We start from the raw sequence: 72,089 nt of genomic DNA on the forward strand, positions 1-72,089 counted from the left end.
AAACGCTGGATGTAGCTACGAAGGAGCTCGGATGGCTTCTGGTTGATGCGGCTAAGATCATGCTTCATGCCGGGACGAGTACACGTGGCCATATAGTTGTCGGTGAAGACTTTCTTCAACTCTTCCCACGAGCCGATGGAGTCCGGCGCGAGGCTGGTGAACCAGCTCATTGTGGGTGGCATGAGCATGATGGGGAGGTAATTTGCCATAACACTGGTGTCTCCTCCCATGACACGGACGGCAGTGGCATAAGCCTGCAGCCACTGAGTTGGGTTCGTTCTTCCTTCGTAGGGCTCGACCCCGGTGATCTTAAAGCCATGGGGCCATCGGAGCGTTCAGAGATCCGTTGTGAAAGCCAGAGGCCCCTCAGGATTGTCATCACTGTAATCTGCGGCGTTGTGGTCGGGGATAGGCTCAAGGGCTGAGTCCGGGTTGTCATACTCCCTTTCGTAATTGTGGCGGCGGCGTACTTCGTCTTTGTGGCGACCAAACTGACGGTGCTCAATATGCTGCCGCACATCCCGGAGGTTGCTGAGATGTACTCTAGCATCCTGTTTGACCTCCTGGTCATGTTGGCGATGGTGTTCGGTGTGATGCCCCCCGGGTACCCCTTGGAGAGGTAATGACTAGTCAGCGAAATGGCTTTGACTTGGGTAGCGGTTGAACCTTGGCGCAGCTGATTGGTGAATCGTGCTCATAGAGCACGAAGGTCTCTGGTCCTCGTGGATCTCATTGACCTGACAGAGCCGCTTTAAGCATGGCGGCAATCTTGGTGAGCTCGGGTGTTTGAGGGAAACGAGCGAGCTCGTTGGCGGCTACTGCCAAATTGGCGCTTGGAGTCTTGAAGACGTCGTGGCCGTCGATGCAGAGAAATTCTTCATTGAGGTCACAGTAGAGCGGGAGTGGCCTTCCTTGAGAGTCAAGCCGATTATTCTAAGTAGCTTTGGCCCTTGCGATGGCTGCCTTGTTCTCTCGCCGCTGCGCATGATTGACGTTTCGGTTCTCCCGAGCGGCGCGCTCTTCCTCGGTTTCACTGTTCCGAGGAGGGCTATCGATGCTGACGTTGAAGATCGCGCCACCCCGGAAGGGTGGGAGGAGAAATTGATCGAAGAAGGTTTCGGCGAGGGTCTCCATAGAGCCCTGAGACTTGAAGCCCGGAGTTTCTTCCGGGATAGTCTGGAGGTGCGCCCTAGGGCTCTGGCCTAGGTGTAGTGTGTTGACAACCAGCGGGAGCTGGACGGTGATCTGGTCGGCGAGTCTACCCCTTAGGGCGTGCTAGTAAGCGGCGGCGGTGTTGGAGAATCTAAAAGGTAGGGCCATAGCCCTTGTAGTTTCCCGAGCATCCTTCGATAGATCCAGATCGGAGGGTGATCGACACTGAAACAGAGTGTCCAATGCCGATTCAGCGATGGAGAGACAATCAATGAGCTTTAGTCTAACCCGATCGATGGACTCGATCAGATCGTTGTTGTTGATCGACCTCCTCTGGTAGCGAGGAAGCGGTCGACGAGTTGTTGCCGAAAGAGACCTCGAAATAACCTCTGAGATCAGATCTGCAGTTGCAGGTGCAGGGGTGGTCGGCGCAGAACCGATCCACTCTGGCTCGAGGAGCTCTCTGACTCTGTCAGCGTTAATGATCCATGAGATGGATCCAACCATGAAGATCTGGCCAGGCTGTGGAAGGAATGAAGAGCCTACGGAAAAAACCATCTTGTTCGATAAGGAAATAGCATGCACAGCCCCTACCTGGCGCGCTAACTGTCGACAGATTATCGTCGGCAGTCCTCCAAGGGGTATCCCATGAAGGTAGATTGATCGGTAGAGGAGCACGAGATCAAGAACAAGAAGGCAACAGAGACACACGAGTTATACAGGTTCAGGCCATCAGTATGATGTAATACCTTACTCCTGTGGTTTGTTGGTTTGTATTAGCTATCGTATGATATGCCATGATTTTAGAGGGGGGTCCCTGCCCGCCTTATATAGTCCGGGAGGCAGGGTTACAAGTCGGTTAGATCTAAGAGATAACCGGAAAGTAATAACTGAATACAGGAATCTTGGGATCATACATATCCTAACAGATCTCGTAGTATCTTCAGGATATCTTCCTGATGTCTTGCGGAAGGTGCCGAGCAGAGTCGTGCCTCGCAAGGCTTCTTCTTGTGAGTTGGGCCACCCCTAGGGGCACAGCCCACATAGTCTGCCATGGGTATCCGGGGTCGTACCCCCCACATTGAGCTTCTTGTTTTCTTCCTTGAGAGCATCATTATTTTTCTCTTCCTTGAGCTTCTTATTCTCTTCTTTGAGCTTCTCATTCTCAAGAATCAAGTCACCATCATGATCACAAGTTTCAAGCACTGTGGTGTTGGTGGTCTTGAGCTCTTCAAGATCTTCCTTGAGCTTTTCATTGTCATTCTTGAGCTTGACAAACTCATCATAATCATCGGCCTCAACCACTTGCTTGCCCTTGCTACTAGAACTTTGCTCAATGCTCTCAATGATCAAATCATCACATGATGTAGCTATATCAATCTTAACAACATTGTTAGTAGCATCATGTGGCTCATTGGATAGAAATTCTTGAGCAATGACAAGATTATCATGATTAATCTTAAGAGTAGTATATTCTTCTTTTAGCTTATTGTGGCTAGTGATGAGCTCATTGTGTATCATCTCAAGTTTATCATGTTTATCTTTAAACACTTTCTTAGAAGATTTGAGCTCCTTGAGCTTAGATGATATAACATTATTTGCTTCTCTAAGCTCAACACTAGCCTTTTTTACTACATCACATTTAGCTAAAAGAGAATCATTCTTAGCTTCTAGCTTGTCATTCTTAGCTCTAGTCTTTCTAATGATTCTAGTATATTTGTTTAGCAATTTGACAAGTTCATCATATGAAGGTGATTCAAATTCATCATCATCACTATCACTATCACAATCATCATTGTTAGCATGATCATCACTACTACTATCGTCATCATTTCATACCTTTCGTTCACCCTTGGCCATAAGGCATAGGTGTGTAGAGGATGATAGCGGTGGTGTTGGTGAAGATGATGAGGAGTCAATCACAATGGTGGCCACCTTCTCATTATCACTATCATCATCAGATGAGCAACTTGATGAATCAATGTCCGTGAGCCAATCACCGACGATGTATGCCTTTCCACTCTTCTTCTTCTTGTGGAAGTCCTTGCCATCTCTCTTTTTGTATGGCTTGTTTTTCTTCTTCTCATCTTCTTCTTCATTGCTTGAGTCGTCTTTCTTGCCCTTGTACTTGTTCTTATACTTGTCTTTCTTGGGCTTTGTGCATTGATGTGCTAGATGACCAAGTTCTCCACAATTATAGCAATCCATCTTCGAGATTGGCTTCCTTCTAGAGCTTGTGAATAACTTCTTCTTCTTGCCATCGAACTTGATGTCACTCTTGTTGAGCTTCTTTAGCATCTTAGTAGTTCTTTTCACCATGAGAGCAAGGCTTGCATCATCAACTTCATCATCACTTGAGCTCTCATACTCAAGCCGTGCTTTGCCCTTCTCTTGGCTAGCTTTCAATGCTAAGTCCTTTTCTTTCTTCTTAGTGGAGGATGAGCTATCTTGTGGTGTGATGTGTATGTACATCTCATGAGCATTGATCTTTCCCAAGATTTGTGTCGGTGTAGCGGTGGAAAGATCACCTTGATGAAGCACGGTCACAATATGCCCATATTTGTCAATGGGGAGGACACTCAAGATCTTTCTTACAACATCGAATGGTTACATTTGAGTGAGTCCAAGCCCATTGACTTCCTCTGCAAGAACATTCAAGCATGAGTACATTTCATTAGCATATTCTTTAGGAAGCATCTCAAAAGAGTTAAGCTTTTTCATGACAAGATGATAGCGTTCCTCACGCACACTCTTTGTTCCCTCATGGAGCGCACAAACATCCGACAATAGTGCATGGGCGTCTTTGTGGTTCCTCATCCGGTTGAATACATCTTTATAAAGGCCTCTAAAGATGGTGTTTCGAGCCTTTGCATTCCATTTTTTGTAATTCACCTCATCGCCTTGTAGCTGTGTACCATCTTGAGGTTTTGGGAAGCTTTGTGAGGCGGATCTAAGTATTCCAACAACTAGAGCTTCTAGATATGCCTCTATGCGGATTTTCTAATATGGAAAATCATCCCCCTCAAAGATAGGAGGAGGTCCATCCCCGTGAGACATCTTTCTCTATGCAGTAAAGCCTAAAAACATGAGCACAAGGCTCCGATACCAATTGAAAGGTCAAGATGCCCAAGAGGGGGGGTGAATTGGGCTAATTCGAAATTTCTTTGCAATAATTAAATCCTACGGTTAGCCCAATTAACCCCTTGTGCCTAGAAAGTGTTTCTATTGATCTACCGCACAAAAGTTTAGCAACCTATGTTCCAATTCTACTCTAGCATGGCAATTCTATGAATGTAAATGACAAAAATTAAATTGCTCAAAGTAAATGCACAAAGTAAAGAGAGAAGGAGGAACGCGACGATGTTTTGCCGAGGTATCGGAGAGTCACCACTCTCCACTAGTCCTCGTTGGAGCACCCACTCAAGGGTGTAGCTCCCCCTTGAACCGCTCAAGGATCAAGTGCTCTCTACAGGTTGATTCTTTGACATTCCGTCATGGTGAATCACCCACAACCGCTCACAACTTGAGTTGGGTCATCCACAAGCTCCGCCAGATAATCACCAAACTCCTAATCACCACCAAGCCATCTAGGTGATGGCGATCACCAAGAGTAACAAGCACAAACTCTTACTTGACCACAACAAGCCTAATGAGAAGGGTGGATGCACACTTTGCGACTCTTACTTTCACTAATGAGGGCTCTCTTTGGGATTCTCAAATCTTAATCACCTCACTAGGACCTTGCTCTTCTTGGCACTCTTAAAGGTGTTTCTCAGCTGTTGGAATGAGCAAAAGTATCCCTACACATGAATGGAGGAAGTATTTATAACCATGGCTAAAAAATGAACCGTTATGTGCCTCTGCAGGGTGACCGGACGCTCCGGTCATGTTGATCGGATGCTCCAGTCAGTTCTCCCTGAACTCTAGTGTTTAAGTTGTGATCAGACGTTGGACAGCGTCCGGTCAACACTGACCGGACGTGTCCGGTCGTGATTTTTCCTCTCTAGAACCTTACTGGAGTTGACCGGACGCTGAGTCCAGTGTCCGGTCACTTCACCTCTCAGCGTCCGATCGCACCAGACGATTTCACCTTGATCAAATGAACTAACCGGACTCTGTGCCAGCGTCCAGTCAGTATTTGACCCTCCATTCACTTCCAACTCTCGATCATATGTGAATGAAGTTTGCTCCAATGGATCTAAGGGCTTCTTAGAAGCTACCTAGTGCTAGATTTAGTAAGTGTGCACCACACCTAACTCACTAGGCTCACCTAGGTCAAGCTACCCGTCCATACCCCCCTTAATAGTACGACCAAAGGAAAAACAAAGTCCTAAACTACTCTAAGTGTCTCTTCAACTCTAATCGATACTTAGAACTGGTCCATCCTTAACCTTGTCGTTCATCCTTTGAAAACCGAAACGATTTCCATCGTAAGGGCATGACCACCATGATAGCCCAATCGATCTCTATTACCATGACCTAACATAATTGCCTCTGCAAAAGACATGTTAGTTATAGTAATCACGTATTGTCATTAATCACCGAAACCCAACTAGGGGCCCAGATGCTTTCAGGATGATGCGAAAAATTATCAGCAATTCTAAAGATCATGAGTTAAATACTGCTAAATTCCCAAAATCTTTAGATTTTATGTGCACTTCATGCGCTACAGGGAAATTGATCGTACGGCCATCGCCTATTAAGATCCAAAATGAGCCACTAAAATTTCTTGAACGCATTCAAGAAGATATTTGTGGCCCCATACAACCAACATCTGGACCGTTCATGTACTTCATGGTTCTAATAGATGCATCTACTAGATGGTCTCATGTGTGTCTTTTGTCCACACGTAACCATGCATTTGCAAAAAAATATTGCTCAAGTTATTAGACTTAGAGCACATCATCCTGAACATGAAATTCAATTAATTCAAATGGACAATGCTGCTGAATTTTCCTCAAAGGCTTTCAATGATTATTGTATGGCTTTGGGAATTCAAGTTCAGCACTCTGTCCCATATGTCCATACACAAAATGGTTTAGCAGAATCTCTTATTAAGAGAATTAAACTCATTGCAAGACCGTTATTACAAAATTGCAACCTACCAACTTCATGTTGGGGTCATGCAGTCTTACACGCTACTGACTTAATTCAATTGCGACCAACTGCATATCATGTAGTCTCCCCATTGCAATTAGTACGTGGGAATATGCCAACTATTTCCCATCTATGAAAATTCGGTTGCGCTGTATACGTACCGATCTCACTGTCTAAGCGTACTTCTATGGACCCATATACGAAACTTGGTATCTATGTGGGATATCAATCTCCATCAATTATCAACTACCTCGAGCCTCTTACAGGGGACTTATTCATGGCCCGATACGCTGACTGCATAATTAATGAGGACCATTTCTCGGCATTAGGGGGAGATTTCAAGTACCAAAACGAATGCCAGAAAATCATCTAGAATACCCAAGGCATTTCCCCCTCAGATCCACGTACTCTAGAGACTGAACAACAAATTCAGAAAATCATAAACTTGCAATATATTGCAAATAACCTGCCAGAAGCATTTACTGATTATAAGGGTGTCACTAAATCCTCTTATCCTGCTCGCAATGCGCCCGAAAGATTGGAGGTACCAATAAAAACCATTCAACTCTCACTTCCAAAGAAGAGGGGGAGAAGTACGGCCGCTCCTAAGGATAATGCTACAAGTAAGCATTCGAGGATATCGAGGGCTAAATCCTCCAAATCAGTAAATCCAAGCCAACCTCAAGTTGGTAGACACCCAATAGTGGATAAAAATCCAACATCAGGACCAAATCCACAACCTGGATCAACGGTGCATCCAAATTTTGATCCTGGGATATCAGAACACCCTAACTCTATAGTTTTGGGAAATGTTGAGTCAAATAATGGGGTGAAAGAAATTTCCGTCAATTACATAAATTCTGGAGAATCATACGATCGTAAGACTACTGTTGTCGACATGTACTTCTCCATGGCAATTGCAGAAATCTTTCTCAATGATCCAGATCCCAAGACCATGGCAGAGTGCAAAAAGCGCTCAGACTAGGCTCAATGGAAAGAAGCAATTCAAGCTGAGATAGTTTCGCTTACTAGAAGAGGGGTATTCACATCTGCAATACCTACACCTTCCAAAGTCTTTCCTGTGGGCTTTAAATGGGTTTTCGTCTGAAAACGGAATGAGAAAAATGAGGTGGTGAGATATAAAGTGAGGCTAGTAGCACAAGGGTTCACGCAGAGATCCAGCATTAATTACAATAAAACCTATTCTCCAGTAATGAGTGGAATTACTTTCTGATACTTAATATCATTGGTAGTTCAAAATTATCTATCTATGCAGTTGATGGATGTGGTGACAGCATATCTATATGGGTCACTTGATTCGGACATATACATGAAGGTTCCCGATGGAATCCAAATTCTAAATCCAAACACAAATCGCAACATGTATTGTGTAAAACTACAAAAGTCATTATATGGCTTGAAGTAGTCAGGATGAATGTGGTACAACTGAGTGAGGGAATTCCTTCTAAAGAAAGGATACATTAACAATGATGATTGCCCATGTGTTTTCATTAAGAAATCTCGAACGGAATTTTGTATTATATCCGCGTATGATGATGATTTAAATATCATTGGCAGCCCAAAGGATATAGATGAAGCACGCAAATATCTAAAGAGGGAATTCGAGATGAAGGATTTGGGTATGACCAAGTATTGCCTAGGCTTATAACTTGAGCACCGTCCTTCAGGGATTTTAGTGCATCAATCAGCCTATATCCAGAAAATATTGGAGAAATTCAATATGGATAAATTATACCCTAATAAAACTTCGATGGTTGTTCGTTCCTTAGAAATAGGGAAAGATCCATTTAGACCACGGGATATTAGGGAAAGGATGTTGGGACCAGAGATCCCATATCTTAGTGTCATTGGCGCACTTATATATCTTGCAAATTGCACCAGGTCTGATATCGCATTTGCAGTGAACTTACTGGCTAGACATAGTGTGGACCCAACTCGCCGTCATTGGACAGGAGCGAAGTGTATCCTCAGATACCTTAATGGCACAAAGGATCTTGGTTTATTCTTCAAGAAAAATCATTATCCCAGTATGATTGGTTATACTGATGCAGGTTACTTATCTGATCCTCATAACGAAAAATCCCAAACAGGATTTGTATTCCTACATGGAGGTACAACTATTTCATGTAAGTCTTCTAAGCAGACTCTGACAGCGACTTCTACTAATCATTCTAAAATTATTGCTCTATACGAGGCATCACAAGAATATGTATGGCTTCGCAGAATGATTAACCACATACAAGAGTCTGTGGTATTGGTTCAATTGAATCACCTACAATTATCTATAAAGATAATTTCACTTGTGTTACACAGATGCAAATAGGTTACATAAAGAGCAATATCACTAAGCATATTATTTCTAAACCATTTTGTCCCCATGAATTACAAGAAAGCGGAGAAATAAACATCTTGCAAATCAAGTCATGTGATAATCTCGCTGACCTATTTACTAAGTCCTTACCAACTTCTGTGTTTCAAAAATTGGTACATGGAATTGGTATGCGGTGACTTCGAGATTTGCCAGAATCAGGGGAAGACATCTCCTAAATATTGACCTGTACCAGCATCATATTATACTCTTTTCTTTCACAAGTTTTACTTATAAGGTTTCTTGTTAAAGTTTTTAATGAGGTAATATTAACATAAGCATGTGTCATATTTCTAATTTTCCCCACCAGAGTTTTTGTGGGAAATATCAAAGACACATATTGCCCTCACAACTCATCCATGGTTTTTCCCCAAAAAAGATTTTTCATGTGAGTTATCCAAGAGGCAATACCAATAATATGTCGTCATATTTTTTTCTAATTTTCTCACTGGGTTTTTACAAGAGTTTTAGCGACAATTTTTAATGGGATACCAATGACATAATGATTTATTTAAATCACACTCATATATGCTATTTTCTCTTTATTTTCCTATAAGGTTTAAAGAAATTTTTATAGCATATCTATACATACATATTCCTCATATTTTTTCTACAGGGTTTTTCGAGGAATTCAAGCATACAGCTACATTGATCTCAAAGAAGATTCGATCAAGGGGGAGTGTTACGAAACGGTGCCTGTCAACATACACCTATTCATCAGTGATCTCATCCAATTAGATGTACAGTTAGAGATAGGATTAGAGATTAGATTTACATTAACTGTGTCACCGAAGGGACATGTCTCTTGGTGACGAGATGTAACTTCTTCCGTCAGTTGTGTCCTTTGGACACACCCCTTCGCTTATATATATATATATATATATATATATATATATATATATAGAGAGAGAGAGAGAACTACTATCCTGTAGCTGGCTACAGAATAACTTATTCTGTAGCCACTTTGAGTTACGATAATTACTATGTTATTTTACGAGATTATAGTAACTCCTTACTAAGTGGTTTAATATAACGTTATGGTAAATATCCCCATGTGTTATAGTAACCCAACTATCGTAAATATGTATTTATATTATGGTAAATTAGTATATAAAATTATAGTAAATGGAGGTGGCTACAGAATAACTTATTTTGTAGCCGGCTACTGAATAGCCTCTCCCTATATATATATATATATATATATATATATATATATATATATATATATATATATATATATATATATATATATAAGAGATCAATGAAAGCAACAGTTGTAGGAACGGTTTAGAAACTGTCCCTACAAATACATGATTTATAGAGACGGTATGGTAGGGGCGGCTGGCCGAGCCGTCTCTACAAAGGATCACCAGCCGCCCCTACAAAATGTGGATACCCTGAAATACTCAGGAAAAGTTACAGCGATATTTGTGCGCTTACGAATCAATCTCTCTCTCTCTGCTTTAATAAATACCACCGGGCTACAGGATGCCTCGCTCGGTACTCCATCCGCAATCCTTGACTGACTCCTCGACTCCTCATCTGTTTAGGTTCCACGCAGGAGCCAGCAGCCAGCACGAGCGGGAGCAGAGGCTGAGCCACCGAGATGGGCAGATGGCGAGACTCCGAGTCATCGCGAGTTCGCACGACGTCGACGCTGCCGACGCCGTGCCCAGACGGCCAGGCATGCTGCCTTTCGCCTCCACCTTTTTCCCCCCCTGTCTTTGTCAATTTGTGCCTTTTCTTCTTTACAGTACAATACAACCTCTTTTTAAGCCAGGAACTTGTTTATAGTTTATTTAATCTAATCACTTGATCTGTATCTCGAATAGTCAATTTTGATTAGGTGATATGAAGAGAAAAAGTATAATTCATAGTTTCTTTAAGCCTGTTGGTTCAAGTGCTAATTCTATTCAAGCTGAAAATCCCAATGTGGAGGTGGAAACTAATGATCATGTGGAAAATCCTAATAATCAGAGTAGACCCCGGTAAAAGAATTCAAATATTGGAACTTGCACCCGATGATCAAGATAAAGCTAGGAGATTTTATATGTGACTTGTCTATAAGATCCCTAAACCCATGGTAGCTTGGTTATCTTTTACTTGCTTTTTATGCTGCCCCTCCCCCCATCCCCAATTCCTGGCTCCGCCCTGCAAGAATGTAAAGCACGTACTCCACAACACAGATGCACGGTTAGTTTGTACGCCATAGACACGGCTTCTCGAGAATGTTTTGATCGATCGAGCACATTAATATTGAGTCCACCCCACGTACAGCAAAAGCATCGATCAATGCATGCATCAGAGATCGATACACAAAGATAGACAACCCGCCCGAATTCAGCAATATGCATGATCGATGCACGCGTTGCACGTCTCGTCTAGCTCTTCGCGGCCTCCTTCTAATCCATTAATTAGTTGGCGGGCGCTTCGCTCGCGACGGTGGCAGCGGTCTCTGTTCGTCGGTGGTGGTGGTCTTCTCCTCCGCCGACGGCGGCGCTGGGACGACGGCTGCCTCCTCCGCCTTGTGCTCGTCGACCGCCGGTTTGGCCTCCACGGGTTCCGTGGTGTTCTGCATCTGCCCAGCTGATTCCCCTGCAAAAATTAATCGCATACGTAACGAACATACACGGGGTCAGTTCCACTTTGTAATTAGAAATTGAAATGGTGCATGCATAAGGAAAATTCTTATCGATCTGGTCTTTAATAAATCGTACTAACCATCCTCATTTGTCGGAGCAGGCGACGTGGCCTTGTGCTCCTCCTGTTCGAGGTTTTTGCTCTCAACCGTCTTCTCCTCCCCGTCGTCTTTGAGTTTGAGTGGTGCTAACTCCTTGGCCTCCGCCTCAACCTCGGGGGCCTCCTCCACAGGTGCCTCGGCGGCCATGGTGGATTCAGGAAGCAGGTCCTCCACCACCACTACCACCTTGTTGTCCTGCTCAGGTTCTGGTTCTGGCTCGGCCGCCGCGGCTTCGATCGCCATGGCAGCGGCGACAGGGCTAGGAGCAGAAGCGACGTTGTCCTTATTGTCCACCACCCCCTCCTCTTTCTTGACCTCCACGACGACGGCGGCGGCGGCGGCAGGAGTAGGAGCAGAAGCGACGTCGTCAGCGACGACATCCTTCATAAGGACCACCACCACCTCCTCCTCTTTCTTGGCGGCCTCCACGACGACGGCAGCGGCGGCGGGCTTCTCGAGGGACATCACCACTATGGCGTCTGCCTTCGAGTCGACAGAGACAGGCTTCTCGGCGTCGGTGGACGCCACCTCGCCGGCGTCCGCCTTGGGCTCGCCGGCTACCGCCGCATCATCCTTCACGACGTCCTTGACGGCAACGCCGGTGTTGCCGGAGGACGAAGACGACGTGGAGGAGGTGTGGCTTGCGCCGGTGGAGACGACGGAGGACTTCCTCCGGAGGAGCTTGCTGTCGCCGCCGGCGCTGGTGCCGGTGGCCACGGCCTCCTTGGAGCTACCGCAACCCATGGCCGGCCGGCGCTGGCGACGCCGACGCTGACGCGACGGAGGAAGAGAACGAGAGAGAGATCGGTGGACAGGGAACGGACGGAGGAGAGGAATCGTCGCGTCGGGCGTGCTTGAAGGATCGGAGGCAAAGAGACGCCGCGGGGGCACGCCCGCTTTTATAGACCAGGACAAGGACACGACCCGCGCCCGCGACGTGCCCGCACGCATGCAACGCAACTGCACGCTCGCGTTCACATGTGTGGAAAAGTCAACGACCCTGACGAGTGGGCAAACGCGTAAAAGTTTGGAAAGCCATGGATACGCGAGGTTGGCACTTGGCAAATTGTTGGTTGCCAACGCATCGTTCGTTGCATGACGTGCCGCCCAGTTTTCTCCCTCAGATACTCCGTCCGCCGGCGAGCCGGCCGCCGGCCGCCGGAATGCAATTTGTTTTGCCAGCCACTAACTCGTCGTTTGGTGGGCTTCATTTAGTCACCCGTGAACTTCGTCCGCCGGCAACAGGCCAGACCATTTTGGAGGTACATATTTAGACAATGCCAATCTGTACCGCCATAGTAGCATCATAGGGAATATTTTTATACTAGTAAACAACAACCATTCGTCACCAAATCTTATCTTAAATGACCTAATTGACGAGGACCATAAAAACTCTTCATAGTTTCTGTTCGTAATGTGAAAAGAACAAGGGGAGGAGGTTCCTTCTCATGCAGATAGGTCACTGGGCTTTCTCCTTGATCAAAGCATATATCAGCTCGCGAGCCTCATCCAGGACTCGCTGGTAACTTCCCAGGAGCCTCGAATGATCTCCTCGTGTCGGCTCCTTGCTCAGACAAACCACTCTATAGCTCTATACCAAGTAAAAATTGCGCTGCTCTATTTCTATACACTCCAGTAATTATCACCCTAAGTCCTAAGATGTATGCAAGTCCATCTGACTAATGCAACAATCATGACGTGACAGTAGTTTCACTCTGACAAAGTAACCCAGGTTCAGGAACTCAGCGGCTCCAAGAAAGATCAGCAATGGCCCAGGTGCTTCATCTAAAATTCACCGTCCTCATAGGGGCAGAAGGTAACCAAGCGAAATGCCAACAACTGCCATGTAGATGACGAAAAGCAGGGGAAAACCGGTGCTAGACTGACTCCGCGCAGCGCCCGCCCTTTTCAAGAATACCTATTTAAGAGAACCATTTATAATCAGTTAGAGATGAAAGCTGGAAACAGTACACTTGCAAAGAAAACAGTTTACAAGTGATACTATTGTAGCATGCTACTAAGTACTCCCTCAATTCCAAATTATAAGCCAATCCAAGAATCATGGAGAGTCAAAGCATCTCAAGTTTGACCAAAATTATAGAGAGAATTATAAAGACTTATGACATCAAATAGGTATACTATGAAAATATAATTAATAAAGAATCTAATGATACTTAGTTGACACCGTAAATGTTATTATCTTATCATATAAATTTGGTCAAACTTGAGACGGTTTGACTCTCCAAGATTCTTGGAATGACTTATAATTTGGGACGGAGGGAGTACTAGTTAGTACTGTTTCAGTTGTCAAACAATATACAGGAAGCAACCAGGGGACAGGGGTGGACTCCCAGCAGCTGTAGGAAGATGAGGGGAAGGAGCCCCTACTAACATTTTTATGGATCCACCCCTATAAGTAACTGGAGACCATAAAGCACAACAAAAGAGATTTACATATGCATTTCAGACTCATGGTTGTGAACATTGATACGGCGATACTCCAAAAGCATACATAATTAAGGATGCTTTTTTAGTTCTTTATTAGACAGGACACAGTTTGGAATTCAATAATATGGATACTTGGGGGGCAAAGTGTTTAAAATTGTAAATTAGAAAATTAAAGAAATATTTAGCCTAATGCAAGAAAAAAACTATGTATGTGTATCAGTCAACCCTGCAGTTGAGAGCCTATTAGTCTGGTCAGATGCTACCCTTCACCATTCAATACATAGAACAAGATGTTAACATGCCAAGAGTAACCATTATTTGGGATTGTAAATTGGGACCACTGTTCCAAGTTATTAGATGAGAGAAATGAAACTACAGGTTTGGTTGTTAAGAAGTCATTAGAATAAGAGTTGCTTTTATCTGGTGCAAACAGAACAACGTCACGTCCCAGCACGTTAAGTTGGCTGTCAGATATGGCAAGCTGGAAGACTAGTGCAGACTTGCTACATATCTTGTGGATCTATTTGACAGAATTCTGCCCCCAGTTGACTGTCACATAACTTCAAATGAGCATAGGGATGAAAAGCATGGCAGCCCTTCGCCAAATTCAAACATGGAAAGCTTATATTTGTCTTTTCACAGCTTCAGTTATCATGAAAATGGGCACAGAAGAAAGTCAACATGGTTTATGATGGTCTTTATCAACACAATAAAATTTTACCATCTCTTTCCGTAATTTATCCCGCTCTTGGATGGTAGTTGTGTTTGCTTCCCTCAATTTTACAATCAAAGTATTAGCCTACAAAAGAGGATGATGCAACAATGTAGTATTTCAGAAAAAAGGAACCTCTTAAGATATTCAAAATTCAAACGATCAAACACAAATATTTGGCACTATATATTTCTTACCTCTTCAAGTTTTATTTCAAGATTGTTAAGTTTCATCTGTAAATTTTGAACATCTTTGGTTACCTGCTAAAGTAATAAATAGAATTAAACACATAGCAAAAGAAGAGCTAATAGGAGGACTGTCCTGGAAGCCCTTACTAACCATGGTTGGATTGCGGATATCCAAGGAGCTCATACTGTGGGAATCATCATTGAATTCTTAGCGCTATGGGATATTCTCTCGGAGGTGGTTCTGCAGCCTGGAGTGGAGGATGCTCATATTTGGCGTCTATCGACATCAGGACAATATTCGGCAAAATCTGCATATGAGGGTTTCTTCATTGGCTCCACTGTATTCAGGCCTCGGGAGCGTATTTGGAAAACTTGGGCCCCAGGAAAATGCCGCTTCTTTATGTGGTTGGTAGCACACAACAAATGTTGGACAGCAGACAGGCTGGCACGCCGAGGTCTCCCACATCCTGCTCGCTGCCCCCACTGTGAACAAGAAGAAGAAACTCTCAATCATCTACTAGTCTCATGTGTGTTTGCACGCGAATTTTGGTTTGTTTTGCTGCGAAGAATGGGTCTACAGGCCCTTTCGCCACAAGATGAACCCTCCTTCGATGATTGGTGGGCCAAAGCAGAGTCTAGAATGGATGGTTCACACAAAAAAGGACTCAACTCGCTTATCATCCTTGGTGCATGGACAATTTGGAACCATCGCAACCGGTGTGTTTTCGATGGGACTCCTCCTAGCCTGGCTGGAGCATTGCTGCTCGCAAGTGAGGAACAGCGTTTCTGGAAGCTTGCAAAGGCTCAGGGAAGCTCCTTCCCTTCTCTTGAGCCTGTAGATAGCCAATAGGATCCTTTTGTGGAGGTGAAGTCGTTTTCTATATTAGTAAAAGGCGCGTGTGTTTGTCTAAGAGCTTAGGAGTGTGAGTGTGTGTTGTAAGGGCTCTTGCCCCCCCTTTTTTTTCCTTCTTAATATAAAGATACGCAGTTCTCCTGCGTGTTCGAGAAAAAAAAAAAGAATTAAACACATCAGAAGTTAAGAACTGTATTTTTTTTAAAAAAAATCAGAAGTTAAGAACTGTTGATTGGTAACCAAGTGCCTGTATTTAATATTCATCACCAAGACAAACTGACAAAATATAGTAATGGATTGGTAATAAGCTAAACAGATGTAGCAGAACATGAACAATACTTGAACAATAAGCTTACCTGAGGTATATGAACATTATCAGCATTGGTAGATTCTTTATCACTTAACGATGGAACTTCACTTGGAGCAGGAGTATATTCCGGTGGTGGAGATTCTTTCAGATCTACACTTGCTTCTGTTGAAGAAAACTGAGTCTCTATAGAGGCAACAGAGGTTTCTTGCAAATTGGAAGCAGATTCCGACAAAGTAAATGAAGCTTGTTTGGGTGGGACTAGAAAATCTTGCAGGATAGTATGTCATTCGTTTACAAGTGAGGAATTTTCATTGAAAGTAGCAGTTCCACTTAAAGAGGGAAAGCTTGCTTTCAGAGAATTACAAACTTCATTCACCACATTAGGTGCTTCATTCACATTATCTAGTGTCTGCTCTGTCACAGGAACCCCAGCTGTTTCCTTGGCATGGGGAACTCCATTGATGAGCTGCTCTACTTGAGGCTCTGTTATGCTGACAGTGACAACTTTCAACTTCTTCTCCTCAATATATTGACCAGTTTCTTTGGAGAATTACAATGAAGATTGAGTCAAAGTAAAATAGAGACAGATGCAAAGAAAAATCACATAAGCTAAGCATAACTTGCTGCATATACTTACAAAAGCAGGAACAATGCCCTCATCAGCTGTACCAAACGGAACAACTGTGGTCTGCACAAGAAACTTGTCTTTTGTTTGCAAATCAAGTGGAGCATTATTTAGCGCTTGCATAGTAACTACATTTTATTTAAACAACAACATTAAATAAAATGACAAAAAAAAGGAAGTAAATTGCACTCTGAAGAAAAGCAAAATCCACCATGGCATCTAGGAAACGATGCCATCTAGCTTGCACTACTGCAATGAATTCTGAGTATGCCAAAGCACCAATTTCACCAGTAGCCAGACAACGTTTACCTGTAAAATCACGTGATGCCAATGGAAGAATAACTCCTATATTTGGTCGAACACAATATTTTTTTGGAGAAGTTGTTTTAACCTGTTACATATTCAAATATCCAAGTCACCAGAACAGAAATTGGTATAAATGCGAATGTATGAAAACGTTAGGCCTTAAATTGTTTCATCCAAAGAAAAAATAGATAGCATAGTGTGCATCAATGATCATTGATCAAACATTACCCTACAACAACAGTATGAGAAAAATCTTAACTCCATCGCACAAAATAACCATAATACACAACATAAGATTGGAGACCAACCTTGAATGCGACATATTGATCTGACTTATTAACAAGATGGATACAACATGAACTCTGCTTTTTCACCTCAACTGATAACAAGTGAAAGTCAGATAAATATTCATTTACAGGTGGTAGAATAAATAACAATATGAAATTACGATATTAGACTATAACAAAAACCCTAGTTAACATTCACTAACCTACAGATGATAGAATCAATAACAATAGAAAATTATGATGATAAACTATATAATATCCTAGTTAACATTAACAAACCTCTGAAGAATAGCATGGTATTCATAAAAAAGGAAAGAATAGCATGTTAACAGAAAATTAGTAAACAGTCATGAAAACTAGAGCTTATGACTTACTATGCTCAGTACAGCTTCATTTTGGTCATAAGAACCCCCACATTTCCTGTTCAGCTTCATGACACGTACGAAACTTTTTGTTTCTTTAGATAAGCTCATCCAAGTGTATTCCCATAGAAGACTACCACCAGCCTTTAGCTCCTTGTCCTAACTACCTGTCGACCTCAGCGAGTGGTGAGACAGGAAGTCCAAATAGGTTCCAGCTCTCACCCTTGAATCATAAGCATAAAGGATTGTTTGGGATGGTTTAATAGGAACCAAAGATCTAGAGTTTAGAATTCTCTACAGATATGAACACCAAAAACACCATTCCACTAAAAATAAAGTTAATCGATTTCTTAGCCATGAATGCATAAATCAATCCGCAAAATATCTCATTATCTTGCATGATCAATAACAATGAATAATACAAACCATCTGGCACGAAGGAGAAAATAAACAAGTTTGCTCTGTCCCAATTACCCTACGATTAACTACAGTGTGATTGAATACAGCAGTCTAGTAGAGTCCCTACTAGCCTCTTTCAACACACCTAACAGCATGTTCTGCTATCATTGTTCCCAATCAGAAGAAAGTGGTGGATTTACATCAGATTAACCTACTTATCAAATGAACACATGTGACAAGCAGCACATGCCCGCCCATTAAGATACAAAATTACTCGCAGCAAAAGAACGACCTATTCCAATATCACATCCAACCACCAGCACTAAACCACAAGAAAGGATCCATCCCAATGTTTTCAAGTCGTCCGATTAATCGCGATTACTCGTCCTAATCGGTCCCTGGTGTTCGATTAGGAGGTCCAACTCGATTAGCTCGACCAGAAAGCTGGTCGTCCGATTAGTCGACGACTAATCACGATTAGTCGTCCGACTAGGCCATGGACGACCAGTGTGGTTGCTCTGTTTTTTTGGGCCTGTTCAACCGGGCCTATATGTGGCCTATTAGGGTTAGAATAGGCACCCCAAAACACCGGAGGCACACAGGCACGGTGGCAAACGCAGGGCGGCCGCAATTTTTCCCCGCGCGCCTCCACTCTCCCACGCGCGCGTTTCCTGCCCCCCGCGCGTGATTCCTCCCCTTCCCGCGCGCGATTCCCTCTCTCCCGTGAGCTATTCCCCTCCCTCGCACGCTATTCTCCTCTCTGGTGAGCTGTGAAGCCAACGGCGCCCTCTGCCAGGTCAAGTGGCCGCGGTCTTCGTGATGAGCTGCTCCGACGACGGTATGTGCCTTTCCCCTCTCCATCTTCTTCCCTCCTCCCCCATCCCTCACTCCGCAGCCTCTCTGGCTCTCTGCTAGACTGCTAGGTTGCTTGCTGTGTTGTACTGCTGTCCCTCTGCTATTCTCTAGTTCCAAAGAAAAGAGAAGCAATCCACTCTGCTAGACTAATCGGCCTGGTCGACGAGTAATCGCGATTAGTCACCTGGTCGGTCCCATGGGGACTAGGTTCGACTAGACGACTTGAAAGCATTGATCCATCCTCTTAACTGGCAACTATACAGATTCTTGTGTATAGAAAAAAGAGAGACTAGTGAGTCCAACAAAGGTACCATGTTACAAAATGTTAATGCCCAGTAAGTCCCTAAATTTTGTATGTGTTCTCATGGGGATTGGGTTCGGACATGCTTAAATGGATCATGAACAAACAGTAACTCCCATGTTACACAAGTAAAAGTACAGACTGCAAAACAAAATTCAAGTTAAAAAATTGTCCCATTCGCATGGTACAAACAATGCAAACTATATTCTGGTTCAAACCTCCAAAACGGCAGATGAAACAAACTGACCGTGTTTCACCTAACACCTCTCTCTGCATCCTTATGCATATAACACGCACTCAGCACTTGTGACATACCATGTTTTATTCACTCTTTTTCCGCGTCATCACAAGTGGCAAGCAAACAATCAGAGAATCTAGAATGTCACTGCTGCAACCAATTCACCAAATGTGCATATACAGCTAGAAGATATGTCACATTCCCACACGCCAAACTTCAGAGCCATTGGCAGAAGGACAGCACAGGAACTAATACTTGTTGACACCCCAACCACTAAACCACCTATTAGCACTAGCGCACTTGTTGACTGGAGAACAGATGGATCCGACTGAAAGTACAAATCATGTTATGAAAGTGCTAATGCCACGGTTGGTCCTCAAATTTGTTGGCACAAACCTCACGCAATCGCAAGTAATAAGATTATCTTGACTGTCGTACATTCTGAGGGCTGAAGAGGAGGTGTCAGGGAACGAGAAGAAGGGCACGTACCGAGGAAGCGGAGCTCGCGGGGGTGGATCTCGACGAGCACGTCCTCGCTGCCCATCGCTGCCTCCCCGTCCCCGGCCGCGCTGGCTAGAGAGTAGAGAGGACGGATGCAGAGATCGAAGCAGCTGCTCTGCCTCTGCGTGCGGGGGCGTGTTGTGCCCCTCGGAGCGGAGCGGAGAAAAGGGTGGACCGGGTGGAGAAAGACAGAGTCTGGGCGCGGACGGGGATGCCACTCCGCCGCCTTCCACAACTCCCAAGTCCCCGTCAGCCTCCCCGAGACGCCCGACTGTTTCGGCCGCCGAAATGCAGGCGAGTTCCAGTGCGAGTGCGAGTGCGAGTGCGGTCCTCGTCCGTTTCGAGAAGTGAAAAGGGCTTCCCCTAACCGTTGTGAATCACTGGAAGCCAAACCAAATGATGCCATTCATATATGGGCCTCTCTCGGGCTACGTTTATGGGCCTTGGGCCATCATTTGGTAGTCCATTCCTTTGGCTGGCCCGGCCTACGCCGACGGTCGACGCCCCCTTATATAACGCCCCGAACCCTAGAGGCCAGCTCCATAATCCATAACCACCGCCACCGGGCAGCCGTCACCTTGCGGTTCTGCGCCTCCAGTCCAGCTCTTGCTAAGGTATCGTTTCTTCTCGTCAAATCCTCCCTCGCTCGACCTCTTTCCTTAGCTGCTTGATGCGATAGCGACTGGATCAAGGTTGTACTCTGTCGCCTCCCCGTGCCTGTAGTGATTCGGTCCCTCTGTTTGCGATTAATGATAGCTACTGCGCCTCCACTCCCTTAGGGCCCGTTCGTTTCGAGCGGAACGGAGTGCCGGAACCGATCCCGACCGGAAGGCAGCTGTATTTTATACCCGTCAGCTATCACCGGGAAGCGTTCCGACTAGAAATCGACGTAAACGAACGGGCCCTTAGGGTTTTCGGGTTTGGCTTGCTTTCGTGTTTCGATGACCTGATTCATACGGGATTCGATGAATTACTTACATACCGTCGTTGGACGACTTACTGATTGTGCTCGTGGTCGTGTTACCTGGTCTTAATAAGGCCTTGTTTGGATGCGCATGTATTTATCTCAATCCACATGTGTTGAAGTGGAATTAAACTAAATTCCATTCCATTCCACTCCAACACATGTCAGGTCGATTTTTTTGAGGCGCAGAGCTGCTGTAGTTTTGCAGATTTTTGTTCTGTATCCTCTTAGTAGTTCATCTGCATCAATAGTGCACCCTCATCGTATGGGCAAATTTCGGATCTGTAGTTCACCTTAGGGTTTGTGGTTTTTTGCCTTCATGTTTCTCTGATCTGATTGTTAAGGATAGTTTCTTATTAATCCGATGAACTACTTACATACTGCTGGGTGACTTATTGATTGTGCTCGTGGTCGTGTTACCTTGTCTTGATAAAGTGTCGGATCGTACTTTTTGAGGTCTAGAGCTCCTGTAGTTTCTTTGTTTTGCAGATACTTTTGTACTGTATCTGTCTTTGTAGTTCATGTGCCGTAATAGTTGCAACCTCATCGAATGAGCAAATTTCTGATCTGGTTTACGAAGTAGTTTGAGATTCCAATTTTGAACTCTTACTGAATCAAAATTCTGTGCGCACACTTACTAGTTTCCTCTTTTTTTTTCTCGGGCTGCTTTGTTCTTTTTATATTATATTATATTGTTTCCTCTGTGTAGTGTTTCTAGTGCTGCTTTATCCTCTCCCCCGCCCCTGCTGATGTGTATCAGGTTATTTTTAAGCTAATTGCTGCGGTTGCCATAGTTCTTAAGGCGTCGCCTAGGCGTCGCCTAGGCGTCCAGGCGACCCCCAAGCGCCTTGCAAAATGCTCGCCTAGGCGTCTAAGGCGGGCGCCTAGGCGTCTAAGGCGGGCGCCTAGGCGTCTGGGCGGTGGCACATTGTCATGCCTCGCCTTTACGCCTTAAGAACTATGGCGGTTGCAACTTTTGATCTAGTTTTTTATCCCATCTGATAAATTCTTTTGTTAGTGGCTTTGGTGTTTACGTTTCTAATAACTGATTCATCTGGTGTAACAGTTTAAGCTTCACCTCCAGCCATGGGTAAGGAGAAGTCCCACATCAACATTGTGGTTATTGGCCACGTCGACTCTGGCAAGTCAACCACCACCGGCCACCTGATCTACAAGCTTGGAGGCATTGACAAGCGTGTGATCGAGAGGTTCGAGAAGGAGGCCGCTGAAATGAACAAGCGGTCCTTCAAGTACGCGTGGGTGCTCGACAAGCTCAAGGCTGAGCGTGAGAGAGGTATCACCATTGATATCGCTCTGTGGAAGTTCGAGACCACCAAGTACTACTGCACGGTCATTGATGCCCCTGGACACCGTGACTTCATCAAGAACATGATCACTGGTACCTCCCAGGCTGACTGTGCCGTCCTTATCATTGACTCCACCACTGGTGGTTTTGAGGCTGGTATCTCCAAGGATGGCCAGACCCGTGAGCATGCTCTCCTTGCTTTCACCCTTGGTGTGAAGCAGATGATATGCTGCTGCAACAAGGTATCATGAATTTCTGTTTCACTCCTGTTCATTAGTTGATACACAGTATTAGACTATGTGAGCTGTATACAGAATTTGATGCTAGTATACTGTATTGGTTATTCATGTCTATTAGTTAATCTTCATTGGTTAATGGTGCAGAAAGATTCTCTCAATAACTCTGATATGAATTTCTCATTCAATCGCTTGTATTCATTTTGCTTTGCCTTTTATTTCATCTGTACCATTAAGCTAATGATAATGTTCTGTTTCCAAGCTTATACCATGCCCTTGCTCTGGAGAATCAAGCTAATGTTAATTATATTTTCTGTTGCTGTTGTATTTTCAGATGGATGCGACCACTCCCAAGTACTCCAAGGCCCGTTACGATGAGATTGTGAAGGAAGTCTCGTCCTACCTCAAGAAGGTTGGATACAACCCTGACAAGATTGCTTTCGTCCCAATCTCTGGTTTTGAGGGTGACAACATGATTGAGAGGTCCACCAACCTTGACTGGTACAAGGGCCCAACCCTGCTTGAGGCTCTTGACCAGATCACCGAGCCCAAGAGGCCTTCAGACAAGCCCCTGCGTCTGCCCCTCCAGGATGTGTACAAGATTGGTGGTATTGGAACTGTACCAGTTGGTCGTGTGGAGACTGGTGTCATCAAGCCTGGTATGGTTGTCACCTTCGGTCCAACTGGCCTGACTACTGAGGTGAAGTCTGTTGAGATGCACCATGAGGCTCTTCAGGAGGCCCTTCCTGGTGACAATGTTGGCTTCAACGTGAAGAACGTCGCTGTGAAGGATCTCAAGCGTGGGTATGTGGCCTCCAACTCCAAGGATGACCCTGCCAAGGAGGCTGCCAGCTTCACCTCCCAGGTCATCATCATGAACCACCCTGGGCAGATCGGCAACGGCTATGCCCCAGTGCTGGACTGCCACACCTCCCACATCGCTGTCAAGTTTGCTGAGCTCATTACCAAGATCGACAGGCGGTCTGGCAAGGAGCTTGAGAAGGAGCCCAAGTTCCTGAAGAACGGTGATGCTGGTATGGTGAAGATGATTCCCACCAAGCCCATGGTGGTTGAGACTTTCTCTGAGTATCCTCCTCTGGGTCGTTTTGCTGTCCGTGACATGAGGCAGACGGTTGCTGTTGGAGTTATCAAGAGCGTGGAGAAGAAGGATCCTACGGGTGCCAAGGTGACCAAGGCTGCTGCCAAGAAGAAATGATGCCCCTGCCACTTTGTGGTCAATCCTGTGTCTTCTTTTGGGATACCTAGATGCTTTATTACCATGGCTTAAATTTTGTCAATGGCCATTGCTGTGATCGTGTGAACTGTTAAGGTCTTACAGCAATGCCCATTTGGTTGTGGTTCTTGTCAAGTTTCATTATGTCTTAAGCAAAACTTGAATGCTCTTCGACTGATTTGAGCCCTTATTGATGATATGGAATGCTTTGACTTCAAAAGTTTAAATTGCTCAAAGTATTAGCCTTTTTTTCTTATTGTTCCTCTGTTGATGTTGTTTTATGTTTTTGTTTCATTTAGCAATTTAGCAATTTGGACTGGCCCGAGCATACTCCACTTGCTCTGGGGGGTATAGCTCAGTTGGTAGAGCTCTGCTCTTGCAATTGGGTCGTTGCGATTATGGGTTGGCTGTCTAATTGTTTGGGCGTCTAATTGTAATGATAGTATCTTGTACCTGAACTGGTGGCTCACTTTTTCTAAGTAATGGGGAAGAGGAAACATGAAGATGGGCTGTCAAAAAGGTAGAGGAGGTAGGATGGCCGTATTGATATTGGTAGGGCGATTGTGTGAATGGAAAGTAGGTATCCAAGATATTGGACACTTAGGAGAAATAATAATGTCCAGCATGGACAAAATGTACTGCTCTGAATTTAGAATAATATTAATGGACTAATTGAATTTGTAGCATGGACTATTGCTCTGAATTTAGAATAATATATATGTTGAGATTGTATTAATTAATATTAATATTAATATATGGTGGGTTAGTGGTACAAGAGTAAAATTTTGTAAGGAACATGAAGATGCTCATATATTCCTGAGCGTGGACTAAATCTATTAATGGGAGAGGCAAAATTGTAGAATCTCGCTTAATTGAATCTCGTGTTAGTGTATTAGTTTCTAAACGTTATGTATATGTACCCTTTCAACCTGATTTGATTTATTTGAGCAAATTTCAGCAACCAAAGGTCTGAGTCTCCAGTGGGCTGGTTTTTGCAATGGTTGAGGTGTCCACCAGGAGTTGGCAATCGGTAAGATAAGCACAGTGACCATGATGTATCACATTAGCAAGTTGCATAGCCATTGCTTCAGCTTGGAGAGGGTCGGTGGCTTCATGCGCCAGAGTTTTGATCATTAAGTTCTGAGTGGCATGGTACCTGTAGGTTGTGCACATGTATGCCAATGCCAGCTGGCATGGGCACCTGAATTTGCTGCTCTGAAGGAATTGAGGCATCAATGTACTAGCATTTTGTTGTTATGGTAGAAGATTGTTCCCCACCATTGGAACCTGATTGCACTCGTCCTCGCATGTGCTTGGTACTGGAATGTTGCGCCACCTGTTCATCGTCCGCAAAAGAAAATAATGGCCCCGTTCGGCTCGCTAAAGCTGGGCTGAAAGTGGCTGAAAAATATTATTCTGACTGAAATGTTATGAGAGAAAAATAATGTTCCGACTGAAAAAAGAAGCCGAACAAGCCGGATATAAAATAAGCCGAACAGAGCCAATAAGTATAAACCTTTCCATAAGAAGGGGCAGTCCAGAACGAGTTATTAGGAAAGTACTCGGCCTTTAGAATGTCTCTGAGGTGAGGGTCTTGGGCTGCAACAATTTTCCATGCTTGGTGAATGAGTAAGCTCCTTTTTTTATTTTTTTATTTTTTTGCGAGGAATGAGTAAGCTCTTGTTGACCGTGTGGACATCCCTGATACCAAGGCCACCTCTTTCTTTGGGTTGACAAATGTCATCCCAGGATCTAAAGGCTATTGGGTTGGATTGTTCACCCTCTTGGCTGCGTACCCACCAGAAACGACGGATAATAGAAGTAATCCTATCAATGAAAGTTTTGGAGAAAAAAAAAAGATGGTGGCCATATAATAGACAGGTATATAGAAGCTCGCACAGAATTTATATAAACTAGTCTCCCTGCATGGTTGAGTTTATTGGCCTTGCTAGAAGCGAGCATAGATCTGAATTTATGGTAAATGAAACTATATAGGCTTTTTGATCTGTCCTTTTGTGAGAATGCCCGTGCGTTGCTACGGGAGAGCCTCGATTTTTTCTACGCAAAAGAGTATAGAAAAGAAACTACATGTAAGTATATCTTTGAGATCTCATCGAAGTAAATGTCAAACAACAGACAGGACACCTAAAATGCTAACCAGTGGTTGATATTGTCCAACTCCAGTTTTGGCAACAATGCATACAGGTCTAGTGAATTCGCATCCCCAAGTGATTCCTTTCTGACAATTATTTTAACTTGTGCATAGTCACAAATTATTGAGGTTGCTTCACACCCACAGCTCTGTACAGATTCGTGGATATCATGGAATACCATTATATTTGATCATGGGATTTAATTAGCACCAGGGGAAAAGTGCTATGATACCTCCTTCCCAGCTTCCCTAGCTATGCAAGACGCATATTTGCCGAAACATGGAGTACCCACATATGACATATTCGAATAAGAAAAATTATATCATACCAAACAATTCATCGAGGTATCTTATCTACACATGCAAACGGACAGAATTCGTGAGTACTCAATGACCAAAAACAGTAAATAATGTAGTGATTTACATAGTCTATGAACACCTGACATAAATAAACTGAATCTCTTAGTCATTCAGGCACATTATCCATTGGAGCGTCAAAGAACAAAGCACCCTGGAGCAGTAACTATTTTTTGCTCAGCAACATGAAGATAACGTAGCTGGTATGTGACACGACAGATATGCATTTGTACATAACAGCGTTAGCAGATTAGCTGCAGCAGCCAGCAGCCACCACCTTGAGAAGATGAGCTACCAGCACCTCCAGATTGGCCAGAGACTACATATCTGACTTTGATTCCACAAGACTGCAAATTTGACAAAAGATGTATGAGATCATAATCATGTGGCAGTAACAAGATACATATTACAAGCAAACAAAATGTTTTGGGGAGCAGGACAAGTTTCCTGATGGGCAAATGCCATTTCACTATCAGAGAATTTCTAGTGTCTAGAAAAATGCTTTCTCTGCTAATCCTTGGACACTAAAAAGTAAAAATATATCTTCCTTATCTCTTTTAGCATCAAGAACACCTCCCCCTCAAAATTATATCAAAAAGTTTATCCAATTATGCGATTTCAGAAAAGTTACTTCTCTGACATTCATTATATCATAAACCAAAAGAGTACCAGCAGCGCCTCTGTGGCATGATCTAGTTACAGATCTAATTATTCTTTACCAGCCTGTACAATGTTAAAAGACAGCGCAATCAGGTCAGATGAATGAGGCATGTGGCTACGTAGGTATTCCATATTATTAACATTATGGCATGGCACAAAGGATGACTTAAATCGACAAAACGGTCCCATAGTTTAGCGCGTTAACAATCCGATAATTTCAGTGGGGTGAGGCACACTTATAAAGAACAAAAAGAATATCCGCCATATCGCAGCTTCAGAGCTCAGCAAGATACAATGTTTTCATCTTGAACTACAGATACCCAAAACAACTTTATGCCATACCAATTGGACATCATAAATTCCAACCAGACTTGAGTAGCTAAAGTCCCATGAACAAGCAAGCAAGCAACTGAGGAAGCAATTATGTTTCCTTAATTGGTAGTGGTAGATCCTATGGCAACCTGAAGTATCTAAACGGCAGTGTAAGAACCAAAGAAAGTAGCAGAAGTAAAGAGTAAGAGGGCACCGACCATGTCCCAAATCTTGAGCTTGATGTGCTTGTTGTCGATGGTGATCATCCGGGCCTGAACTTGATGCCGACTCGGTGAGAGTAAGAACCAAAAGCATACCAGATTGAATAAGGTAGCCTTCCTGCCACAAAGATTCCACTTTCACTGGCCACCAATGATAACGAATTCCGCAAATACATCCTCCAATTCCCCTTGTAGCACCCAGCTCCTGGCCATCTCAATCAATGGCAAGCACTCCCGGCACAACATTCATAAACTGCTGAAACATAGAATCTCCGTGCTGAGTGTGCCCATGGATTGGGCCAGCCAAAGTGCCACCCCTCAATCCCCAATATCCATCCACCAGAACAGCCATTAGGCCCATTCGCACTGCAGTTTCAGCAAGCCAGACTCCAAGATGGGGCAGTGAGAGGTAATTACCGAACACATTTGAATCACATCCAAGTGCAGAGATTGGATTCAATGAGTACAGTCCCAGAACAGCCAGCAGCTTGTAATAATCAGAGAGCTCCTGGTTTAGTGCTATACACTACTGTTTCCTCATGCTGCTCAGGTACCTCATTGCTTTCTCATTTCAAATCTGTAGATGAACATGCCAATATTTTCATGAATACTAATATCATACCTGCAAAAATAGTATCTGTCAACAGTGTGCCAAAGGGATCAGTCATTGGTGTTCCACATTTTTTCCAGGGAATAAAGGTCTCCCCAGTCAAAATCTTTGCAAAAATGCAACCAATGCTCCACTCAAACTGCATATCCAACTCAAACTGCATATATTACATTGTGTAAAACTGAAAACTGTTTATATTAGAGAATATATGAGTGCTGCAAAAATCAGACTTCATATATTACATTTTTTAAAACTGAAAACTTAAAACTCTGAACCCCATGTGCCTTCCTAATCCATCTTAGCACTTTATCACCAGAGCCACTGACCAAGGTAAGAATCATGGTACAAACGAAGGTTCTCTGTGACTACAAAGTAGGGAAAAATCTTAATTAGGTATCTGAAGGCAACAAATAATAATAACAGTTGTTGCAGACGATAGCCAAATTACAAGATCATGCTAAAAAAAGATAATCATTTCACTCCCGTCCATATAAAAACGCCGCAAGTTTGGCAACAGCATTCCAATCCCGAACTAAAAAAATCTAAAACATAATAATTATTTTAAAAAACAGTATGTGTGTTTCATCCCGCAGCAAGGCAAACAAAATGGTTATCCAAATGGGTCAGGCAACAAAAATCAACAGAAACCACCAAGCAACTAAACCAACAAAGCTAATGGCCTGATTGGAAACTTTGGATTACTCTGTGTTAGAATGATCTCAATCCCGAGTTGGGCCCAACGGCCCAACTCGGGCCCCTTGACCCACGCGCCCTGATCGGGGGCGCCCAGCCCACTATAGCTGGAGGGCCCCTGTCACCCTGCGCTATAAAAAGAAGGTGGGGGCCGGCGGCTCAAGGCACGAGGTTCACCGTGAGCCGCCACACCCACCTACAAACCCTAACCCGATCCTAGGGGCGCAGCCAGTGACGGGAAGCACCTCCGCCCGCCGCCACTGCACTGCACCATCGTCTACTACTTCACCGACCGACGCACCTCCCCTCTGCCCCGACGCGATGGCCGAGGGCAGCTCCTCCGCCGCCGGATCCTCTTCCTCCGCCCCTGTCAAACCCTCTGGTAAACTCCTCCCACTCTTCCTCTACTTCTCTCTGTCACTGTCTACCGATCCCAAAGTTGTACCCGCTAGATCACTGCTAGACGATCCTAAAGTTATAACAATGGTATCAGTGGCCTACCTAGTCAGTGGATCTCGAGTTTGGGTATACAAGAATCAAATCAAAGTTGTTGACCCGATTTCAATCGGATCAAGAAAGTTGAACCCTAACCCTAACGGATCTGGGAATGGGAAAGGAAAAGAAAGGAGACGGGAGGTCCTACCTGGGCCTACCTGTGCTCACCGCCACCGGCACCACTCCCTTGGTCCGGCGGCTGACCGCCGCCGTTCGCCGGCGCGCGGGTCAAAGGGCAGCGCCGCCGCCTGTGTGCGGTGTGCGCATGCGCCTGCTACTGGGCACCGTCGCGAGGCGGATCGACGGCAGCGCGCTCCGCCTAGGGCGAACGCGCGCGCCGGCGATGAGCCACGCGGTGGCGCCGGTCTTCATCTCTCGGGCCGCCATGGCCGGCTGCTGCTGCTGCTCCGCGCAGAGAGAGAAGAAGAGAGAGCGCGCGGCGCTTGAGAAAGAAGGAAGGAGAGCACAGGGAGCCGCCGGCACCTGCTCCGGCCGGGCCGCCGGTGAGCCGGCGGCGGCGACCCGCAGGCGGCTGCCATGGGTGCTCGCCTCGCTCTGCTGCTCGGCGGCTGCGGCTGAGAAAGAAGGGAGAGGATGGAAATGAGGAGTTAGGTTTCCGGGGCGCCGGCTCGCTGGTTTTGATCCGGCCGAAATTGGCGCTCGTCCGTCGGATGAGTTTTGGGCGGCCGAGAACGCTCGGGCCAACTTTTGGCCCAGGCGGGCAGAGGCGGCAGGCCGATTAGCCGGCCCAGGCCCACGTTAGGGCCTGGGACCGGATCGGCATGTGGCGCTGGCGGGAAAGGCCGGCTGGGCCGGGCCGAATTCGGTGTCTTGGGCCGCAAACAACGAACGAAAAAAAAAAAAAAAAAAAAGCGGGGCCGCTGCGCTGGCCGGGCCGCCGAGCTGGGCTGGGCCGCCAGCAGGCAGCAGCGCGCGCGCGCGTGCGGGAGGCCGTGGGCCGAGGCTCCGCGTTGTGGGCCGAAATGGTTTTTTGCCTTTTGGAAATTACAGTTATGGTTTTTCTATTTTCCAGAATCATTTTGATGCATATTTGAATGCATTTTGAATTGAAAGATGATACTTTTTCTGCACAAATTTGTCCAACGATAATTTGTTCAGACAACAGTAAAGTTATTTCTCAAATGTTTCTGGAAAATTGATTATACAAAAGTTAAAGTTTCCGCTGCGTATTTAAATTGTTATCGTTTTCATTATTAAATTCGAACCAACGGGAGAGTTTAATATTTGAAAATGGATAATTTTACTGTGATTATAATGTTGTTATTATTCTGACCAACGTTGATTAATAGCAATATTATGATGTGGATTAATAGTTGTTGTCTACATTAATTCTATTTCTGCCCAACGGTGATTTAGAATTATTGCAAAGTAAATTTTATATTATGTTCTCACCTCATATGAATTGTAATTTCAGGTAGTTCCTCCCTGATGTCTGCCCTGAGAGAGATTCCACCACTGAGGGGAGACAACTACCTTGAGTGGAAGAGGAAGATTGACTTCACTTTCACTATAGCTGAGGTTGACTGGGTGCTCACTGAACCGTGTCCCACAGTGCCTGTGGAACCGGTGCGGGAGGCCAGTGAAAGTGATGAAGCATGGGACAAAAGGGTGAAAGATTTTGGACCCATAAAGATGGCTTATGACATAAAGCATACTCGATGGGTCAGTGACAACAAGAAATGTTGTGCTGTCATTGAGAATACAATTGACCCAGCTCTTACAGGGTCAATTGAAAAGTGTGACACTGCTGTTGCTTACTTTGAGAGGATCAAGAACCAGTTCACTGGTTCCTCCAAAGTGTATGCTACCCATTTGTTCAGGCAATTGACAAATGAAAAGTTCAAAGGAGGTAGCATATGTGACCATATCCTGAAAATGAGTCACTTGGCAAATAAGCTGAAAGGAATGGAACTGGAGATACAACCACAGCTCCTTATCCATTTTGTTTTAGCTTCCTTGCCTAGAGAGTATGAGAATTTTGTCATAAGCTACAACATGCAGCCTGAGAAATGGGACTTAGACAAGCTCATTGCTCAGTGTGTTGATGAGGAGCTCAGGATCAATGGCCAACCTGGTGGCCAAGCGAACCTGGTCAAAGGGAAGGGCAAAAGGCCCTTCAATCCTGGCTCCCCAGCAAAGAAAGGTCCTATGCAACAGAAACCACACTTTCAGCAACAGGGCAAGCCACAGGCAGGTGAAAACTTGTGCTGGCACTGTGGAAAGGAGGGGCACAAGAAGACTGACTGCCCTGATTGGTTAAGAGAGCTCATGAAGAAAAAGGGTGAGAATATTATTTCATTTGTAAATGAATCTCTGTATGCAAAGTTTTCAAAGTCAACATGGTTTATTGACTCTGGTGCAACTATTCATGTTGCAAACTCTTTACAGGGATTCATTTCGACGAGAACTACGCTAAAAAGAGAAGAGGCCATTAGCGTTGCGAATGGCGTACAGGCTGCAGTAGAGGCAATTGGAGATGTAGCATTAGATTTACCTAATGGCTATAGTCTTACTTTGAGAGATGTTTTTTATGTTCCTACACTGCAGCGCAATTTGATAAGTGTAATAAAGTTGGATGATTCAGGTTTTACCTGTAATTTTGGACATGGCAAATGTGTCATTTGGTTTAATGATATTTGTGTTGGTCTTGCCTTCCGACAAGACGAATTATATATGTTATCGCTATGTGAAAGTGTGAATTCCATATGTAATGTGAATGATAGCGTTTCCTCGTCTACAAATGAGAAAAGAAAAAGAAAGCGAACTACAAACGCAACGGCGAAATTATGGCACTGTCGTTTAGGCCATATTTCGAGGGGGAGAATAGAAAGACTAGTAAAGAATGAAATTCTTCCTCCTTTGGAATTCGCTGAATTAGAGCAATGCATCGATTGCATAAAAGGAAAATATGTAAAGCAAATTAAAAAGAATGCCAAACGAAGCACAGGAATATTAGAGATCATTCACACTGACATTTGTGGTCCCTTTCCTGTAAAGAGTGTGGATGGCTATGACTCGTTCATTACATTCACAGATGACTACTCCCGGTTTGGCTATATTTATCCAATTAAAGGAAGAGATGAAGCATTGGATAAGTTTAAAATATTTAAGGCTGAAGTGAAAAATCAGCATAGTTTAAAGATTAAGCTAGTCCGGTCCGACCGTGGGGGGAGTACTATGGTCGGCATACCCCATATGGTCAAGTTCCTGGACCTTTCGCAAGGTTCTTACAGGAAAATGGTATAGTTGCCCAGTATTCCATGCCGGGTGAACCTCAGCAAAATGGAGTAGCTGAAAGGCGTAACCGTACCCTGATGGATATGGTGCGCAGTATGATGAGTTACTCTGATTTACCATTGAGTTTATGGATAGAGGCATTAAAAACCTCCATTCATATTCTCAATAGAGTGCCAAGTAAATCGGTGCCCAAAACACCGTATGAATTATGGACAGGAAGGGTACCTTCACTAGATCACTTGCGTGTGTGGGGGTGTCCTGCTGAGACTAAAGTGTTTAACCCAAATATTGGGAAACTTGATCCCAAAACAGTGAGTTGCCATTTTATTGGCTATCCTGAAAGGTCAAAAGGTTATCGTTTCTACTGTCTCGATAGACTCACAAAGTTTGTGGAAACGAGACACGCTATATTTTTAGAGGATGAAATGATGAGGGAGAGTATGGCTACTCGGAAAATTGATCTTGAAGAGAAGCGGGTGTGTGCACCCAATCCTGTGATTCAGGAGCCATTTTTCGAGCTACCTATTGTTCCTGCACCAATAGTGCAAGACACTGTGGAGCAAGAACCTGTTGTTGTTCCTCCTGTGGTAACAACAGAGGAAAATGAGGAACCTGTTCAGCAGGAACCCATTGAAAATGTTGCCACAAATGAGGGGGAGCAATCTCAGCCTCCAATAGTAGATGTGCCAAATGTAGAGGCCCCTAGAAGGTCTCAAAGAGAAAGAAGGCCAGCTATCTCCAGTGATATATATGAGTTAAATAATATCACTGAAGAGTATCAAATGGAGGGTGATCCCACCTCATTTGAACAAGCCATGAGAAGCGATCATTCATCCAAGTGGTTTGAAGCCATGGAAGATGAAATGAGATCGATGAGTGCCAACGATGTTTGGGACTTGGAAGAAATTCCCAAAGGAGCCAAAACAGTAGGCTGTAAATGGGTCTACAAAATAAAATATGACTCCCAAGGGAAGATAGAGAGATTTAAAGCGCGACTTGTGGCTAAAGGTTTCACACAAAGGGAGGGAATTGATTACACTGAGACCTTTTCTCCAGTCTCATGTAAAGATTCTCTCAGAATAATAATGGCATTGGTGGCACACTATGATTTAGAGTTGCATCAGATGGATGTGAAGACGGCATTCCTAAATGGGGATTTGGAGGAAAATGTATACATGGCACAACCGAAAGGTTTTGTCGTGGAAGGCAAAGAAAAGATGGGATGTCGCCTAAAGAAATCGATTTATGGGTTAAAGCAAGCTTTAAGGCAGTGGAACTTGAAGTTTGATAAAACTGTAAAGAATTTTGGGTTTAAAGCAAATGTCGAGGACAATTATGTTTATACAAAGTTTAAGAATGGGAAATACATTTTCCTAGTCCTGTACATAGACGATATTTTACTTGCAAGTAATGATATGAGTCTACTACAGGAGACAAAAAGATTTTTGTCCTCAAAGTTTGAGATGAAAGATCTTGGTGAAGCTTCCTATGTTTTGGGCATAGAAATTCACCGAGATAGAAGAAAGGGGGTATTAGGACTGTCTCAAAAGGCATACATTGAAAAGGTCTTGGAGAAATTCCAGATGCATAAATGTAGTCCTTCACCTGCACCTATAGTCAAGGGCGATAAGTATGGGGATTTTCAGTGTCCCAAGAATGAGTATGAGCTCAACCAAATGAAAAGTGTTCCATATGCTTCAGCTGTTGGACATTTACAGTATGCTCAAGTATGCACACGCCCTGACTTGGCTTATGTAACCGGGTTGCTTGGCAGATTCCAAAGTAATCCAGGTGTTGAACACTGGAAATTGGTAAAGAAAGTTTTGCGATATTTACAAGGTACAAAAGACCTGATGCTAACATACAGAAGATCTGAATCCCTAAAGATCTTGGGATACTCAGATTCTGATTATGCGGGAGATGACAGAAAGTCCACATCTGGATATGTGTTCACTCTCGCAAAAGGAGCTATATCATGGAAAAGCTCAAAACAAACAGTTACTACAAACTCTACTATGTATGCCGAGTTTGTGGCATGTTATGAGGCATCAGGGCAGGTGAATTGGCTAAAGAAATTCATACCCGGTTTAAAAGTGGTCGATGACATCAATGGACCAATGACTCTATACTGTGATAATAATCCAGCTATAGAGTATGCTCACAACAATAGGTCAAGTGGTGCTGCCAAACACATTGACATAAAGTACTATGTTGTGAAAGAGAAAATCCAGGATCGTGTTATAAATCTTGAGCACATAAGCACTGAAAAGATGCTCGCGGATCCGCTTACAAAAGGCTTACCATCCAAAGTGTTCGTTGAACACGTAGCCAGCATGGGTTTAAGGAGAAGCCTATGATTCCTGGATAATAATAAGGGCCCAAAGATAAAGTATTTATTTATTTCAAACCAGAGATGTGTATTGTAGCTGTGAAATCCAACGGCAATAGACTGTGACGATGAAACATGTTCTATGCACAAATCTGAGATGGAATAAGTAAAATGAAAAGGTTAAAGTGAAAGAGTAAAGTTAAAGATAAAATTAAAGATGAGATCAAGGGGGAGAATGTTAGAATGATCTCAATCCCGAGTTGGGCCCAACGGCCCAACTCGGGCCCCTTGACCCACGCGCCCTGATCGGGGGCGCCCAGCCCACTATGGCTGGAGGGGCCCTGTCACCCTGCGCTATAAAAAGAAGGTGGGGGCCGACGGCTCAAGGCACGAGGTTCACCGTGAGCCGCCACACCCACCTACAAACCCTAACCCGATCCTAGGGGCGCAGCCAGTGACGGAAAGCACCTCCGCCCGCCGCCACTGCACTGCACCATCGTCTACTACTTCACCGACCGACGCACCTCCCCTCTGCCCCGACGCGATGGCCGAGGGCAGCTCCTCCGCCGCCGGATCCTCTTCCTCCGCCCCTGTCAAACCCTCTGGTAAACTCCTCCCACTCTTCCTCTACTTCTCTCTGTCACTGTCTACCGATCCCAAAGTTGTACCCGCTAGATCACTGCTAGACGATCCTAAAGTTATAACACTCTGCACTTGTAAATATACACGTATAATTTCCTTATGAATTAAGAATAGAGACATAAACAGAATCACGCGTTGCAGCTACTATTTCAGTGTTTTACACAGGTTTGCTTTGACAGCAAAAGGCACAAGGCAACTTTCATCAGCTGAGATGGTGGCGTACATGGGTGCTTGAGGTAGGCGGTAGCATCAAGTAACGCCGACGTTCGACAACTAACCTTCTCGGCTGCTCTCTTGCAAGGCCGTGGAGCAGATCGAGCTAGGTGGTGTCACCCAGCGGGTTCCTACCAGCACTCGTTGCAGGGCCTCGCCGGCTCCTCGTCGGGGCAGGGCGGGACAGTCCGGCGGCAGCCTCGAGTGCCAAGCGGGCGAGGGCGGATCTGAGAGAGAGAGAGAGGTGCGCCCGGGTTGCTGCCGTCGAGTAGGGCTGGGCTCACGCCGATGTACCCGCCGCCGTCGCCGCCACAGGAGGATGAGGAGGCGGCGGAGAGGTGGGCTCGCCGCTGCAGGAGGAGGAGGAGGAGGAGGGCGCCGTTTCCCGCGTCCGCGTCCGCGTCCGCGTCTGATGCCCTCAGCGGCGGCGACGTTGGGGGCGCTCAACGGAGGCAGCGTTGGAGGCGCTCGGCGGCGGCGGCCTCTGGGGCGCTCGGCGGAGGGGCGAGTCGCCTGGAGTCGCGTTTTATTTTCTGAGGACGGTTGAGGAAGCCGGTGGGTTCGTGGGTTAGGGAGGCAGGTGAGCGAGGCAGACCGAAGGCAGGTGTGGAGTGTGGACGATCGCAGTTTCGTCTTTAATATGTACTCGTGCCCGTGCGCTGCGGACAGCTAAACTCATGTACTCAGAACGATAGGACGCTATGATACGATAATAATATTATGAAATTAAATAGTAAAGTAATATTTAATTTAAAAACAAAGTTCGTAAATATCTTTGTGTTGCAATTGGAAAAAACAATGTCGCGATAATTTGAGTATTAATGTGTGTTGTATTGTTACCATATCAGTGCTGAAGAGAAGACAGTTGGCAAAGCTTGATTACCAACGCTCTGTTTGGTTAATTGTTGTGAGAGAAAAACACTATTCTATAATTGAAAAATGGAGCTGATTCTGATTTATAAGCTCAGACGAACAGAACGCAAGTGTTTGTCGGCTACATCATCATGGGCTAACTGAGCTATGGTGCACAAACAAAAGTTGTATATTATATGGGTTTGATTGCTCGAGCCGGATGTTGTTCAATCAAATCAGGCATCGAGTGAAGGGGAACCAATCATTTTTTCAGATAAGTATCAGCTAAAATCACTTTCTTAAGGAGGGCTCATACCTTCAAATGAGGCATGGTTGATTATCCACGGAGAGCTCAGAACACATATTGATGTTTAATCTGTTAATGACTTCAGTCGTCTAGAAATCAAAACTCATTTTGTTGTCATCATAGTACATCCAAAACTTAGGCGACGTTTTCTGTTGGCCATCACCCTTTGTTGTTCCTCCCGTCTACAGCAATAGTGTCGCTTCATTTTAGCAGATCGACTGCCTATGCTTGCCCCCGCCTACCGCTAACCAACCTCCATCCACGACTCCCCGCCCTTATCTGACCCAACCACCATCCTCCTCCGCCCGCAGCTAGCGGCGTCACCGACATCTCACCGCTTCGCCCGGGCCCGCCTCCTCCCGCGCCCGCCTCCTCCGCCTGGCTGGCCTGCTACCCAGCGACTTTCCTATAAGGTTGCCGGCAACCAGAAAACGGCAATGACAACCCTCTCCCCAAACTTGATGCCCGAAATGCCTCCAAGATTTCAGGCGGCTGAAGTCTAGGAGATATGTATCTTAAAATTTGAAGCAATAAAAAAACATTGTAGGAATTCAAAAATCAGCAGTGAAGGTAGAATCGCTCCAACTGCTTCCTCCCTGACACCATGTCTGCACCACGATCTGTGTAGGAGAAATGAAAAGCTCTAAGCTAGAAATCAACTTTGCCCGTAATGTGACAACCATTGGGATTCTAGAAAGGAATGTTCTATGGCAGAACCGCCTGAAATAACGCACTTACGGAGGTGCTCGTCTTCCACCAGACACTAAGCACCCCGAAAGCAAGCTATATCGAGCGAGTTCCATCGGGCACACCCCAAGGGAGAGCCCGAAAGATCCACATTTTTCTCCAAGGATCCAATAATGAGAACGAGTTACAATACTTAATCCATTTCATACATCCAGAGGTCTTGAAAATCTATTCTTATAGTACCAAATTCAAAGTGCGAAATTATCGGGGACCAATATCAGGGTACCCAAAGAGGAGGAGCTAACAACCGTCGAACACTGACTTATCCGCACAATCAAGAGCACGACTACACAGCTTACTGGGTCACCCCCTCGTCCGTCCACCGGGACCATGGGCCCCACCCCAAGCTGACTTCGCCTCGCCCAACGTCCGAGGGCTGGCTTCACCTCGCCTGACGTCCGGGGACTGGCTTCGCCTTGCCTGACCTCTGAGGGCCGACTCCACCTCGCTCGACGTCCGGGGGCTGGCTCTGCCTCGCCCGATGTCCGGGGGTAGACTCGGCCTCGCCCGATGTCCGAGAGCTGGCTCCGTCTCGCCCGACGTCCGGGGGCTAGCTCCGCCTCGCCCGACGTCCAGGGGCTGGCTCCTCCTCACCTGATGTCTGGGGGCAAACTCCGCCTCGCTCGATGTCCAGGGGCTGGCTCCACCTCGCCCGATGTCCGGGGGTAGACTCCGCCTCGCCCGATGTCCGGGAGCTGGCTCCGCCTCACCCGACGTTCGAGGACAGACCCTGCCTCGCCCGACCCCTAGGGGCTAGCTTCGCCTCGCTCGACGTCCGTGGGTAGGCTCCGTCTCGCCCGACCCCCAAGGGCTAGCTTCGCCTCGCCCGACATCCGGGGGTAGACTCCGCCTCGCCCGACGTCCGAGGGCAAGCTCTGTCTCACCCAACGCCAGCGCGCTGCTCCTTCATAACTACGCACGCAGATAAGGCAGGACACTTAAGTCAACCACAATACCGAGGACCCTACCCTGCACGCCTATAGGAAAGTACCAATAAGATATGACAAGACGGGCGCTTTAAGGCCCTTCTGGGCATGTCAGAGCCCGAACAGTGTTGTAGGCGCCGACATTTGTTTTATAGTGTTGTGGGCGCCGCCATTAGGCCCTTGGGCACGGATCCTGACGGTACCATACGACAACCACTATGGTCCAAGAGGAGACTCGCGTCCTCTACAGTGACGGACGTGTGGTCACTGTGTTGTCCGTTCCTCGTAGGGTTGCGGATCGACACCCCGGTCCGTCACGCCGCCCATTGGGGTAGGATGGGATGTGACCACTTGCTGATCAAGCTAGAGCATGGCATCATCAACAGACAGACGCTCAGCATGGAGCTATGCCTAGCATCGTCTGCTATGTCAGCTGGGCTGGCTCAGAGGAAAAGGAAGACCCAGCACCTAAGAAGGACTTTCTTGGCCTCTGGTTTTTCTCCTTTCTCCCATCTGTAATCCTTGCTTCCTCTTGGTCTATAAAAGGGAAGGCGGGGCACCCCGCTAAGGGGATGGATTAATAGAACACACCATGCATCGCATCACACATAGTTGAGTAGCAACCAAGCTCTCAACGCCCTTTCAACCTTTCCATCAGAGACTTAGGACCCGTCCCTCTCTCGTCTGTTTGTAACCCCTACTACGAACTTTTTAGTGCTAATAACACGAGCAATAGCCGCAAACTGGACGTAGAGACATTCTGCCCAAACCAGTATAAACCTTATGTCTTTTAGCATACCATCTGAGTCAAACACGCAATAATACAAATTTACTCGTTGGTGTTTACTCGAAACACCTATAGTTGGCGTGCCAGGTAGGGGACCTTTGCGCGTTCCAACATTAACATCAGGCCATGGATGGCTAGCCACGGAATTGGCTAGGTCCTGGGTGCACACGTGTGCTTCGGTGACCTAGACTTCATCGTCGCAGTGAGAGGAGAGTTGGCATTGGCTCACGCCACCATCCAACCTCTCCCCTCCATCAGCCTCAATTATGGGAGGCTTGAGCGCCAGCTCGACATCTCCCTGGGACCCCAGCCATCTAGGGAGGACCCACACTGCCTCACCCTCTCTCCAGAACACCCCACACGGAGCGCCCCGACAGTGCTTCCGTTCGGTCTCCGCAACTCCATGGCGACCGTTAGCCACCTTGTGGTACAGCGCATGATCCCATCCCCCGCAAACAACGAATTCATGGGGGTGATCAAACACATCGCGGAATCTTTCCACGCCATCCTGGCAGAGGAGCTAGGGTCGCCCTCTGACTTTGACTCTAGTAGGGGAAGACATCACCCCTCTCATGAATGCTTCATGGTAGGTATCCCTGAGGGACACATCAAAAGCGTCCATGAGGGGGAGGTTACTCCAACAAACGACCTTGGCGACGAGGCCGAGAGGGAGACAGCGGCCCTGCCACACATGTTGGTGGAGCAGCTGAAAGCTCGACACCGAGAGATCGAGGAAGCATGACTCCATCTCGAGCAGGAATGCACGGAGCTTGACCAGGAGATAGAGCGCCGCAGAGATGGTGGGCGCGCATGCGCCATGGCCCATGACATGAACCAGAGGATCATTGTAGATGATGAAGCCCTCTCTTGCTTCGCCTGGGCAAGCCAAAACATCGCCGTCACAGTGGCCTTGCTCCATGGCCTTCCAGAGGCCATGACGCCCGAGGATCGTCAGGCCCACCACGAGATTTGCATGTTGCTCAAGCGTGCAGCGGCGCAGCAGGCCGAGAGCTCATTGTCTCAGCGATGCGAGCTCGACGCCAGCCAGTGCACGCTCTCAGAATGCCCTGATAGGGATGCGTCAGTCCACCTAGAACCATAAGGAAGTAGGTAGCGCACCATGGTCCTAGTGCGTTAGCATCTCGGCCACAACCGTGACGTGCGCAACAACCTCGTGCCTGCAGATGTGCCTACGATGACCCGAGATAGGGAGCCAGACATGGCTATCACCCTCAATGTGGTGGACGCTACGATAGTGGTGAGGACTGAAGCCCAAGCCCTAGCCTGCTGGGGCCTTAGGCCTTCGACCATCACATCCTTAACGCTGCTTTCCCGCTGAGGTACCGACCACCAACCAATATCCCAAAGTACTCTGGGGAAACAAACCTTGGACTATGGCTCAAAGACTATTGGCTTGCCTACCAAGCCGGTGGTGCGGATAATGATGACTTCATTATCTGCAACCTTCCACTGTTCTTGGCCGATTCGGCACGAGCGTGGTTGGAACACCTGCCGTCCAACAGAATCTAGAGTTGGGCGGACCTAAAGGAGATCTTTGTGGAGAACTTCTAGGGCACATACGAGCGCCCTGGGAACCCATGGGACCTCAAAAACTACCAACAGAAGGCTGGTGAAACCCTCTATGGGTACATCCGGCACTTCTCCTGGCAATGCAATGAGCTACCTAGCGTTGCTAACGCCAACATTATAGGAGCTTTTCTGTCTGGGACTACCTGCAAGTCTCTGGTTCATAAGCTGGGATGCAAGGGCCCGTGAACCACCAAGGAACTCCTAGACATCGCCACCGGCCATGCCTCGGGCGAGGAAGCGGTCGGAGCCATCTCTGATCGCCTCGATGGCAAGGCGAGGCAAGACGAGGACGCCAGCGAAGGCACCTTCAATTGTCCCACCAAAAAGAAGAACAAGAAGCAATGGTGTGAGGGTTCGCTCGTGGCCACCACTGACCGTAGGGGTGGTCGGAAGCCCACGGAGGGCACTCCGAACCATTTCAAAAAGGGACAATTGGCCACGGGACATGCCAAATGAGCACCGACGGCTGGTGGACACCCCAAATCCGCAAAGTTGCTGTTGGACACTATGTTTCCACTTTGAATTGCTAGAAGACACCGCGCCCGGTTTCAGCCAAGAAAGGTGATGATTTGCCCAAATTGCCCTTGGCCCAACTGGTCAGCCCATTCTTCTTCCTCCCCCTTTCTTTCTCTGTGCCAGCCGTCGGCCTCCCGCCGTTGAAGGAGAAACGGAGGAGAGGGCGCCGGCAGCAAGGTGAGCTCTGCACAGACGCGTCATGAATTTGGGGGCAAAGGAGGCGCCGGAGCCCGCTGTTCCTGGCCAGAGGAGGCTTCCCGGCCGCGGTGGCGCACACTTGCGCCCATGAGGCCATGGCGGAGCCGCAGCTCGCACGCGCGCCCATGAGGCCGCAGCGGAGCTGCTGCTCACACACGCCGGCGAGGCCATGGCAGAGCCGCAGCTCGCACGCGTGCCCATGAGGCCGTGCGGACCGGCTGCTCGCCCGTGCCGGCGAGGCCGCGGCGGAGCTGCTGCTCGTGTGCCTGCCCGCGAGGCCACGGCGAAGCTGCTACTCATGCGCCCACGAGGACGCGGCGGAGCTGCTACTCGCATGCGTGCCTGCGAGGCCGCGACGGACCGGCTGGTCACGCGCGCCGGCGAGGCCGTGGCAGAGCGGCTGCTCGCATGCGCCCACGAGGCCACAGCGGAGCTGCTGCTTGCGAGCGCCGCCATGCGTGGCCAGCTCAACGGCGGTGCACGGCGCGGCTAGTTCGGGAGCGGCCAGCGTGCTCCCGTAGAGCTACTCAACTCGGCTGGAGGTGGTCCGGTAGCCACAGGCACTAGCGGCTACGACCGCGTCCTCGCCGCGACGGGCTAGCACCGGCGGCGGCGACCGGGGAGGAGAGGCGTGGGAGCTGCGATGCGCCGATAGGGAGGCATGGTGCGGTTGTATAGAGGAAGGGCGCAGCAGCAGGGCGACGGTGTGAGCTCGACGGCCAGCGGCAGCGAGGGTGGGTTCGTCTGGGAGGCTGTCTGGCTCGCTGACGAGGACCGCGTCGCGGCGGATGGAATGGGCTGACCAGTTGGCCCAAGGGCAATTTGGGCAAATCATCACTTTTCTTGGCTAAAACTAGGGCGCGGTGTCTTCTGGCAATTCAAAGTGGAAACACAGTGTCCAGCAGCAACTTTGCTGATTTGGGGTGTCCACCAGCCGTCAGTGCTCATTTGGCATGTCCCGTGGTCAATTGTCCCTTTCAAAAAACTGCTTGAGGGGCCATGCCCAAACCATGCCTTCCCAGTCAAGCATATGTACAAGGATTGTAGCCTTATGCGGCGGTTCTTGTCTAGAGGCTCCAACAAAGGGGAGCACAGAAAGGACCCTGACCCCACCATAGACGATGCCAAGGAGAAAGACAATTGCTTTCTAATGCTGGATGGTTGCCTCATGATCTTTGAGGAGGATCGACGGCCTACGACTCCAAACACCATCAGAAGGTCGCATGTCGCGAGGTCTATATGACCGAACTGGCCACACCTGCCTTCCTCCGATGGTCTAAGTCTGACATAACCTTCGATCAGACCGACCACTCAGAGAGCATCCTGCATCTGGGGAGATATCCGCTCATGGTTGACCTAATCGTTGGTACGAAGTGACTCACCAAAATATTGATGGATGGAGGCAGCAGCCTCAACATCATGTATGCCAAGACGCTCGACGAAATGGGCATCGACCGGACGCACGTCTGCCCAACCAGAGCACCTTTCCACAGCATCGTGCCTAGAGAGTAGGCCATGCCACTTGGGGCAGATCGATCTACCCATTACCTATAGGGATCCATCCAATTATAGGACGGAAACCCTCACCTTCGAGGTCATCGGGTTCCTTGGAACCTACCACGCCATCCTAGGACGTCCATGCTACGTGAAGTTCATGGCTGTCCCCAACTGTACATACCTCAAGCTAAAAATACTGGGCCCTGATAGGATTATCACCGTCCGCACCTCCTTCCAGCGTGCCTATGAGTGCAAGGTCGAGTGCTGCGATCACGCCACAACAATCATCGCCTCCGGAGAGCTCGCCACCATCAAGAAGGAGGTCACCAAAGAAGCGCCCGACCCCATGAAGTCGACCGGGTCTTTCGAGCCTATGGAGGGCTCTAAAGAGGTCCTCATAGATCTCAGCAGCCCTAACGGCAAGGTGGTGCACATTGGCATCGCGCTTTCCTCTAAATAGAAAAACGCGCTTGTCGACTTCCTCCATGCCAACAAAGATATCTTTGCATAAAAACCCTTGGACATGCCTGGCATCCCGAGGGAAGTCACCGAGCACACCTTGAAGATCCATTCAGGCTCCAAGCCGGTGAAACAGCGCTTGTGTCGCTTCAATGAAGGGAAACGCATGACCATCGGGGAAGAGACCACAAAGCTTTTGGAGGCTGGATTCATCAAGGAGGTGCACCACCCAGAGTGGTTGGCCAATCTCATTCTTCTATGAAAAAAGAGTGGGAAATGGAGGATGTGTGTTGACTATACGGGTCTCAACAAAGCGTGCCCAAAGGATATATTTCCTTTGCCGCGCATAGACCAGATAGTTGATTCTACCTCGGGGTGCAAAACCCTCTACTTCCTTGATGCGTACTCTGGGTACCATCAAATTGTGATGAAAGAATCTGACCAGCTCGTGACATCTTTCATCACCCCCTTCAGATCATTCTGCTACATCACAATGTCGTTCGGTCTGAACAACACTGGGGCTACATACCAGCATTGTATGCTCAAGTGTTTTGGGGACCTCATTGGGTGAACCGTTGAGGTCTACGTGGACGACATCGTGGTCAAATCCAAACAGGCCGACCACCTTGTAGCCAATCTTGAGTAGACCTTTGCAAAACTCCAAGCAAATGGCATCAAACTCAATCCCGACAAGTGTGTTTTTGGGGTCCTAAGGGGCTTGTTGCTTGGTTTTATCATCTCTGAGCGTGGCATTGAGGCCAACCCAGAGAAGATCTTAGCTATCACAAGGATGGGTTTGATTCAGAATATAAAGGGGGCATAGCGAGTTATAGGGTGCCTCACCGCATTAGCCACTTCATCTCACGCCTCGGTGAATGAGGTCTCCCCCTTTATCGACTTCTGAAGAAGGCTGATCACTTCGAATGGACGTTTGAGGCCTAGAAAGCACTTGACATGGTTAAGCAGCTCCTAACAAAGGCCCCAGTCCTGGTTCCTCCCATCGAGGGAGAACACCTTCTGCTATACATCGTGGCCACCACACAAGTGATCAGCGCCGCCCTAGTAGTGGAGCGGGAAGAAGAGGGGGCACACCCCCAAAGTACAGTGCCCTATGTATTTCGTCAGCGAGGTCCTATCTGACTCGAAGACCCGCTACCCCCAAATCTAGAAGCTTTTGTATGCTATCCTCATCACTAGGAGGAAGCTATGCCACTACTTTGAGTCACATCTAGTGACGGTCTTGACGTCCTTCCCCCTCGGCAAGGTCACCCAAAACTAAGATGCCATGGGAAGAATTGTGAAATGGGCGATTGAACTAATGGGGCAGGGCATTACGTATGCCTCCCGGATAGCCATCAAGTCCCAAATGTTGGCTAATTTCATCGTGGAATGGAACGAGGTCCAAATGCCACCAGTAGTCGTCGATCAAGAGTACTGGATGATGTACTTCGACGGATCATTAATGAAGAAGGGCACCGATGTGGGTCTGGTCTTCATGTCACCCCTCAGGGTACGCATGAGGTACATGGTCCATCTCCATTTCCCCTCCTCCAATAATATGGCTGAATATGAGGAGCTTGTTAATGGCCTATGCATTGCCATCAAGCTGGGCGTTTGATGAATCGATGTTCGAGGAGATTCCTAGCTGGTCGTCGACCAGGTCATGAAGGAGTCAAACTACCATGATGCTAAGATGGCCACGTACTGCCAAGAAGTCTACCGGTTGGAGGGCAAGTTTGATGGCCTTGAACTCAATCACATCCAGAGGCGTCTCAACAAGGCAGCTGACGCACTTGCGAAATCTACATCCGGCCAAGAGCCGATGCCAACAGGCGTCTTCGCTAGTGACCAGTACAAGCCCTCAGTTCGCTACAAGGAGTCAAAAACAGGGCAGCAAAGGTCCGTCCAATCCCAACCTAGGGTCCGAACAACCATCAGCTACATCCGGCTCTGAAGTCATGGAGCTCGAAGAGGATCCAGCGATAGAGCCCGACCCTCTGGTCGACTGGAGAACACTCTACCTCGACTACCTCCTCTGTGACACACTATCAATAGATAGGACGGAGGTCTGACGTCTCTCACGTCATGCCAAGTCCTTTGTTCTTGTGGAGGGCGAACTCTACAAACGAGGCCACACCGAGATCCTGCAGTGCTACATCCCCTTCAAACAGGGGAAGCATTTGCTGAGCGATATCCATGGTGGGGTCTATGGTTACCATGCCATGCCCAGAACCCTAGTCGGAAACGCATTCCAACAGGGCTTCTACTGGCCTACCATGGAAGCCGATGCCGAGCAAATCGTACGCACCTACAAAGGGTGCTAGTACTATGCTTGGCAAACTCACCTTCTGGCCCAAGCACTCTAGATGATCCCCATCACCTGGCCATTCATGGTCTAGGGACTCGATCTAGTTGGACCACTCAAAAAGGCGCCTGGAGGCTATACTCACTTGCTTGTCACCATTGACAAGTTTACAAAATGGATAGAAGCTCGGCCGATCTCCGTGATCAAATCCGAGCAGGCTGTGCTGTTCTTCCTCGACATCGTCCATCGCTTCGGAGTCCCGAACTCCATCATCATGGACAATAGCACATAGTTCACTGGGAAGAAGTTCCCCCGATTTTGCGATGAACATCACATCCACATCGACTGGGCTTCTGTAGGACACCCCAAACGAATGGGTAGGTGGAACGCACGAACGACATGGAACTACAAGGCCTCGAACCTAGGATCTTCAACCGGTTGGACAAATTTGGCGCACGCTGGGTCGCTGAACTTCCTTCAGTACTCTAGAGCCTAAGGACAACCCCCAGTCGAGCCACCGGCTACACACCCTTCTTCTTGGTCTATGGTTCCGAGGCTATCCTCCCAATTGACCTCGACTATGGAGCACCAAGGATCAGGGCATACGATGAACAAGGAGCCAAGGCATCCCATGAGGATGCCATCGACTAGCTAGACGAAGCACACAACATTGCCCTCTTCTGTTCGGCCAAGTACCAATAGGCGTTGTGATGGTACCATAGCCGATGGGTGCGAGGCCAAGCCTTCAACGTGAGGGACCTAGTCCTCCACCTTGTACAGAGCAACAAGGACCGCCACAAGCTCTCCCCACCATGGGAAGGACCATATGTTGTCGTGGAGGTACTCCAACCAGGCACTTATAAGCTAAAAACCATCGACGGTGAGGTCTTCACTAATGCCTGGAACATTGAGCAGCTATGTCGCTTTTACCCCTAAATAAACGCATACTTTCTCTGATCTGTTTCGTTATCAAATCCCCTATCCTTTGTGACATCCGACCCCTGCAATGGCGAGGGGTCGGGTCTCACCCAGGGGCTGGTATGAGTGTATTTACCTTGCAAACATTCTCTATGTCAGCCTCTCTTTCTCATGTTGATGCCTAGGAGCTAGGTTTTTGGGAACAAGCTCTGAGTATAACTGGTTGGACTGTGAGAAACCTACGCCCCAGTGGCTATGGCACATTTGATCACCAGCGTGATCAGAACTGGCTCGCCCGCACTCCAAGCTTTTATGGCCTTAACAACAGAAAGGGTCGGAACACGCTAAACCTCTCTATAGAAAGAAGGGAGGGAAGAGCTGAAAAGCTATTTGATGTAACGAAATTTGAGAACTTGTCCATTTTTGCATAAGTTCATCGCTTGGCTTATTTTCCCAACTAAATTCTTGTGCGAGATACTCTCGTCCTCTACTCCCATAGGAAAATCTTGTCTCAACAGGAAACACAAGTTGACCGGACAGCTTGGCCACTGCCGAACCCACCACACTTACCATCAAGGTAAAACCGGTTCCTAGGTTGATCGGATGGCTCAAGACCGTGGCCGAAAGATAAGCATTCTCACTTGCTTACTTTACGTATTAATTTCATTACCGAGCTTCTGACCCCAGTGACGGCTGAGGGTCAGGAATTGCTCGGGGGCTGGCAAGGGTGTCTATTCGCTAGACATTCTCTTTGCCTAGCCCCTCCTTAGGTTTAAAAAACCGAAGGCACAGTGTGCGGGCACAAACTTTGAGTAGGCCTGGTTTGACCGCTAGGACCCTACGACCGGTGGCTATGACGTTTTGGTCCACCAGCACGATCAGAGCTCTTGTCTCTGCACTCCAAACCTTAGTCTCCACCTTCATGAGAAGGATTTGGAGGGGCCTACCTATAGAATCTCCATCAGGGAGAGGTTATCAGGTCACCCAAATCGATTGAACGGCTTGGGCCGCTACCAAATGACAGATACTGATGAATGGGAGTCTCATGCACTGTATGCCAGACATCGAACCCAAACCCTGCATGGACATATCTGGTAAAGAGCTCCTAGAACCCGTCACTCGTGCCATCGAGGTAACATTATCGACCCCTATTTTTTCTTAAACTATGATCATTTATACATTCGTCTATTCAATCATCTCGTACATCTGAGCATTACACACGTAGTTGCTACCTCACAATGCTTCGAGTCGCGTCACGAAGTAGAAGTCATCCCATTCGATGTGAACGGTGATCGACTGAGGTTCGAAGGCCAGCTCGTGAAGGGCTCAAGGCCGCCTCATGTCAAACAGAGCTAGGGGAGAAAAACCGAGATGAGCCCTAGTGGCCTTGCCCGACCCCGCTTAGAAGCAGATAGGGACATCTCGACCCTTCTCGTTCGATTCTAACCTCGAGCCAAAACCACAGAATCTCCATCGAGGAGAGGCCAATGGGCCACCTGAGCCTATCGAACGGCTCAGGCATCTACCAAGGGGCAGGTTAAGAAGTAGTGGAATGCCACATGAGGGCTCTACCGACCCCATTAGTGGATGATAGACCCGGATTCCACTCAAACATGCCTGTTAGCAAGCTCACTGAGCACGACACTCGAGCTGTCGTGGCAAGTGTCATTAGCTCAGGCCCTCCGGTTATGGAAACTGAGGATGGGCCTCTAGTTGCGGAAACCAAGGATGGGGGTGACGCAGGACTCATGGCCGACCCCTACCTAACCCCATGGGGCTTGAGGGCTCGAGCCACCTGATCCTAGATCGAAAGGTCATGGTTCAAAGGGCGAATCGTGGAAGGCCCAAGGCCACCTCATGTCAAACAAAGAGCCAGGGGGGAAAATGCAGATGAGCCTTAGTGGCCTATGCCCGTCCTGCTTAGAAGTGGACAAGGTCGTCTCAACCTTCTTGTTTGATCCTAGCCTCTAGCTGAGCCCATAGAATCCCCATTGAGGGGGAATCTGTTGGACGGCGGGTTAAGGAGCAACAGAATGCACCCTAAGGGCTTTGCCGATCCCGCCACAAGTGACAGAACTGGATCCTGTTCGAACATGCCCGCTAGCGAGCTCACCGAGGACATCACTTGAGCCATCGAGGTAGGTGGCGTTAACTCATCCCCTCCGATTGCGAAAATCGTGGATGGGGCGACAGTCACAAAAATGAGCCAACCCTTGAGCGAATCCCCGCCATGTGTGGGGGCTCGAGGAAGATTGGACTTACAAGGAGACCTAACGCACGGTCGCAGAATAATAGCTAACATACTAGGGCGAGGGTACGTGCGAATACAAGAGATGCATTCTCCTAAGTTTCGCTATCCTCCCCTCGATTTTTAGTGACATTCGACCCCAACAGTGGCAAAGGGGCGGATCTCACTCGGGCGTTGATAAAGGTATAAGTATACCTTTTCTAAAATAGTCGCCGCATAAGATCTCTTCCTCACGTTAAGCCTAGTGGCAAAGTTAGCGGAAATGAATAAACTATGTGTGCCTATTGAACCGCAAAAAATCTATGCCTCGACGGCTATGGTATCATTGCTCACCAGCGTGATTCGAAGTTTTTTCCTCTTCACCTCGAGCCCTACGGTCTTAACAAATGGAGGGGTCAGAATGCGTGAGAATTTCTTTCGCACATAAAAAGGGAAGAAAAACAAGTTCAATCAAACAAATCAAATAAAATAGTTACAAAATTGTTTTCATGATAGATAAGGATTGACACTTGTTCACGGGTTACAAAAACGCATATCCAGCCTATCTAACTAACTACCCCCTCTAGGGGAGAACTATATATTCAACCTTGTTCACCAGGTTCCGCGCGACAGGAGCCATCGCCTTCTCTATTTCATCCAACTCAGAGGCTTCGCTACCAGGCGCGAAGCCAAGGCTCATTGTCTCCAAGTCGATACTGTCAGCATAGTCAGAGTGGGTGATGGCGAAGGCTTGGGTAATCCCAGAGCGAAGAGCTTCCCTCTCAAGCTAGCGCACCCATGCCGTGATTTCTACGGCAGCAGAGGCCGCAAGCGAGCTAGTTCCCTCCGGCCGCGCCACCTCTAGGTCATCAAAGACCACCCTGACGGCAGCATGCAGGAGATCATGCTCATTGCTCTCCACCTCAAGGATCCCCCGTGCCTTGGCAAGCTCCATGACTAGTCTGGCAGAGATGCTCTCGGCCTCAAGCCTTTGGGCTATCGTGGTTCTAAGATCGACCCAGAGGGACCTCTTTGATGAGGCGCCCGGTGAACTTTGGCAAGGGGACGGCTGCATTATTCTTGACATAGAACCAATGCGAATGCCACCCCTTGTTGGAGGTCGACAGAGGCATCGATGGGTACTCGCTGACCTAGTTGTTACATAGTTGAATGCTGGTGCATCCCATCTGCACATTCAACTCCTGCTTCTTCTCCCGCTTCTTTAGGAGGGTGACGGCAAAGAAGTACCACCACAGGTCGAAGTGGGGACTAATCCCCAGAAACCCCTCACATAGGGCGACGAATGTCGCAATGTGTTGGATTCCATTAGGATTAAGATGCTGCAGCTCCACCTTGTAGTAGTGCAGCAAGCCCCGAAGAAACTTATGGGTGGGTGCAGTGAATCCCCGCTCATGGAAGTGAGCGAAGGATACGATATACCTGCCAGGCAATGATGGCATGTCCTCATCGCCGAGCAGCCGCCACTCCTCAACGACAGTCTATGCGCAAAGAAGGCCACGGCGAACAAGGCCCTCTAGGCGCTGAAGGGTGATATCATATTTGCACCATGGCTCCATTGAATGATTGGGGTGGGTGGATGCGAACTTGACGGTGGCTGAGATGCAGATGCAGGAGGCTTAGGTGATTGGCGGCGAAGGTTGTAGATGCGAAGGCAAGGAGGCAATGTGCGAAACCCTAGGGGCGAACCCTTTGGTTTTATAGGGGTGATAGATGCAAGGAAGGCAAACGTCCACCTAGATCTCCGTGCCTACCACGATTTGCCACCATGTCACCACACAGAATATGCGTCCCTAATCCCTATCATTTCTCTCCAAAATCACGCCGGATGTTTTGGCTCCTCGGGCAGACTAGGACTCTTTACCAGCAAAAGGATACAGGTAAAAAAGCGTTCCTCTAGCCATCCCAAGGCACCCTTATGACAGAAGGATGGGCCCATGATTGGCCAAACTCAGGCGCACAAGCTCCACGAGGGTCTTGGTCCACGATCGAGTCTTAGCCGAGCTGACTCTAATCGGATCCCTACGAATGGGATGTCAGGATCCCAATTAAGCTATCTGGCTAAATAACCACCAAATCTCATGACCATACCTACAGAGGGTCCAACTTTGCCAAAAAAGAAATTGCATCTTCAGGGCACGTCATGGGCGACAATGGAGGTCCAGGGCTCTTAGAATCCTCTCTTTCAGAAAAAACCCTCCAAAGGAGTATCCTACTCCTCCACAGGCTCAGGGGCTACACCCACCGAGTGCACTCGCATGCACACGCTGGCAAGTCAAAAATCCCCCAAGCGATTCTGCTCGAATCACCCGAGGGCTCGGGGGATACTGTTGGGGACCAATATTAGGGTACCCAAAGAGGAGGAGCTAACAACCGTTGAACACTGACTCATCCACACAATCAAGAGCATGACTACATCGCTTACCAGGTCACCCCTTGTCCATCCACCAGGACCATGGGCCCCACCACAAGCTGACTCCGCCTCGCCCGACGTCCGAAGGTTGGCTCTACCTTGCCTGACGTTCGAGGGCTAGCTCCAACTCGCCTGACGTCTGAGAGCAGACTCTGCCTTGCCCAACATCTGGGGGCCGGCTCTGCCTCACCCGACGTCTAGGGGCTAGCTCCGCCTAGCTCGATGTCTGAGGGCAGACACCGCCTCACCCGACATCTAGGGGCTGGCTCCACCTCACCCGACGTCCGGGGGTTGGCTCCGCCTCGTCCGACGTCTGGGGGCTGGCTCCGCCTCACCCGACGTCCAGGGGCTGGCTCCGCCTCGCCCGACATCGAAGGGCTAGCTCTGCCTCACCCGATGTCTAGGGGCTAGCTCTGCCATGCCCGATGTTTGAGGGTAGACTCTACCTCACCCGACGTCCAGGGCTAGCTCCTCCGCACCCGATGTCTAGGGGCAGACTCTGCCTCGCCTAACATCTGGGAGCTGTCTCGGCCTCGCCCGGTGTCCGAGGGCTGGCTCCACCTCGCTCGACATCTAGGGGCAGACTCCGCCTTGCCCAACGTCCGGGGGCGAGCTCCGCTTCGCTCGATGTCTGAGGGCAGACTTCGCCTCGCTCGATGTCCGAGGGCAGACCCTACCTCGCCTGACCCCCAAGGGCTGGCTCCGCCTCACCTAACGTCCGTGGGCAGGCTCCATCTCGCCCGACCCCCAGGGGCTAGCTCTGCCTCGCCCGACGTCTGGGGTAAACTCTGCCTCACCCGATGTCTGAGGGCAGGCTCCATCTCGCCCAACGTCAGCACAGGGCTCCTTCATAACTACGTGCGCAGATAAGGCAGGACACTCAAGTCAACCGTAATACCGAGGACCCTACCCTGCACCATACCGTGCATGCCTATAGGAAAGTACTGACAAGATATGACAAGACGGCCGCTGTAAGGCCCTTCTAGGCATATCAGAGCCCGAACAGTGTTGTAGGCGTCGACATTTATTTTACAGTGTTGTGGGTGCCGCCATTAGGCCCTAGGGCATAGATCCTGATGGTACCATATGACAACCACTATGGTCCAAGAGGAGACTCGCGTCCACTATAGTGATGGACGTGTAGTCACTGCGTCGTCCGTTCCCCATAGGGTTACGGATCGACACCCTGGTCCGTCGCACCGCCAACCATGGCGGGATGGGACGTGACCACTTGCTGATCATACCAGAGTGTGGCATCATCAACAGACAAATGCTCAGCATGGAGCCATCCCTGGCACCATCTGCTGTGTTAGCTAGGCTGGCTCAGAGGAAAAGGAAGACCCGGCACCTTCGAAGGACTTTTTTGGCATCTGGTTTTTCTCCTTTCTCCCATCTATAATCCTTGCTTTCCCTTGGTCTATAAAAGGGAAAGCAGGGCACCCCACTAAGGGGATGGATCAATAGAACACACTAGGCATCTCATCACACATAGCCGAGTAGCAACCAAGCTCTCAGCATCCTTTCAACCTTTCCATCAGAGACTTGGGACCTGTCCTTCTCTCGTCCATTTGTAACCCCAACTACGAACCTTTCAGTGCTAATAACATGAGCAGCAGCCACAAAGTGGATGTAGGAACATTCTGCCTTAAACCTTGTGTCTTTTAGCATACCATTTGGGCCAATCGCGCAATAATATAAATTTACTTGGTGTTTACTCGAAACACCGAAAGGAATATTAAACAGCGGAATAAAAATAAAACTCAAAAACATCTATCGATAAGAAGCAAGGATCTGTCTGTGCCCACCAAAAGAATCCTTCATACAACGGCTACTCCTCAAGTAGTACCTGCGATAGGGGTGAATAAACCCTAAGTACACAATATACTCGCAAGACTTATCCGACTAGTGGGAATAATTTCCCAACTCCATGGGATATGATAAGCTTTATGTTTTGTTGGTTTTCTTTTTGCAGAAAGCAATACTAATAGTGAATCCTTATGTAAGTTAATATTAGCAGTCATGATTAATTTATTATCTAGCCATTCTATGTAAGCACTTGTGCTATCTTTAAGCAATAGTTGAGCAATAGTTCTATTTCTTCATCTTTAATCTTTTAGTTCTTACTACAGTGCTAGAGTTTAGACAAGCCATATCGGATTGCCCGGTGATTCATGAATCAATATCCCCAGCTGGGTACCCTGAAAACACATGCCCCGCTTGTACCCAATCTGTGCGGTGCAAGGGCCTCCACCATCCCCGCCTCCAATCAGTTAATCTAGAAAGAGCCAAAACCCACAACAAGAGAGCAACAAGTCTTCCCTGCGCCCATACCAAGTATGTGCTCGGGATAATAAGTTTGTGACTTGCCTAGCGTCCAATCCAACGGCCGGTCCTGAACCGACACAGATAGGGAAAAAATATAACCAAGCTATGCCCTATTGGCCATAGGACACAACCTCTTACACCCACTAGTACCTAAACCATATCCCTGCCCGGTCACCATTTTCCTTTCCACCATTTTATCATGAGTGATCATAATTATCACCTATTGTGAGTAACGATAGGTTACTCATGCTACTAAAATCCTAAGCATAGCAGCTACTCAACCTATACTAGTAGGACTCATAGGTAGATATATCTATGCATGTAGTTTCCATAAAATGCCTGTACGTAAATGCACATCATATATATTTAGTGATCTTTCAAAATAAGGGTTATGCACCGGGGCTTGCCTTGGGCAGGCGATGTGTGAATAAAGTCAGCAGCGAACCGCTCCAGGGCTCCCTCCTGTATGAGGACCTCCTCCTCGTACTCCTCAATAATCTCCTCGTAGTCCTGTTTGTCCATAGGCATGAACTCTACCAACTCATGATCTACATGCATGAAATAATGATGTAACACTTAATAATATGACAACAACAACTCTTAAAATAAAAATACATCTATCAAGCTACTGAACTAGCTCTACCGATTAAGACGCTATGTTACCTATCATTCCCACAAAACTGGTATGCAACATTTCATGTATTAACTTAGCAACTATAGGAATCCCTATTCTTAATATCGATTTACTCTATATATGATAAAACAGGGAGTGCTAGCTATTCAATTTATCAACCTACTCTAGGGCTATAAAAATTATAATGAGCACATAATAATCTAATGAGCCTACTATAAAAATTCCATGGCTAAAGCTATCATTGATTTGCCACAAAAATTCCTACAAATATTAAGCTAACTAATAGTAAGCTTTCTAAATTGAATTGATGAATCTATCATTATCATAGCTAACTATAAACTAACTACACCAATAGATAGATATCATTTTTGTGAACCTAACAAATTTTGTTTCACTATTTTTGGACACCTATAGAATTTACTATAATTTTACCAAGATCAGCTCAAAACTAAATTAAATAAACATTTGTTAATTGAGTGGAAAAAGGAAACAAAAATTCATCGCGCGGCCCACTACTCGCGGCTCGGCCCATGCTCACGCAGCGCGCGCAAACGCGAGCCACCGGCATGCCCCATGCGTGCGGCGCGCGGACGCGGCCCACGGCGTAGCCCACACGCGAGCTGGCTCTTTTGCTAAATAGCCCCTGTTCTCTTTCCTATTCATGAAGCTAACTCAAACACTATTTAACTGAGTCTCAGACTTGCATCTAGCACCCTGCCCTTAAAGGCCGCGGCATCTTTGGCCAAATGCCGGCGAGCACGAACCTCCCCGGCATCAATCAGCACCACCATGACACTTTATGTGCAAAGCGCAACCGATCGAGGTATCACACGCCACAAATGGTGCAGCCCGCAAGCGTGGCCATGCGCCACGGCGGGATCTAGCTACGGCAACACCGGCACCAACGAAATCACCTAGCCCAATGCCTCTACCGCTACCCTCTTATCCATCTATAGACCACGAGCAACAAGTTAGAAGCCCTACTTTAACTGCTACTACACCCAAATGTGTTGGCCACAGGAACGACATCCAACCTAGTTCATCGGCGGCAGCGAACGTGTCTCGGGTGACCTAGACCCCAACCGGTTCAACCACCTACCCTAGGAGCAAGAGGGCCTCACCAGAGACGTCTAGGATAGATTGGACACGGTCGTGAGGCTCGGCAAGGTGGTTGACCACGTGCGTGGGAGTGCTCCGGTTCACGGCAAGTGCAGCAACGGCATCCCCGGTGACCTGCTGCTCCATCGGTGAAACTGCTACATGGGTGAGGCAACCAAGTCAAGGAGACGCAAAAGCACTGCTCAATTGAAACAACGGAGCATAGAGCGATGCCCTGGCCAAGCACCCGCCTCGATGGCCATGGCGGACCACCGCGAGGAAAATGCCTCGTAGTACCTTACTAGAGGATGAAAGCTCGTCGAGTCGACTCCGATCATGAGCTAACTACCAGAGCTAGTTGGGTGCATGGTTAATTGCACGGAGGTGGACGGAGCGAGGCCAATTGGGTGGACGACGCTGTTTGGACTTAAGGGGATCGACGGCGCGAAAAAACTCAAATTGAAGACAGACACCATACGGCAGCAGCAATGGCAAGCTTGGCGCGAAGCTAGACTCCAAATCAACCTCCAGACGTGCGCAATTACAAGGATGGGGCTAGCTCTGCAGGTTGGCCTTGGCGTGGCTCGGCTGGCCGACGCGACGCCATTCAAGACGACGTGATAGGAGCATGGCGTGGTGCAGTCACTAAATGGGAGAGGACGACAGCGCGACGGGTGATGGCTCCACATGCGCATACGAGACTGGCACGACAACGTGCGACCGCAGTGCCTTGACTCGCAAGACGACGGTGGCCAGGCCATGCGACGGCAGAGCGGGCGTGCACAGTAGCGGCAGCGACGACGCGATGCAAGTGATGCGAGCGCACGTGAGGTGACAACACGATGCAGAGGCACGCGTGCGTGCCAGCGACGACAGCAGTGGACCGACCAGGGCACTAGGCCCGCGATGATAGTGGTGGAGGCAAAGCGGCCAAGCGGACGCGACGACAGCCGATGGAGCAGGGCCGGCAAAGACGCGACTTGGGCGGTCTAAGGGCACCAGTAGTGACGTTGATAGGAGTGCACGCCGTGGCAGTGGGAAGGAGCAGCCGCACGCCCTAGGCAGCCAAACACCATGGCCCGTCGAGCGCGGCCAGACACGCACGTGCATGGCCGGCGCGCCGACAATGGCACAGGGCAGTGGTGACCGCGTCCGCGCGATGAGACTGGCTAGAACATCATGTGCACGACTTTTAAAGCGTTCCAAAAATCAAACTCGATGATTCAAATGCCAAACTAATTTTTCTATACTCAAGAGGGTATGTTAAACTACTGAAACAAGCCCTAATACCATACCATTACTTTACCCAAATCTTCTACAAAAATTGTCGAACTAAGCTTTGTCAAAGCGTTTTCCAACTTAGGAAATTCGATCAAGTCTTGCTCGGTTTCACGTCGAATTCGATTTCTAAGTTACCAACCATGGTAGCTAGGGAATTCCTTTCGTGACCCCAAGTATTTCATCGTCACCTACGAAGCTTAAACTATAATCTTTATTAAAGTTTCATATATGCATTCTATAGCATTCTCGTTCAATAAAAATTCATTTAGAACCCTAAGTGATATAACGCGACATGAAATATAACATTCGTTTCGCGTTTCCGATGAACGTTTCAAGTCACAAAAATTGATTTACACACTATAATTCATACACTATCACATAAACATGATGCCCATGTAGTGTTTTAGCAAAAGATTTACAGTGTAACACCGAGGGTGTTATAGTTCAGTTGCAGAGGCCACACCATCCTTGGAGGCAATTGCTTGAGGGGCACTATCCAGGCTGCAAGCACGCTGTCATGATGGCCGTGGAGACAGACTTCTCGACGATGAAGAGCGTCCTAAAGATTCTCCTAAGCAGCACCAACGTTCCAGTTCATACGCAGCGGTGTCATGCTGACTCCGCTGGCACACACAATATAATGGTCATACTATTGTCCTCAAAAGAAAACAATGCAAATCATATGCACAGATCATGATCAAATAGAGTGTTCTGTTCAACAAATATCAACAAAATTTAGCCTCTTAGGTTCTATCCTACAAAGTACAAACAATGAATCAGAATTTAGAAAGCATGTGGAGCAACCAACGACATAACCACAAGATTTACTCCATAATAGGTAAAAATTCACAAGGAGTCAGGTAGATCACAAAAATATCTTATTCTCTGAGACATGATCACAGAAGCAACATCCTATGGAGGATAACAAAAATTAAACATGACATGATCTCAGAGATGAACAAAAAAAATAGCATGCTGACAGCAGTAGCGTACTCAGATATGATCACAACAGCAGTATGCTCATAGGTAGAAATAACAGAGCTTGGTAATGATGTTGAGATCTCAATATGTTATTTTGTTATTTCTTTGGTACAAAGGGGATCAAACATAAATAAAATTAACATTCAAAAGTTGGATTGACTTTCTTTCGCTTTTGGCCTCTGCCAGCAAGGTGTAAATGGCTAGCGAAAGCCATAGCAATGTCGGCATGGAAAGCCAGTTCACAATGCTCCTACTTCGAAAATGGCAAGCCAATTTAATATAAGTATGAATGGCAGGTAGCCTGATTATATCAGCTTGCAGTGTGCGTCGGTGATCAGTTTTTTTTTTCAACTGTGAACTTAATTCCCTAATCATGTTTCATTCCGTAGATCAAGTTTTTGTGCTCTATGAATTTGTAAATAAGTAGTCAGGCAATCTAGTGCTGTCTGAATTTTTAGCCCATTCAAAATGAAAAAATAGGTGAACTTTTAGAATATTTACAGAAAAATCATTCAAGAGACCAGCTTAGACTAATTTGATGGAAACAAAAAGATGCACCTCTACTACATTGCACACACATGAAAGAAACCGAACACACCTGAATATTCAGTCATACTAATTCATACAAACGTCTGGTGACTGAATATTCAGCCATGCTAATTCTTTATTCTATCATGTTAATTCATACAAACACTTGAAAGAATATTGAACACACCTTGACGATGCATCCATTGAAGAGGAGACAACGGTGCAGTTAGTGCAAAGCGACCAATGGAGGTCGATGTCAGTGAAGTCGTGCTTCCTGTCAATGGAGGAAATACCACCAGGGAACGACATTACTCCCGACAATGAAGCCATCACAATGGAAGGTAACATGGGAAGGGTGAACCTGATGTTGATGTTTGGAGGTCGGCTGCACGTTGTCGTCGGCTGAGGTGGCACAAGGATGGAGGTGTCCGCGACACCGAGGACGATGCCGAAGGCACCACGATGCCGTCGTACATGCTGTGCATCATGTCTGCGACTCTGACAACGAGGTCAACGGTGACAACACCCAGTCGCATTGACGTCGTTGCCAACAGAGAGGCCGCAAATACCTCCGCATGAAGATCATATTTCCCCTGCCCCCTCTGGATTTGCATCGGCTTTGCCAGATCGGGGTGCCACCATGCCGGATCGGGGCACTGCCGTCGATGGAGGGTGGCGGCGCTGCGCTTCATTCACCCACCATTCTGCCACTTTCCATGTGACAAGCGTGCAAGACGAAGAAGCGCGTGAGATTCAGGGAAACACTAGCGATGCGTAGCTTGGTTGGCGTCGACGACGACGGCGGAGACCTGAGTGTGGGGTAGCGGCGGCGTGATGCGGGCAGCCGCGACGCAGCGGGGCACGCGCTGTAGCCTGTCACCTGAGGTCGTGGTAGCTGGCGGCGACGGCGGTGGCGGAGACCTGGGCGTGGTCGTCCTCCGGGTTCGGCTGGCTTCCGTGGGGGTTCGTCTGGACTTGGCGGTGCCGGAGGACAGGACGGGCAAGCAACGTTGAGGGGCAGGGATCAAGAGGTGAGAGCAGTTTTATGGAAGGGAGAAAAATCAACGGATTTTTTATGGAAGGAAGAGATTACCGCGACGACACGAATGTTTTGGTCCCACCTGCCGGCGCCTTCGAACAATCGTCGCGGTACCGCATGAAGGAGGCAGAGGCAGACCCAAAACAATTATCGTATCAAAAAAATATCCGTACTTTGTTTTTTTTTTTTTTTTGCAGGGGATATGCACATCCTTATAGCGTATGGAGTCCGCTGATTCCTAGCGCCTGCACACTGTAGCAGCGTATGGATTCCGCTAATTTTCAGCACCCCTACACACTGTAGACCAACACTTGCCTGCCGCGTGTGCTGACGTCCGCTGTAAACTTGGTGCCGTTTAGTTCCTAAAATTTTGTAAAATTTTTCAATATTCTTCATCACATTGAATCTTTGGACGCATGCATGAAGCATTAAATATAAATAAAAAATAAAACTAATTATATAGTTTAGATGAAATTTACGAGACAAATCTTTTAAGCCTAATTAGACTATAATTGAACACTAATTATCAAATAACAGCGAAAATACTACCGTAACATTTTCAAAAAATTTGGCCGACTAAACCGGGCCTCGGGTCTTCACGCGGTGGAAAAGGAGTCTCCGTGTGCGTCCAAAAAATCAAGTCCACCAGAACCCTCCACGCGTCTGTACGTCCCAGGTCGCAATCCTCACCTCACCTCCGCTTCCTCCGCCGTTCACCCAATCTTCCTCTGACCCTTGTGCCCCTCACGCTCTTGCGCTGCGCCCCAGCAGATGCAACGCCGTCGTCTCCGCCAGCTCGGTTCACGACTTCACGTCGACAGTCGCCGCCCTCGACCATCTCCGCCACCATCTACATGTGCTGGATCCTATCGATCGATTTAGACCCGGCGTCGCCCTCCCAATCCTCATTCTCACGCCGCACATGGACGTCGTCGTCTTCGTGGTCGGGGCCATCGCTCGGCACGGGGATGGAGGTGCGGTGTACTATGAGGGGTGGCGTCCGTCAAGCACCTCCTTGCCGCTCCCGCCCGCTGTGGCCGCCGTCGTACATGACCTGCTCGAGATGGATGCCATCAACACCGAGAAGATGTGAGTTTTGGTGGCAGGTGCTGAGGGCCAACGGCAACCGAACCCATAGATCCAATCACGTCACGTCGGCTCCACCGCCGGAGCATGTGGTTAATGGCGTTGAGATGCTTGCCTCTGCTGTGATGCAAAGTTGCAAACGCTCCTGCCTGACATGCGCTACTCTGGATCCCACAGCCAGTGTTCCTCATTAGTCCCAGATCATCAAGAAATTTGGTATGCTTCTTCCTCTCTCCCTCTCTCCTTAGTTGTGATGTTAATCAACTCCTATCCGTGCAGTTGTCTTCATTCTAATCTGCTTGTGCAGCTTCATGGTTCAAAATGAATTACTGTATTAGCAATTCCTTCAAAGGACTACTTAATATGGTTCAAAATACTGACATGCCTAACACTGATTTTTTCACTCTCTTTTTTTGATCAAACACTTATTTTTCACTACATGTGTGTTTATGAGATCTATAGCGGGATTGACAAAATCTGTTAGACAGCTGACAATATGGCAAGTAACAACCATTTGTTACGCTCTGTGGAATGCACGTATCTGAGTCTCTGAGATGTGTTTTTCAGATCTGTTCTCCTGTTGCCTAAAGGGTTCACCATGTGTATAATATTTAACTTCTAATTTTGTCACTGATGCTTTTTTCCCACTTTATTTCTGCTACATAGGTTGGAGATGATCTCATCATGTCCCATCTGTAATATACAGTCTTACAGTGGTGATGGCTGATTCTTCTCCTTTCGTCTACAGCTAAGCATCTTCTCTGCTTTTTTTTTTTGACGAAAATCTCCTCTGTTTTTTCATTGGCCTTATACGTGACACAAAAATAACTTATACAATGTTTTAACTAATCATTTGTACGCATGCCAATAGCTACATTGATGACGATCAACTTCAAAGGGACATGTCAAGTCACAGATGTTCTAATAGGGAATCCAAGCCTGATGAAATAATTGATACAAGCAGGTAATGCATTGTTGCTGTCATGGCCATCCTAAACGTCTATTTTAAAAATTGCAACCATAAAATGTCATTAGTACAGAGGTTGCCATGGTGGTCACATGCAACATGCACATGCCTATAGCAAAGTACGTAGGGAACATGAGTATGCCGGCTTCAACATTTTACTTTCTACCCAATTGGACTCAATGACCATTAAGTTCGATCGCAACATGCCTTCCATTTGTACCTGCCATCTACCAACTAATACAAGGTTACCTCGTTTTTTATACTTGATGGCAGCTGATGTGTTTAGCTTTAGATAATGAAGGCTCTAATTGCAACATCCAGTCTTGATGGTGTCAAGGTTCAACGGTCAGATGAAGGTGTTGATTTTGTAAAATTTTATAGTGTTCCAATTGGGTTCCTTTCAGGTCGTAGTTGTGCTCTGTATGTCTTCAAAATACACACTGGCTATGTAAATTAACTACATATTTGTGCTCTGTTCATATGAGCATGTCTTGCAAATATGCTCTGGCTATGTAAATTAACTATAAATCAAAACATTTCACAAATTCTCTGACTCAGCGCTGAGTGATCGTCTATGTAAACATCATCTGACATGGCATGCTTTTTTGGTTTATGTAATTAATTAAGGTACAACCAACCGGAACACAATTTGAATGGGTGCGTGCAGCAGTCCGCGCGCGGCGAAGCGCGCATTCCGTCCTAGTAGGAGTAATAGAGAAAAGAAGAGGGTGACCAAAATGGGTAGTGTTGGAATCTAGAAATTTTACAGGGAAAATATTTCTAATGGCATCCTGGGTTGTTTGATCAACCTGTTTGCTAAAGAGAATGGAGGATTTGGACAGATTTGTGCTCTGTTCAGCTGGTATTGTTACTGGCTGGGCTGGTAGCACTGCTGATCAGCCAACAGGGGGCAATTAGCCAGCTTCAGCAGAGCAAGCAGCCGGCCCAGACTGAGCATTGAATGCCATTCAAATTTGAAAGTGTTGTAACTAAAACAATTCAAATTCTGGCGCCAAAATAACAAGGCATGCCATTGCCACTTCAATCCAACAGTGGCCATACAAATAACAGTTCATTACAGCCGTAGTACATGCCACAGCTATCTCTTCAACCAATTAGCAGTCATTACAAGTGCATTGGCATTCCTAAGAACCCATAACAACACTACAGTACAACAGTTCATTGGCGCCAACAGACCAGCATCTGTTCAAACGTGGCGCCAATCAGACACGTGCTGATCCCAACATTACAAAGCTTCCATTTCATACAAAACAACAGTTCTTACTAACAGGTCATTCCAACTCCTAAGAACCCATAACAACAGTGCATTACAACCGCCTCATGCTTACAAGGCATCTTAAATTACAGTTGTTTCGTCCATAACACTAGTACTTAGGGATTAGTGGAGCCTTTACAAATCTAGTAGCAATTCCACCATACATGTGAAACAACTACAAAAACAGAGGCATACAAATCTACTGGTCTACTCCACATACAACAATTTGCTCGTCTGCATGTACCTACAACACATACAATCCTACTATTTGTAATTGCTACCATTCCTCTACAATTACCAAATGACCTAAGTGGCATCTGTACAAAAATTGTCTCCTTTTCAAGGCACATAAGAATGAGCATGAAGGCAGTTCACATGGAAAAGTCACTTACCAAGCCATATTTCGGTCTTCATGCCATCCTCCAATGCACTTAGACCTCTCCTCCACCTCACGGCCTCGCCTACAAAAAGGACAACACAGCCAAAACCTGCATACAGCTATCTTCAATTCAACTACTTTGCTTCCTAATTCAAATCACCTTTGCTGAATCAATCTCCCCAGAGAGGCACACATATGTACTTCCTCATCGCTGTCATAGTGCTATTTGCATTGAGCTCAACCCAGCCGGATAGCGGGTAGTAGGCGAACCCACTCTAATCTCACGAATCCGTAAAAAAGTGTTCATTGCAAAGCATGATATGATAATCATCTTTTGTTTTTCCCTATGGCAGTAAGGTACCCCTTGCAATATGTGCCAACGACCTTTCAGAACCCCAAATGTCCGTTCGATGACATTGCAAAGGCTCGAATGAGTTAAGTTAAATTTCTCCTATCGAGATAATGTCGCCATGTCTACGCCCCTAAAGCTGTCCAGATGGTACCTTGTATTTTTTAATGGACCCATGTAGCCAGACTCCAGCGCGTATCCAACGTCCACCAGATAGTAGCGTCCTGCAACACATGAACCATTTGCACAATTAATTTTTGTTTTCTGGACAAGCAAGTACAAAGATGGTCCTACAAATGCATGCCAGTAATCACTAACCGTGTGGTGGATGCGGGAAGTTTGGTTCCTCCCAACAGTCTCTTAGGACAGCCATGTCATGCACGGACCCCGCCAACTCGGCACCGACAAATGTGAAGCGTATATCCATGTCGACAATGGCACAAACATTAATTGTTACTTCTTCTTTCCTATTTATGTAGTCAAGTTTGGCCTGCTTATTCACCTTAACCTTAATATGAGTGCCATCCAAAGCCCCGATGCACCCATCAAAGAATGGTGCATATGTTGAAAATTTAGCATGCACTCCAGCATAAGTGTTATCAGTTGGAACAAGAATATTGTCTGCCCACCTACTAATAACCTCGGCGACATGAGTAACCTTCCCACTAACTGTATCTAAACACCGTTCGAATCTATCCCTGCTCCTTCTAACTGCATGGTTGTGAGCACAAGTCCACACATATATACCTAAAGTTTCTAGGGATCATGTCTGTCGTGTACCCTTGAGTCCATACCGAAGTAAAATGTCATGCAACTGCATGAAGGCATCATGAGACATACGCAAGTTATCGATGCACTTTTGTTCGTTTTGCAGATTGAGTTCCATCCACTATCGCCCGGTCATCTTCGGGAAGGGGAGGTCAGGGTTCACCACTGGAGCCGCATTGGATACTGTTGCTTTATACCTTGCAAGCAGGACAGCAACAGTTGCCAAGTTGAAAACGGGCGGTCCTTTGCTGGAGTTGTCGCTGTTGTTGGAGTGCTTAGTGCTGCTCATATGCAACACCAGATGGGTCAGAAACAAGAGATCAGTAGTGCTCACAATATATGGAACTGATCCAACAAACATGTAACATAAATGTACACTAACATATCAATAATACAATAATAGGGTTTTGTCTTGTTGCTAAACATAGAACACCAATTAACAACACTGAGGGAATCAAGTAGATGAAGCTAGAACACCATTTAACATCACTCTAGGAATCAACAAAGGAACCAGCATTGCAACAATTGCACCAACACACAGTTTATTTGGATTTAGGAAAAAAAACAAGGACACATAGTTCAGGCCACAGGCCACATTAAACGATGCAACTTAAACGAATATTGTCCACGAAACAGCACAACTCAACATGCAAGTTTTGAAAAATAAAACTTTATAGACTGCCGCAGTGGGAACGATTCTTCGGATAACATCTACTTGGATCATGATCTCCTGTCCTCCCAGAAGATTTGCAGAAAGGTCAGGCAGCCCTCTTTTGTTTCCGTGGTGAGGAAGTTCCTACGGTGTAGTGTGCTCGTGCAAATAATTAAAGCTTGAGCATACACAACATCAGACTCTCGCAAACCATCTTCTTTCGTAATCTTGACCACTTTGTCCATGTCCTCTTCCTACTTGATGGCCTTTTGTTGTGTATGGTCTTTAATGATGTCGGTCAGGTCATTAAGGCAGTCATCAATGGAAGCACTCTTCTTACTGGGAGGGTTGTTGACAGAGTATTCTCTATTGGTTCTCTTAGAGGACTGACCAACACTCTAGACGCCTATGGGATCCTAGGACATGTCGTGTGGAGTTTCTTGGCTAGCACTACTGGGCGTCCTCTCGCGATGATGTCCACCAGAAGAAAGCAACGTCCCCCTTTCGCGAGGGTGTATCCCCAAAGAGTGATTAGTAGGTCGAGGCATTTGAGAATTTTGGTCCGCTCCGCACCAAATTTGCTATTTTCCTGCACGTGTGGCATGGTTCGATTGGTTAGAACGAGTAGAATGGAAACATCCCTAGTACTTGGTAGTCAGGGGGGTTAGAAAGAGATAAGGTGAAAGTTAGCACCCTGTTGCCACCCTCAAAAAATGAGGGGTCAACCGTGACGCCTCTTGTATTCGGGTCACGGCCTAGGCCAGTGTGGGTTTGAAGATCGTGCCAATTAAAATATGCCCGCTTGATCTCGTTGAACTTGTTCTACAGCTATTTCTTGTCACACGACAACCCCGTTGCTGTTTTCTAATGATGGATACACATTGTGCTAGTCGAGGGTTGTTAGGCCTTTCTGGTTCTAGTGCAAAAGGTTTTTCTGTTCTACCACTAGTTCTAGAAAAGGTCCTCAAGGTGGCGTCATCCCAGCTACCATGATCCGTGCTCATCTGTTGCCATGTTGAAAATGTTGGGTATGATGTACGCAACATAGAACAAAAATTGAGCACTTGTATTGTAACACCCTGGTGTTTAGCTTCCACATTTGCACTGCATTTCATAAACATGAGCATCATGCATCCATTCGTGAACTTATAGCACATGCAACATAATTTCGAAACATTGCAACGTGTTGTATATTTCATGTGTGTTGTTCTTTTATGAAATGTAAAGTGTGCAACACTTAAGTGCAACATGTGCCACTCACTTAGTGAAACAAGATTAGTTAATACTATGCAACAAGATCATGAAACGTGTGAAACATGACTATGAAACAATTGTAACATTTCATGTGTTTTTAATTGTTTCAGTACATACCTTGCTTGATTCTTGTGTGACCAATGTGTGGTGTGGTTAATAATCATCTTAAGTAACTTAGTTACACCTAGAATGTCTTTTGGAACATTGTTCATGTTGGTCACTTTAACTAATTAGGTTTTCAAGTCATGATTGACCAATTTTGGACCCCTAGAGCTCATGTGTTTGACTGTTTAAAAAGTGTAGCTTAGGATGTTTGCATGTCTGGACAACCTAAAGCAAAGTTGTAGAGAATTATGTAAGGAACAAAAGTTATTTTATGGCCATCTCATGAAAATATGCACAACATGCCCAAAAAGGTCCCACAAGTCAGCTTTGAAGGTGGATTCAACACTTGAAATTATTTCTAAGTCCTAAGTGCAATTTCAGTTTCATGTACCCTAGTTTAGAGCTCTGTAGTTCGCAAACAAAGCCAAATCAGCTCGAGCTCCAATTGTAAGAATTATAGTTCACATGTAGACATTCAACTTTGTTAATTACCTCTTGAGCTAGATCATCACGGTTTAGGAGATAATCATCGTTGAAATTTGCCTATCAGTCGGGACTGTCGAAACTGAAATGAAATTTCAAACTCGCTACAGTGACCGACCGGCGTCAGGCCGTCGCCGCCGCGTGTCCGCCACGCGCTCGGCTCGCCCTGACCGCACCGCGCGCTGGCCGCCTTGAAGTGGAGCATGCCCGCACGCCCTCTGCCCTCCCATTCACTCTCCTTCCTTCTCCGTCGCAGCCACAGCAGCACAACGCCGACGCCTTTGCCGGCTGCTTGCTCCGCCACGCTCGAGCAGGCTCGCCGTGGCACCACCGTCAGCAAGTTCTCACCCACAGCTCCGCCGTGTACTCCTCTGCCTCGTCCACCTCACCGTGGAGCCGTAAAGTCAAGGTAGAGGCCGTACTTCTTCTCCGTGGCCGTGCGCCATTTCCGGCAAGAGCCCCGTCGAGCTCTCGCGCGCTCGCCACCGCGTCGCGACTCACTCCATCTCGTCCACAGATTCCCCACCATCTCCTTTACCTCGTCCACCCTCTAGTGGAGCCTATCGAACGGAGTTGATGGCTCTTTCGCCGAATCCGCCGCCGCCATGACTCGACCTCACCGGAGATCGAGCTCACCGTGGCTGGAGCACTTGAGGCTTCCCCTTTCCCATTTTTCTTCTCGGATAGTTTCTCCATGTAACCGTGTAACTCATACCGTGCTTGGGTGGGGCAATGTAGGCTCGTCATCGCCGGAGTTCCACCGCAGCCTCGTCGCCGTCTGCCGTGCACGTCGTCGCTGTAGGTAGAGGCCGGTAGAGACCGAACCCGAGGCACCCACGGGTGCGGCTCGTAGTGGTGAGCACGACGGTGGCTCTGGTTTCGCCGGAGACGTAGCCGCCGGTGAGCCACGCCATGCCCGCGCTGTCGCAGCCGCTGTGCTCTGTTTTCCTTTCACTTACATGCGGGCCCGGCTGACTGACGGACCCCGCTTGTCAGTGACTGAGTTAGAAAAGATAGTTCAAAAATTCCAGTTTTTAGTGCTATTTTGTAAATTTTGTAACTCCTACTTGGTAGATTCAAATTGAGTACTTCCAATTTTGTTAGACTCACTGTTAGGTCTAGTATTTAATAAAAATATATCTTGAGCATATTATGTAGAAATTTTGGGTGAATTAAATAGGAACTTGAAAAGTGTTTTTGAATGCATGCAAACTTGTTTAAATCATATCTTGAGTTTCTGTGATCCAAAAATTATGAAATTTTGTGGGTAAGCTAGTATTGTATAGTAGAAGCTCTGGTTAAAATTTGAGGGTCATTGCATGTGTAGTTTTTGAGTTATAGATTTTCCTTTTATCATTGGTAGATACTTGTGTGAATTTTTGTAAATTATCTATGAATCCTATGGCCATGAAACTTGGTAGGTAGTATCTTGGTACCTGAAAGATGCTAGGAAAAATATGAAATCTGTTGCTTGACACTTTTCACTAAGGTTTCCTAATTATGCCATTTTAAGCCATTCTGTCTTACCATTTTTGTGTAGGCTGTTGTACTTACTAAAATGGTGTGAAATTTTTATGGTAGTCTACTTAGAGCATGTAGTGTCTACTGTAATGTTTGTAGAATTAATGGGGTAGTTTTCATATATGTTTACTATTTCCACTAATTAATTAAATAAATTAAGAAAGGTATTAAAAGAAATGTTTTGGTGATGAACACTTTACTTTCTGGTGTTCTTATGATATGTGTGATGAGATAGTAAAGTTGGTTTTGTCTAATTATATGTGTACATCATAAGTTGCTAATTACTTGTTTGCATTATGTCCCTCTGGACAGATCTGGGGACTTTAGAAAGCTCCCCATGATAATTTGGTTTTCTGTGATTGTGATGAATACAAAAGTTGTATATAATGTATGTGTCTAGCTCCTATCAAAATTTGAGGGCAATTGGCCCAGTAGTTTAGAAACTACAGCTGTTTAAAGTTAGGTTGCAGATTTTGCTTATTCTCTGCCTTGTGAGGATAGACTTCTGTTGATGGATGGATTCGACCTGGTAAAGGTTTGAATCATGCTTTGAGGTCTGAAATTGTATTGTAGACAATTTTATAAGCTTTCCAGATTGTCTTGTTGCATATCATTTGGATTTATAAATCTTCAGTTATGACTAGTTTACTGCGCCGCTACATAGTATTTATTTTGCTAAAATACAAATGCTTGAATGTATGTTGTTGCAAGGTTCTCGTTGATTGTTTAGGGGTTAGCCTAACTTAAGAATATGCTTAGGTGCAGGTGCTAGGTCATTAACGGAAGATGAGCAATTATACCTTAGGTTGTATAAACGTGGTAAGTGAAAGTGATTTGAATAGGGCTTAAGTTGGAATATGCAAACTACAGCGAACATGTGCATTCCCCGAGCATCCCCGACATTCGTACATGTGCATCCATGATATTTATCTTGCGCATTCATGCAATAGGTGTGCCGGAGGGAGTGACGTTGCTGGAGTTCGAGGGAGCCAACCAGGAGGAGAAACCCGAAGTGCAGGAAGCCGACGAAGCAGTCATCGCGGAGGAATTGCCCGAGTGCCCTGACCACCAGCCTTCCTCGTTCCTGAAAGGCAAGCCCCGGAGCATATTAAGCCTCCTATGTTTTCACAAATACATTGAGTATCTTTTATTGTTGATGATGCATTAAGTATAGGAATTGGTTGGAACCAATTGCTGCATTATATATCCTTCCTTGTCCAGATATCGCACTGGAATCCCATTTAAGTCCAGGACGGGTTAAATGCTTAGCCATGCTTAGTGCGGTAGAAGTCAGGTGATTTCCTGTCACCTGCGAGCTTTAGGATGAGGTGGATCACGGTTGGCTATATTTACTATCATGGAAAAGAACCATGTAAATAATGAATTAAGACCGGACGGGGTCTTGTGTAGGTTTGAACATAGTGACTCCGTCTGAGTCGTTTAAGGACCGATACGCTGTACGTCCTCATGTTATGTTGAACACAGCCTAACACTTAGCTAGCCGGATAAGTCGTTCCGACCGCGAAGCCTAGTAGCTCGATTCAGGCTGGGAACGCGAGCAGTGGCGGCACTCTGGAGGTAGTAACGATGTGCGGAGAGCCATTGGCATAAGTCCCAGGCGGGTTAGAGTCCCGAACAACCTTGGCAGAGTGGTTCTCTGAGAATGCCGATCTGTTCGGACCCGCGACTCCTGAATTGTACCAAAGGTGACTTGTTGCGACTCTGACGGGGGAAGCAGGGTTTGTGTTTAGGAATACCCCTCCAGCTGGATAGGAATCGATTCGAATCGCCGTCTCTCCCGGATAGTGAGAACTTGACTGAGCAGCGGCAACGTAGATTCAATTAATTTAACGATATGGTTAAATGGATGATGATAAGGTTGCCACAATGAATACCTGATATGGTTATTAATGTTTGCACCCTAATAAAATGATTGCTTAGTACAGGTGCTAATATAGATGACAGGTTAATGGCTAAAAAGTTACTGCTAGTTCAGGTTAAGAGTTGATCATTATTACTTATGCTTTTCTGCAAAGAGAAAATGTCAGCCAGCTCCACTACTTTAAGCTATGCATAATCCTTAGTGTCATTTGTTTGGTTTTCGACGGGTAAGTCTAGCTGAGTACATTCCCGTACTCAGGGTTTATTCCCTCTTGTTGTAGATGACCTTCTATATCAGGGTTTCTGCAAGTATTGTCTCCACCCGCGCGGGTGATGAGGACTAGATCATGGGCATGATCTCCTTTCTCTTATCTAAATGCTTTTGCGGTCTGTGATCAGCGAACCAGTATGTGTATTTGAACTCGGTGTGTGAGTTAAACTATTTGCTTCCGCATGTTTTACAAGACTCGTTTTGTAATAACAATGACTCTGTGATGATGTAATCTATTTGCGAACATCTGTGAAATGTTGTAACGTACGATATGTTATGTTGGATTACTGTGATCTTGGTTGTATGCAAGTTGGTTTGAAATCCTTCGAGATTTTGGTTGACTACCGGGTTTATATGGGCTCAAGTTCGAGAATTTGATCGTTCCGGCGATTGTTTTTGTACTTGTGCTCTTATAAATTGGTCGGTTCTGTGACAGCTGGTATCAGAGCTAGATTCGACATTAAACATGTCTTACGGCTATTTAAAACAAAAGCTTTTGTTGTAAAAATGGTTTTCAAACTTATAATTATATATATAAGTATTCAAAAATCAAAATTTTTATGGTATACTGGTGATCACATCCCTTATAGCCCACTTAAGGACTTCTTGGTGGCTTATATATAATTACTGACTTGGGGGAATTGATTGTCTCTATTTTGTCGTCCATGCGGCGTGATATTGCATGGATGCCATTCGTTTGAATGGTAATGTATGGATCAATTGCCTCTACGCTAAGGTAAGTGTGAGTTGCGAGAGCATGACCGTCCAACCGTCGGTCTAGGGGAGAGCTAGTTGTGGTTACTGGAGTAATTACATGTTGCATACATGTATATATGAAAGTACTTAATTGTGGGTACATTTCTCGGGTAGCTTGGATACCGAAGTATATATATCGGGGGATGAATATATGGAGAGTATCTTAGTATGACTTGTGTAATTAGCATTATATCTTGTTGGGTTGGGCTGCAATGAAGTTTTTCTGCAGGTACGCTAACAATGCACCGTGTAGATCGACTAGTTACCGCTAATTGAGAGAACGTATGTATGCCACCGTATAGTCCGCTAAAGCTTAAATTTTCTTAGGTTTGGGAGGACGTACGGAACGAGCATGCATCATATTCACTCATGACATTCATATTGCATTACTCCCTCCCTTATAATTGCTTAACCCAAGTATAAGGTGAAATCTCTCAGCAAGAAGTAGAAGGAGAGGAATACCCAGAAGAAGTCCAAGGTGTCTCCAATGTGGACAGTAATCACTTCGACGAGTAGTTTGTTAGCAAGTCTCACGAGTTAAGCTTTTGCAGTCATACTGGTAATGTACTTTAATTCGCTCCCTTGGGGATGCATATTGTAATGGTGAAGTTTAAAACTTGTCATGTTGGAATGCACTGCGCATGGCGCTAGTAATCTACTTGATGATGTGGCGATTAGGGGAATGAATCATTGCCTCTGTTTATTGTATGAAGCTTTCATTCTCGTTAGTAAATACAGTTTGGCACGATTATATTGTTCCTCTCCAATGTGCTAACATCATCAATAATTACTGGTTGCGCATTGTGCAGATGCCTCGTACTCGTTCCACCGGTGCGAGTGATGATGATGATCTTCTGCCACCACCACCCACACCAACGGAACTAATAGCAATGCTTGCGGAAGGACAGCGCACTATGGCTGAGGCCCTCCGTACGATTGCGAATCGTGATGGCCGTGGTCCACGCCAAGGACCGGATCCAAATCAATACAGTGATTTCAAGGATTTCCTTGACACGAAACCCCCAATCTTCAAGGAGGCTGAGGAGCCTCTACAAGCTGATGAGTGGTTGAACACTCTCGAGCAGAAGTTCCGTCTGCTCCGCTTGACTGAGGTGCTAAAAACTGAGTACGCATCGCACCAACTTCATGGGCCTGCTGGCATTTGGTGGAGTCATCATCGGTCCACTATGCCTGCTAATGCCCAAATCACATGGGATCAGTTCAAGTCTGCTTTTAGGGGAAATTACATT

The 72,089-nt window shown here is 46.8% G+C and overlaps 3 protein-coding genes, 2 long non-coding RNA genes and 2 pseudogenes across 5 annotated transcripts in view; 3 read left to right on the plus strand and 4 right to left on the minus strand.

The window, feature by feature from the left end:
* The window catches only part of LOC136510786 (uncharacterized), a 798-nt gene extending 568 nt beyond the window's left edge, over nucleotides 1-230 (minus strand). The window contains exon 1 of the mRNA XM_066505125.1: nucleotides 1-230. This exon is cut by the window's left edge and continues 568 nt beyond it. Coding sequence (XP_066361222.1) covers nucleotides 1-230 — 230 coding nt within the window.
* Nucleotides 231-10,857: 10,627 nt separating this feature from the next.
* LOC136514028 (uncharacterized) lies at nucleotides 10,858-12,296 on the minus strand (annotated as a pseudogene).
* A 404-nt stretch (nucleotides 12,297-12,700) lies between these two features.
* On the minus strand, nucleotides 12,701-20,115 carry LOC136513976 (vesicle-associated protein 1-3-like; annotated as a pseudogene).
* A 169-nt stretch (nucleotides 20,116-20,284) lies between these two features.
* On the plus strand, nucleotides 20,285-23,739 carry LOC136512059 (elongation factor 1-alpha-like). The gene is made up of 3 exons (XM_066506062.1): nucleotides 20,285-20,377; nucleotides 21,794-22,275; nucleotides 22,604-23,739. The coding sequence occupies exons 2-3, from the start codon at nucleotides 21,814-21,816 to the stop codon at nucleotides 23,483-23,485; spliced, it is 1,344 nt and encodes a 447-aa protein (XP_066362159.1). The 5' UTR covers nucleotides 20,285-20,377; nucleotides 21,794-21,813; the 3' UTR covers nucleotides 23,486-23,739.
* Nucleotides 23,740-26,008: 2,269 nt separating this feature from the next.
* On the minus strand, nucleotides 26,009-35,999 carry LOC136514381 (uncharacterized). The gene is made up of 3 exons (XR_010773630.1): nucleotides 35,511-35,999; nucleotides 27,203-28,180; nucleotides 26,009-26,359 (listed from the first exon to the last, which is right to left on the minus strand). It is a non-coding gene; the product is annotated as an uncharacterized lncRNA (long non-coding RNA).
* Nucleotides 36,000-43,022: 7,023 nt separating this feature from the next.
* Nucleotides 43,023-43,325, plus strand: LOC136510787 (uncharacterized). Its single transcript, XM_066505126.1, has one exon. The coding sequence runs from the start codon at nucleotides 43,023-43,025 to the stop codon at nucleotides 43,323-43,325; it is 303 nt and encodes a 100-aa protein (XP_066361223.1).
* A 16,466-nt stretch (nucleotides 43,326-59,791) lies between these two features.
* On the plus strand, nucleotides 59,792-61,689 carry LOC136514031 (uncharacterized). Its single transcript, XR_010773502.1, has 3 exons — nucleotides 59,792-60,393; nucleotides 60,844-61,141; nucleotides 61,418-61,689. It is a non-coding gene; the product is annotated as an uncharacterized lncRNA (long non-coding RNA).
* Nucleotides 61,690-72,089: the final 10,400 nt, after the last annotated feature.

The sequence above is a fragment of the Miscanthus floridulus genome, chromosome 16 (assembly GCF_019320115.1).
Source record: "Miscanthus floridulus cultivar M001 chromosome 16, ASM1932011v1, whole genome shotgun sequence".
In the NCBI taxonomy this organism is placed as follows: Eukaryota; Viridiplantae; Streptophyta; class Magnoliopsida; order Poales; family Poaceae; genus Miscanthus; species Miscanthus floridulus.

Coding starts and splice junctions, on each gene's coding strand:
- LOC136512059 (XM_066506062.1), top strand. CDS start 21,814: ATGGGTAAGGAGAAGTCCCACATCAACATTGTGGTTATTGGCCACGTC. Junction 22,276..22,603: donor TGATATGCTGCTGCAACAAG/GTATCATGAATT, acceptor TTGTATTTTCAG/ATGGATGCGACCACTCCCAA.
- LOC136510787 (XM_066505126.1), top strand. CDS start 43,023: ATGGCTGTCCCCAACTGTACATACCTCAAGCTAAAAATACTGGGCCCT.